The sequence below is a fragment of the Pristis pectinata genome, chromosome 9 (assembly GCF_009764475.1).
Source record: "Pristis pectinata isolate sPriPec2 chromosome 9, sPriPec2.1.pri, whole genome shotgun sequence".
In the NCBI taxonomy this organism is placed as follows: Eukaryota; Metazoa; Chordata; class Chondrichthyes; order Rhinopristiformes; family Pristidae; genus Pristis; species Pristis pectinata.
Genome location: NC_067413.1, coordinates 77,606,579 through 77,678,667, shown reverse-complemented (window position 1 = coordinate 77,678,667; position 72,089 = coordinate 77,606,579).

The window sequence follows — 72,089 nt, the reverse complement described above, 5'->3', positions numbered from 1 at the left end:
AATAAAACATGGCTAGTTCACCAGAAATGCCTTCAGAATGTCACTGAATTTTATTGGAGCTCTGCAGCATAGTTGCACATGCTTGAAATTGAACGAATATATTACAATATTACTGAGACAGAGTAGAATCAAAACAAGGCAAGGGAGATGACATCAGATACTGGTTGCAGTTTTCACACATGAACCAATTCTTGTCTTTCATTCAGTAAAACGATTTCTGAATGCAAACCACACACTAGATTATTCAAAGCAAAAAAATCCCTTGAGCCCAAATTCTTCTTATTTTGTCTGTGCTTGTTACTTTCAGGCAACCAGCAGTTTGTAGATCAACTTAATCAGGAATTGCTCACATATCACAAAATTCAGAAATACTATTACAGAACTCACCTTCTCATTATAAGTCCTGGAGGAGAATGAAATTGTTAGCTTCGGAATGAAACATTGTTTGGCTTTTGAAAGTCATTTGTTTCACTTGGTGGAGATGTGCAAAGGCACAATTATATCTTATGTTTCCAAGCATTGTTGTTATCAATGACCCACTGGATGCTGGCCAGCCTTTTGCAAGAATGAATACTGCATCTGTTCTCTTCTGCAAAGTTTAAACAAGTTACGCTAGTCTTTCAATGGACACCTGTGCAAAAGATGCACAAATAATGGAAGAGTTGCATTATGAAATTGCTCCAGTCCGAAAATGACTCAGAAGGACTGAATTTCAATGTGCCAAGCATGGATCTGCTTAATGGCAGAAATACACATATTTTAGCAGAGAAAACAAGGGTCTGCTCAACTAAGAGATTTTTATGTGACAGGTTTTTAAATTTCTGCTGTTAGCTTAAAACAATAAAAGAACAATGTTTTCTTGTTTGCTGAGTCTGCGATTAAGTCAAAGATGAATGGCATACGGCCCAACTGATTGTTGAAAGTTTGTAGCTGATATTGTGTGGTCAGTTGGTAAATGGTAACAAGTTGTAGGGAAGATATTTAGGTAAATTTATCAGCTTGCCACCAGGGGAAAAGCTGACACTGTAAACCTGCACCCCTTATAGAAATCAACTGTTATTGTGTCATTTATTTCAATGGAAATAGAAAAAAAGACAAATTTACTAACAGACAGCCATTTCATTAAACCTATTTTAAGCCTGTTTTGTTGAAATGTTCTTATTTCAGTCCTGATGCAGGGTTTCAACCCGAAACGTCGACAACTCCTCTCCTCCCACAGATGCTGCTCGACCCGCTGAGTTCTTCCAGCAGATTGTTTGTTGCTCCATATTCCAACATCTGCAGTGTCTCGGTAGTATAATCCAGTTCATCAGAACATGTCAAAGTCGAATTTATTGTCGTATGGAAAGTACATGTATGCACAGCAATGAAAAACTTACTTGCAGCAGTATTACAGGCACATAGCACTAGAGACACAACATTCAGAAGAAAAACATAAATTAAACATATATTATACAAGAATTGTACAAGAAAGAACACAATTAGAACCAAAAAATAAACAAAGTTCATCGTTGTACAAAGTGGTCAAAGTGGTCTTAGGGTTACTTATACTGAGGTAGTGATTAGGGTTGTGCATGTTGGTTCAAGAACTGAATGGTTGAAGGGAGGTAGCTGGCGGTGTGGGACTTAAGGCTTCTGTACCTGCTGCCCAATGATAGCTATGAGAAGATGTCATGGCCCAGGTGGTGGGGGTCTTTGATGATAGGTGCTATTTTTGAAGGAGTGCCTTATGAAGATACTTTTGATGGTGGGGAGGAACGTGCGTGTGATGTATTGGGCTGAGTCCACTGCTCTCTGCGGCTTCTTACATTCTTGCACATTTGAATTGCTGTACCAGACCATGATGCATTACTCTGCACTCCCTGCATGTTCCTCCACTGAGATTAGGAACCAAAAGGGAAATATATTAGTACCCTGACAATGAGGATGGAATGGAAAAGAATCAGGGCTGCTTGAAGTAAAATCCATTGAATACATTGAGTGATTGTGGTAAATTGGGTCTGAGAATTCACAGAAACTTCAAAATGCAGACTTGAAATGATGGATTCTAGACTTGAGCACAGAAGGAATAAAGCATGCTGATTGTCTAATATCATCCCTTATAACTGTTAAAGCAGGAACTGTGCAAGATGGCAACTCAGAACCAATCTAGCTATAAAGATAACTTTGACATTTATGATAAAGCATGTAAGCCCTTCAGTTCTTAAACAGAATGGATAGAGATGTTCTTCAGGGCAAACTATATTGCTGAAATTGAGGGCAAGAATGACAGTGTGCCTGCTCAAAAAAAAGACAAACTAGAGTGTAAGAGAGCAATCTTATTAATAAAGATAGATACATTTGCCATTTTGGCAGATCTCTGATGCCAGGCAAGACAAAAGATGTTTCACTTGAGAAAGTGTTTGAGAGATCGGAGAATCACTTTAAGTGACACCTTTGGAAATTGTAAAAAGGTACAAAAAAGACAAAGGTTAGGGGAGCAAATTCAGTCTAAATGATTAAATATGCAAGACTTAATCTTTAAGTGTGCAGGTAAAATTACCACATTGTTGGAAATGGCTTCCAAAACACTAAAGAATTTTGGCCAGGCATAATGTCACTGTTAATATTGTATGTGGGCAGATAAATATGGTAAAGGTGGGAGCCCTGATACTAAGTTCAAATAATATGAAGTTTGGCACAAAAGGCAGGGCTGGTGGGAAAAGCTGTTAGTAACATAATGTAGATCACCCATTACAAAGTTTGCCCATTTACAGCAGTGAAATGCTTCACCCTCAGAAAGAAAGAGTGCATAGCCTTAGTGTGTAAGGCTAGATCTAGGATTGGAAGACAGAATGATGTCAGCCAAGTACTTCCTCAACATAAGGGCACATGAAGCACAATAAGAAACAAGAGCTGGACAAGGTTGTGCAGCCCTTTGAGCCTGCTCTGTCATTCAGCAAGATCATAGATAATCTGAATTTGGAACCAGGATCACTTTTCTGCTTGTTCGCCATAGCCCTAGACTTCCTGATGTACCAAAATCTATTTCATAGAACGTAAAACAGTACAGCACAGGACAGGCCCTTCGGCCCACGATGTTCTGCTGAATTAATTAAACCAATGACTCCTAATTAACCTAATCCCTCTTTCCCGTACATTGACCATATCCCTTCCTTCTCTGCATATTCATGTGCCTTTCTAAGAGTCTCTTAAACGCCCCTATGTTGTCTGCCTCTAAATTAGTAAATTGGTTTATTATTGTCACATGTACCGAGGTACAGTGAAAACTGTTTTGCATTTCATCCATAAAATCATTTCATTACAACAGTGCATTGAGGTAGTACAAGGGAAATCAATAGCAGAATGCAGAGTAAAGTGTTACAGTTACAGAGAAAGTGCAGTGCACGCAAACAATAAGGTGTAAGGCCATAATGAGGTAGATTGTGAGGTCAAGAGTCTATCTTATTGTACCAGGGGACCATTCAATAGTCTTATAACAGTGGGAAAGCTGTCCTTGAGCCTGGTGGTGCGTGCTTTCAGGCTTTTGGATCTTCTACCCCATGGGAGAGGGGAGAAGAGAGAATGTCTGGGGTGGGTGGGGTCTTTGATTACTTTGGCTGCTTTACTGAGGCAACAAGAAGTATAGACAGAGTCCATGGAGGGGAGGCTGGTTTCTGTGATGCGCTGAGCTGTGTCCACAACTCTCTGCAATTTCTTATGGTCTCAGGCAGAGCAGTTGCCACACCAAGCCGTGATGCATCCAGATAGGATGCTTCCGATGGTGCATCAATAAAAATTGGTGAGGGTCAAAGTGACATATCAAATTTCTTTAGCCTCCTGAGGAAGTAGAGGCGCTGGTGAACTTTCTTAGCCGTGGTGTCTACGAGATTGGACCAGGACAGGTTATTAGTGATGTTAACTCCTAGGAACTTGAAGCTTTCAACTCTTTTGAGCTCAGCACCATTGATGTAAACAGGAGCACGTGCACTGTTCCCCTTCCTGAAGTCAATGACCGGCTCTTTTATTTTGCTGATATTGAGGAAAAAGCTGTTATCATGACACCATGTCACTAGGTTCTCTATCTCATTTCTGTACTCTGACTTGTTGTTATCCGACCCACTATGGTGGCGTCATCTGCAAACTTATAGATGGCTTTAGAACAGAATCTGCCCATACAGTCATAAGTGTATAGGGAGTAGAGTAGAGCACTGAGGACGCAGCCTTGTGAGGCACCAGTGTTGAGGATAATTGTGGCAGATTCTGCCTATTCTTACTGATTGTGGTCTGTTGGTTAAGAAGTCAAGGATCCAGTTGCAAAGGGAGGTGTTGAGTCCCAGGTCTAGGAGTTTGGAGTTGAGTTTACTTGGAATTATAGTATTGAAGGTGGAGCTGTAGTCAATAAACAATAGTCTAACGTAGGTGTCTTTACTGTCCAGATGCTGCAGAGATGAGTGTAGGGCCAGGGAGATGGTGCCTGCCATGGACCTACCACCACCCCTGGCAGTGCAGTCCAGGCCCCCACCAGTCTCTGTGTAAAAAGCTTGCCTCTCACATCTCCTTTGTTCTTTTCCCTTCTCATTTTAAAAACATGCCCACTTGTATGAGACACTTCAGTCCTGGGAAAAAGATAATGACTGTCTACTCCATCTATGCTTTGCATAATTTTATAAACTTCTTTCAAATCTCCCCTCAGCCTCCGCTACTCGAGGGAAAACAGCCCCAGCTTGTCCAACCTCTCCTCATAGCACATGTCCTTCAAACCAGGTAGCATCCTGGTAAACCTCTTCTGCACCCTCTCCAAAGCTTCTACATCCTTTCTATAATGAGGTGACCAGAATTGAATGCAATACTTCAAATGTGGCCTAATCAGAGTTTTATAAAGCCGTAACATAACTTCCTGGCTCTTGAACTCAATGCCTTGACTAATGAAGGCAAGTATGCCATATGCCTTCTTTACCACCCTATCAACCTGTGTGTCCACTTTTAGGGAGCCATGTACCTGGACCCCAAGATTCATCTGTTCATCAACACTGTTAAGGATCCTGCCACAAACTGTGTACTCTCCCTTTATGTTTGATCTTCCAAAGTGCAGCATCTGCCACTTCTCCACACATATCTATATTCTGTTGTATCTTTTGGAAATCTTCTGTGCAATCCACAACACCACCAAACTTTGTGTCATCTGCAAACTTGCTCACCCACCCTACCACATTTTCATCCAAATCATTTATATGTATGACAAACAACAAAGGTCCCAGTACAGATCCCTGTGGAATACCACTAGTCACAGACCTCCATCCAGAATAAGACCCATCCACCACTACACCCTGCCTTCTATGGGCAAGCCAATTTTGGATCCAATCAGCCAAGTCACCATGGATTTCATGCATCCTAGTTTTCTGGATGAGCCTCACATGCGGGACCTTGTTGAATGCCTTACTAAAATCCATGTATACAACATCCACTGCTCTACCTTTATCACCTTTGTCACCTCCGAGAAAACCTCAAACAGATTAGTCAGACATGACTGCCCCACAGAAGGCCAAACTTAACAAACTTGATTTCAAACTTGAACATTTTCAATGATCCAGCTTTCACAGCTTTTTGAGGGTAGAGAATTCCAAAGATTCATGGACCACGACGCAAGTTCCTCCTTATCCTTGCCCCGAGTTCTAGACTCCCCCACTGGGGTAAACATCCTCTCAGCATCTAGGCTGCACTTGGAGTATTGTGTACAGTTCTAGTCGCCCCATTACAGGAAGGATGTGGAGGCTTTGGTGAAGGTGTAGAAGAGTTTTACCAGATGCTGCCTGAATTAGAGGGTATTAGCTAAAAGGAGAACTTGGACAAACTTGGATTGTTTTCTCTGGAGCATCAGAGGCTGAGGGGACACCTAATAGAAGTTAGGCATATATAGAGTTGACAGCCAGAATCTTTTTCCCAGCATAGAAATATCGAATACTAGAGGGCATAGCTTTTAAGGTGAGAGGGGGAAAGTTTAAAGGGGATGTGTGGGGCAAGTTTTTTTTACACAGAGAATGGTAGGTGTCTGGAATGTGCTGCCAGGGGTGGTAGTAGAAGCAGATATAATAGTGGCATTCAGGAGACTTTTAGGTAGGCACATGAATATGCAGGAAATCAATGTCAGGCAGAAGCAATTAGTGTAATTTGGTGTCATGCTTGGCATAGACATCGTGCGCCGAAGGGCCTGTTCCTTTGCTGTACTGTTCTATATTCTCCAAACATTCTGTAATACAGATACATTTAGAAGGTATATATTAAGGTGCACAAAGTCCACCCACACAGTAAACCAAATACCAAGCTAATTGACTATAAGTGAAGAGGAGGTCTTAACCAACTTGAATGACAAGATGTGTTGGTCAGACTTGCATGCAACATACATTGTTTTGATCCCCATAGCTTTTAAGAATATCTGGCTTTGTAGGCACTATAACGGAACCCCAAATCAACCCATGGATAATGAACAATATCCTTTGTACTAAATCTGTATGCTAAACTGGCATGGGCAAAGTTCTTGACCAAATTGGACTTACCTTAATTTAATATGAATGAAGAAAGTCAACACTACCTGAGAAATAACACTTCAATTTAATTTATATTTTTATTTATTTTTATTTATATGCTAAGCTGCCTTATGGCATGGAGTCATCGCCCAAAATATTGCAGGGCACCACAGACAGGATGTAAAAGGGTCTGTTAACAAGATGAAGTTTTGATCACACCTGCCACAGAGGAGGAAGATCTCTAAATATTTGAAGAGGTCTTCAAGAAATTTCAGGAGCATGATGTTAAGCTTCAGAAGAGTAAATGCTTCCTTATCCAGAAAGGAATGGTTTATTTGGACCCACGAGTGAACAGAAATAGCCCACAACTGGTCATGGAAATGGTTGAGGCCAATTTGAGAATGTCACTGAATTTCGGTCTTTGGAAGGCACAGTCCAAAATTGCCCCAGGTTTCTGCCAAAAAACTGCATCAAAGGCAGAAGCATGAATCATTGTGGTGAGGAAAGGAGCAAGAGATGGCTGACAATTTCTGCAAGAGAAGTCTGAATAGTGAGTACTTCCTGGTGCACTCTGACAATATTTGCATAATGGGGATTGCTTGCAGTGCCACCAGCTATGGAGCTGGGATGGTTACAAGCCACGTTATGGACTATAGCTGGGAAAAGCCCATTACCTTTGCATTGTGCACACAAACAAGTGCAAGAGGAACAAGGTTCAGATAGAAAAAGGCGGCATTGGGAATCCTAATTGGGTCAGAAAGGTAATTCACATTGGTCACAAATCACAAATAATTGTCAGCCATTCTCAAATCTTGGTGCAGAATTTTTTAAAGATTTCTTTATTCATCACATGTACATTGAAACACATAGTGAAATGCATCTTTTGCGTAGAATGTTCTGGGGGCAGCCCACAAGTGTCGCCACGCTTCCAGCGCCAGCATAGCATGTCCACAACTTCCTAACCTGTACATCTTTGGAAAGTGGGAGGAAACCGGAGCAACTGGAGGAAATCCACGCAGACACATGGGGAGAATGTACAAACTCCTTACAGTCAGCGGCCGGAATTGAACCGGGGTCGCTGGCGCTGTAATAACGTTACGCTAACTGCTACGCTACCGTAATGCTGGCCTGAAGAAAGCTCCAATATAAGTATAACAGAATCAGTAACTTTTCACATAACCTTTCAGCGGTATTCACAAAGAAAACGGACTTTGTAGTTGGAGAATTCAGTGAAGAAGAAGATGAAAGTCTAGCGCAAGTCTCCATAAATAAAGAGGAGGTACCCGATGACTATGGGAGGCAAGGGAAGAGATTGTTGGGGCTCTGACTGAGATTTTTAAATCTTCGCTGGCCATAAGTGAGGTATCAGATGACAGGAGGATGGCAAATGTGGTCCCCCTTTTCAAGAAGGGCCAGCGGGGAAAAGCCCGGTAATTACAGACCAATGGGCCTAATATCAACAGTAGGGAAGTTATTGGAAAAAATTCTGTGGGAAAGGATTAATGATCGGTTGGAAAGGCAGGGACTTACCAGAGACAGCCAACATGGCTTTGTCAGGACCAGATCTTATCTGACCAATCTGATTGAATTTTTTGAGGAGTTAACAAAGTGTATTGATGAGGGCAGTGCAGTAGGTGTCGTGCACATGGACTTCAGCAAGGCCTTTGACAAGGTCCCACATGGAAGACTGATCCAAAAGGTTAGAGCCCTTGGGATCCAGGTCAAGTTGGTAAATTAGATCCAAAGTGGTGGTAGAAGGTTGCTTTGTGATTGGGGTACCTGTGACTAGTGGTGTTCCACAGGAATGGGGAGTCTTAGGGTACAGGGTAATAGCAATGTGGTGGTGAAATGGGTTGAGAAATGGCAGATGGAGTTTAATCCAGATAAATGTCAGATGATGCATTTTAGGAGTAGTAATAAGGTTAGGACTTACACCATGAGTGGTAGAGAGTATTGAAGAACAGAGGAACCTTGGTGTACAAGTCCAAAGGTTCTTGAAGGTGGCAGCCCAGGTAGATAAGGTAGTTAAGAAAGCATATGGGATACTGGTTTTCATTAGTTGGAACATTGAATACAAGAGCAGGGAGGTTATGCTCCAACTTTATAAAACATCGGTCAGACCTCAGCTGAAATACTACATGTAGTTCTGGTCACTACACTATAGGAACGATGTGATAGCACTGGAGAGGGTGTAGAGGAGATTCACCAGGATGTTGGCTGGGATGCAACATTTTAGTTATGAGGAGAAACTGGAGACGCTAGGTCTGTTTTCCGTGGAGCACAGGAGGTTAAGAGGGAACATGACTGAGGTATATAAAATTATGAGGGGTATACAGAGAAAACTTTTTTCTAATTCAGAGGTAGATACAGTATAACCAGAGGACGTAGATTTAAGGTCAGGAATAAGAGATTTAGAGGTGATCTGAAGGGGGCCTTTTTCACCATGACCATGATAAGTACCTGGAATGCACTGCCAGAGAGAATGGTGGAAGCAGAGTTGCTGACAGCATTTAAGGAATGTCTAGAAAAACACTTAAATTGCCTAGATATCAAAAGCTGTGGACCAAGTGCTTGAAGGTGGAATTAATACGGAAGGGTGCCCACTGGTCGTCATGAATGAGTTGGGCTGAATGGTCTATTTCCATGCATATGACTCTATGGCTTTAAGATTCTAATACCACTGCAAATGCATTATCAAGACTGCCTTATGCTGCTCCAGTATAGGGAATGAAATGTGCACCCTACAGGCAGTAGAGAATAATTTTCCTTTAACAGCCAGATTGATGAAGAAGAATGCCATATGAAAGAAAGTACATGAGTGTTTTTTGATTGATTGGATTGATTTTGGCACACATTTGGATGAGAATATAAAGCCCTTCCATCACATGATGTTACAAGCTACCCACAAATCAAGACTGCATGAAATGAGGCCACAGAGTAGTAATTTAAGAGCATTATGGCATTGTTAACTTAGCAGCTCTTAGATTTGTCTATTGGCTTAGCACAGGTGAAGATTCACAAGAGCCACGTAGCAAGTGCAGAGTTTGCTGAGGCCTGAAGTCACAGCTGCCGAGAGCAACCCTTGGAACGTGGAAATGGCCCATGCGGCTGGCCAACAGACAGAAGTGGAAAGCTTCCTGGCATTGGTGGGCAGCCATTCAGCATGGATTGAGATGAACTATGTTGGATTATGCACCACCACTGAACATGCTACAGAAGAACTCAGATTCATCTTCACAACATCTGACCTTCCCAATGAGATTTTATTGGTTAATGGCCCGCCTTTCCAGCCATTTCAAAATGTTATGGGCTTCACAAGTTCTCATCATCCAGCTTCAAATGAAGAAGCTGAGATATCAGTATACACTGTTGCAGAAGCTTTATGAAGCATTCATGAAAGACAGATCAGATTTTACAATAAAGCACTGATTCAAAGATACTCCTTTGAAATTCAAATCAATGCTGCAGTCTAACACAGGAAACAGTCCCACAGAAATGCTGATGCACAGAAGATTCAGGACATAACTGATTCTGATTCAGCTGACCTAGGAAGGGAAGAAAGGCAGCTGAAACATCACAAGAATCAGGTCACGTGCAGTAAAGGGAGGAGGTTTAGATCTCATGATAAGGTTTGGGTGTTGACATCATCAAGGATTTCACAGATGAGAAAATGGGAAATTGGAAAGATTGTAGAAGTACATGGTTCCAAGAATTATCTCTTAAGAGTTGGAGAGAAATTCAGAATGGTTCTTGCAGGCACTGATTTTGTTGCAGCTCTGCAGGAGAATAGTGAGGAAGATTGTGAGTTTGAATATACACCTGAAATGATCCCTTCACTTATTGAAGAGGAGTTCACATAGAAGATGACTGGAAAGAGTCAAGAAGTGATATGTTCAGTGAGTCTACAAATGGATGCTACATCAATAACATGATGAAATATATCTATATTTTCACATAGAACGTGCTGCCAGAGGAGGTGATGGAATCAGATACAATTTAAGAGGCATTCAGACAGGCACTTGAAAAGGCAAGGCATAGAAAGATACAGACCTAATGTGGGAAAATGAACGCGGTGGGTTGTGGGGGCCATTTCTGTGCTGTAAAACTCTAACATCTGTTGAATTTCCAGGATCAACACAAGCAACACCAGTACAGTTTTGAAGACTGAAGGGAATTTAAATCACAGGTGATTGGTTAAGTTTGTAAATATTGTTAAAACTAGTTTCATTTCTTCATTTTTGTTTCTTTTTTTAAGTGGGGAAGAAATGAAGGATATGTAAATAAATGTGTTGTCTGTACATGATGTGTTTGATCATGCATATACTGTGTGCATGTGTACAGTCTGAGTAGAATCTTGATTAAGTCAGACATTCTGCACTCTGAATATTACTCCACTAGAGAACAGGAACTCACAGGGCATATAATGGTACTCAGGCCAAGGGAAAATAACAGGCATATTAACAGGCATAATAACAGGTGGCATGGCAGCGTAGCGGTTAGCGCGATGCTATTACAGTGCCAGCGATCGGGGTTCGATTCCTGTCGCTGCCTGTAAGGAGTTTGTGCGTTCTCCCATGTCTGTGTGGGTTTCCTCCGCGTGCTCAGGTTTCCTCCCACATTCTAAAGACGTACGGGTAGGTTAATTTGGGGGTTTAAAATGGGCGGCTTAGTCTCGTTGGGCTGGAAGGGCCTGTTACCATGATGCAAATAAAAAAATATTGATGTTGTAAGGTAAGAACTGAGAGAGTGTTAAGCAAAGTTGCATGAGAGAGTGTAAGAGTAGGTGTTGTGAGAAAGGTTCTTTTGGATCTTAAAGATAGAGATCTGGACACACAGTACTTAAAAAAGGAGAATTTTTATTTACAAAGACAGACGCAGGAACAGAATGGAAAGGAACAAGTGCACACTTGCACACTCTCAAGCAGGAGGTTGCGAACGTGAAGGGAATCGCAATGGGGGTGAGGTGCGCACACACACACACACATACACACAATAACTGGTTACAAATGATCAAGGAATAAACAATACAATGTTTGAACACCCTGATATTCTGGACAAACATTGGCTCTTTGGAGTCCTTAACTAACTGCCTTGAAGTAGTGCACAGCTTACCTCAACATCCTCGGAGACAGAGAGGGAGAAAACCAAACATGCAGCACTTTTATACTGCTGGGGGGGGCTGGGTGGTCCAGCAAGGATAAAGGTGTTTTGGCCAATGGTAGGTGTGCCCAGGAACAAAGGTGCTCGCACAGACCAATCCGAGTGGTCCAGCAAGGACAAAAGTGTTTCCCTAGTGGGGTGGAGCCAGACCTTGATTGACAGTGGTGTTGCTTTCGGCCATGTGCTCAATGCTGTCATTCCCAGCCAGAGGGGTCAGTGTTGTTACAGTCACATGACAGCCATGACCTTTTACACTACATTCCACCCCTCAAAAGCTATATCACTCACCAATCAAGGGAATAACTAGAACTAAACTAAGAAATATACATCAGGGTGCAGTACTAATGGAAGGCAGAAGTGGCTCTAATAACTTGACAAGCACAGCACAAAATACAAAAAAACTATAACAACTGAAATGAGGGTGAAAAACTATAACAACTAAAACGGGAGCGGTGGCCCAGTGGGTGACAGTTGCTCACTATCCCCCCAGTGACCCAAACGGCCACCTGTTTCCCCATGAGGTGTCGTGTTGGAGGAGCTGGCCCCTCGCTTTTTGAATTTTGGCCACCGAGTCCCTATTGTGAGCAGCCAGGCTGGTGTTGTTTCTGGATTCATCAGGGATAAAAGTGCAGTCCTCCTTGCTAATCACTGCACATGTACCACTGTCCACAGCAAGTAGGTAATCCAGGGCCATCCGTTTCTGCAGGGCTACCAGCCTGGTGGCAGCCAGCTCCACTGCCGTCCTCGTTTCGTCAGCCAGCATCTGGAGCACGCTGGTCATTTGTATGACCTTACAGGATAGTCGGGCTGTGCCATACGTGGGGAAGGCTATCATTCCAGAAGCTCCCTGCCTCTGCGATGGCCCTCCTGTCCCTGTGGCTGCTGCATGCCGGGTGCTCCCCAAGTTCATCAAGAGCGTGGATATAGGGTACCACGAACACAGGAAAGCATCGGCCGTATCAGCTCATGGGGAGCCACCGGTAGGCACGGTAGCCGCAAATCCAGTGTTTCCCGTTCAAAGTACAGGGAGCCCCCAGCTTAGCGGCACCATCGGCAGTGGTCACGGAGGCACTTGGATACCAGTTTCGCTCACACTCACTATAACCAACTGAAAAAGTGGAACTGTGCTCATAGTGGAGACTGCACCAGCATTCCCTTGGCTTGGGATGGCTCTGAGGGTCGGGACTCAGGTGGAGGTCAAATTGTAGGAAGGGAAATACCAGCTCCTGAAACACCCACCCCATCGGGAATCTCTGGAAGGACTGTGCTGCAGTGGTGGGGAACTGCCGTCCGGCCCCCCCCACCAAACTGAAATACCGAACCCAACAGGCACAAAAGGAAAAGGGAAGTCCATGTAAACAGTTCATTTGAGGATTATCCAGGGGAATCTGTGTTAGTGGTAGAGCTTCACCGGCGTGTGCTGGGGTTCGGACACAAGTCCCACAGTCTGATTTATTGGAGGTGCTGGCGAATTCATAAGCAGCTCTGCACCCTTGGATCTTCTGCCAGAGGCTCCATTCAGCGACTGTCTCACTGGCCGAGACCTGCAATTCAAAAGGGACACCTGAATGGCGGGGAGTAAGTGGCAGTGCTTGTTCCACAGCTTGCTTTGCTGCTTCAAAAGTGGCCTGTTGTTCGGGTCCCCATAAGAACGTGGCTGTTTTACGAGAGATTAAGCCATGGCAGATAGTGGGGCTATGAATATCTAAATCTACCACTGCATGCCAAGGCTTGTCCGGGCACCCTGCAATGGCTTCAGTGATATCTCGGCATCCCCCTGGCACTCTGTACTGTCGGCTACAGCTGACCTTGGAGGGAGGGGGAGCAACAACTGGTTCACATTTGGCTGCCCCAACCACGACTGTAGCCTGCGCGACCCCGAATGTAAACTTGCCCCGGTTAATATGGAGAGACTGTCCCTTTAAGACATTGATCCCTAGGATGGACTTGGGAGAGTCTGCTATCAACACTGTTACGGGTCAAGGGGGTTGGTTCCCGATGGCCATGCGGACTGTGACCTCCCTCGCAGGCAAAAGGGAACCGCCCAACCCCTCTATCTGCATCTGTGCCCCTGTCCACACGGTGGGGTTACCCGGGATGATGGTGTGTTGGGTCATCCCAGCCAGAAGGGTCAGTGTTGTCAGTGTTGTCATGGTCACATGACAGCCATGACCTTTTACACTACAGTAGGCTTATGTATTCAGGAGAATTTGTAATCTAAAGAAAATGTCTTTATAACCCCACTAGGTAAACACCTTTGTCCTTGCTGGACCACTCGGATTGGTCTTTGCGAGCACCTTTGTTCCTGGGCACACCTACCATTGGCCTGTTTAAACACCTTTGTCCTTGCTGGACCACCCAGCGCCCCAGCAGTATAAAAGTGCTGCATGTTTGGTTTTCTCTCTCTCTCTGTCTCTGAGGATGTTGAGGGCAGTTAGTTAAGGACTCCGAGACCAAAGAGCCAATATGATAAGACTATTGAACAGTTCCCTTATACAATGAGATGGACTATGACCTATGACCTCATGACCTCACAATCTACCTTGTTGTGACCTTGCACCTTATTGCACTGCACTTTCTCTGTAGCTGTGACACTTTACTCTGTACTGTTTTTTTTACCTGTACTACATCAATGCACTCTGTACTAACTTGACGTAACTGCACTGTGTAATGAATTGACCTGTAAGATCAGTTTGTAAGACAAGTTTTTCACTGTACCTCGGTACAAGTGACAATAATAAACCAATACCAATGCCTATAATTAAATAATCTATTTTAAGCTAACAAACAGGTATAGAACAAGATTAACTTTAGGCCAACTTAAACCCACTTTGCAGGCTAACAATGATGAAGAGCATTTAATTAATTTATTGATCTGGTCGTGAACCTTGTCCGCTGCTTACTAATATCAGGAAATTGTAGTTTAATAAGAATCATGTCAATCCAGTGAACATCAGCAAAACAACAACATTTATTCATATGGATTTTTTTAACCTCAGCAAAATACCCTTGCTGCCTTATCAGAAGCTAATCAGTAAAAAAAAGGAATTTAGAACGAGTCCTTATTTTCAGACTTGATGTTTGTGCCCTGAAAATATCTTAATTCCTGTGTCTTACTATGGGTCTCTGTACTTGCAGAGCCTCCCAAAAACCAATGTTTCATGTGCAATTTTGTTTCTCTGTATTCCATCCTGTTTGTTCTGGACATCTCACCCCTGTACTGTGAAGTACTTGGAGCTACCTCTGCGCGCAGAAGAATTATGATAAAATGTAAATTGCCATTGTAGAGCAATGAGCTTTGGTATTAATTGTTGTCACTTTATTTGCCTTACATACTACTTATATAAAACTTTTTAAACTTCCATTTAACTTGATCATTATACTCGTGCTTACAACGTGTGTGGGTAACAGGTACTTGGTTTCTATGTCCATGTCAAGGTGCATACAGCAGCAAACACTGCATTTAACATCACATGCCATATTGTGGGAAAGCCATGACTTGTTTGTTGATAAAATTCCTCCGAGATTCCAGCAATTACTTGCATCTGAGATAGATGTGCAGTTGCAGTTCCTGTTGGCTTTAATCTTTCACCTCACCTTACATTCAAGCAATACAAATACAGTTCCACAATTATTCAAAACGACAGTGAGGGACCTATCCAAATATTTGCAACCTCCAAACTGGGGCTAGTGTTGTCATCTGGAAATTTTGTAATATCTAATTTCATGCCTTATTTATTAAATGGAAAAGAGTAAATCACTAGTATACTAGAGCTTTCATGCCATTTTTATGTCTATTATTTTACCATGGCAACTAGTTCTACAGTAAGCACAAGAGCTTAAATGATTAAGTGACCACATATGCATATTAACAAAAGGGCAGAAAGGCAAGTACTTATTAAGCTTTAATTCTAACCAACTATAGGCATGATATGAATTGAGAAGACAGCAAGTGTCAGGACATCATGAATATTTTGCATTATAGATATTTTATGCATTTTTACCCAAGGATGACACTCTCCTGAGTATTTTCACAAATGAAGATGAATATGCAGAGATCCATTTGGTTGATTTTGCGCCAGATGGCAAGTAGCAGAGGCTCCATGAAGTTGATTTGCTTGAATCGTTTTTGCCATATTGCGTGCTGGCATCTACTTGAGTTTATATCATCTGCAAACACCTACAGCATTTCTTCACAGTATTTCAAAGCACTCAAATCCAGACTTGCCACTGTTGCCAGATTTTAAAGTGACAGTTGTCTCTTTTTGTCAATCTGTGCAAAGTGTTTTCAAATTGACTACAAGTAAAATGTAGAAGCCATAAAAATCTAGTTATTGAAGCTTTCTCAGAAATCCGCAAGGTCAATAATACAGGTCCATGAGCTCCAGTACCTTATATTCTTGCAAAATGTGCTAGTTCGAGACAAACATTTACGTTTTGTGAATTAATTTATTAAATAAATATATTAGACAAACTAAATAAAAGCTTATAATTTAGTCTATTTCATTGACACCTCTATGCAAATCGTGCCCAATGACAGGCAAAGGAGATTCCTAGTAAAAGCACAGGAATATCAATTTATCAAGTTTATAAACAAGAAATCCACAATGGTATTACTAATGTTAGTGCCAAAATATATTTTTAAAATTCTCAGCTGTTTCAGCTGCTTCAGTGTATCATTGGGTTGTTATGATATTGGGATGGTACCAAGAAGGCCCCCTTCTTGTTTCCTTATCTGTGCTGACTGAATTAAACAAGACCAAAGATCCAGCATTATAAAACATTGGTTAGGCCACAGCTAGAATTCTGTGCAGTTCTGGTCACTACACTATAGGAAGGACATGATTGCTCTAGAGCGGGCACAGAGGAGATTCACCAGGATGTTGCCTGTGATGCAATATTTCAGTTGTGAGGAGAGACTGAATGGGTTAGGCTCATTTTTCTTGGCGCATGGGAGACTGGGGGAAACCTGAGAGAGGTATATAACTCATGAGCGGCATGGATATGGTAAGAGGTGTTGGAGATTAAAGAGCTTAGGTTAAAGATGAGGCATAACAGGCTTAGAGAAGATATGAGGAAGAATTTTTTCATCCGTAGGGTGGTTGCAATCTGGAAAGAACTGCCTGAGAAGGTGGTGGAAGCAGGTACTCTCATAACATTTCAGAAGAATCTGTACAAACACTTGAATTGTTAAGGCATAGTAGGCAAAGAACCAAGTGCTGGTAAATGGGATTGGTATAGATGAGTACTTGATGGTTGGCATTGCCATGGTGGGCAGAAAGGCCTGTGCTGCATGACTCTATGATTCTATGACTCTTAAGTGCTACGTATGGATGTCAGTTAAAGTTCAGTGTTAGTGGCAGCCTTCTGAAACTTAAAATAGATTTTCGAGATTCAGAGGTGAAGGATGGTCATTTGTGTCAGGAATCTGCGAACTCTTGCTATCTCAAGAAATAGGTCTCAGCATGAACTGCCACATTCAGGACAAGGTGGGTTGGATTCAAAAAAAGTGTAAAGTGAAATATAATCTCACAAATTATGTGTTACTGTTATTTGTGTTGTAGAAAATGGTGCACATGGTGAGAAATGACCATCAATTCTTTTACTATTCTCTCTTTCAATGAGAATTTCAACCATGTGAATAAGCCACTAAGTTGATAATAACTCCTGGAAGAAGCACTAAATCTGAGAACAACCAGGGGCAATTTCAGGAAAGAAAACATTTTTTCTTTAATTTCTTCAGGCATGTTCCATAAATTCTTCTCTAGCAGTAGGAGTTACTTACAACCAAGTTGGAACAGCCTTAGCAATGGTGTTTTCTCCGTTTTGTTTTAGGAAATGAAGAGGTCATTGTATAAGCATTTATATACAGATCATATTTTAAAATATACTGTAATTGCCTTTAATTATGTAAATATGGCCCACCACTGAAACATATATATAATTGGGACCTCATTCTTATTCTTTGTTGGTCTTTTGCAGATAAAATCAGCATGATTGCGCTTTGCAGACATATAAAAATCATTAAAACCCTAGCTTATATTTGGTACATACTTTATAGAAACACTACATTTCAAAGGAAAATTATGGATGTTAAGTTCACAATTTCCCATGATGCATTGCCAAGAAGTGCCACTCCCTGCTGCGACTGTCAATTGGAGAGTCAGCCTTATTATGTGGGAATGGTGACATTACACACAGAGCTTCTCAAGCATATAATAATTATTACCAAGCTTTGTCAACCATTGAATATTAAACAAGTCCTTTTTGGCACTCATGGAACAGGTGCACTACCAGTGGTAGATATTCTTATTTTAAATGCATGTTACCCTTTTTGAAGTGTCTTTTCCTATCCTGCAACATGTCTGAAAAAAATCATGTAATAATCATTATGAATCATGCTGAGGGGGACACTTCAAATAAATTGTGTCCAGTCAGCTGTAAAGCTCTGCATCCATAAACCAAGGAGGTTTAATACATAAACATAGCATCTACCACTATCCACTGCTATCAGAGCATAAAACTGCCACGTCTCCATATAGTGTGGTAGGAATCTCATATTCATTGGTAGATAGTGGATATCATAGCTTGTCATTTTCGTATACAACTAGCTTTCATTAAATGCATCACAGAACTCTAGTATTTGTTAAAATGTTAATTATGGGCTATGTTTTTGCCTTTGACGCAATCAATCTGAAAGGCCAATGATTTTTTGTGAATAAATATGAACTGGGTTTATACTTTAAGAGTCTCCTATATGAACTGAGACCGCATGCTGTACACTGGGAAGTGCAGCTGCCAAACCTAGTGCTGTATTAACGGATTAGAAATCTCGCTCAAAACCATCAGGTATGAGATACTATAAGAGCTTTGATCTTCCCACATTTTCTTTTAATACTGTGGAGGCAGGTGGAATAAAATCCTTTTTCTTAACATTTAAAAGGCTGTAAACTAGATGACCACTTCAGGAGACACTCAGCATCTTTTCTTTACAGATAAACATCTTTTTTTTAACACTGGCCACACAGGCTTCAACTCCTAGTATGTGGTAGCCTCTCATTAGCACCTGACAAGATGTGGTTTTAGTTTATACAAGTAGCCCCTCAGCATTAGCACAACCCCATTCACTTGAGGTGGGTTAACAGTACATTTGTTTTTCTTGATTTTATCTTTGTTTTTAATTATTTATTACTTTAAGATGTTTTTAAGTGAATATATTTTTTAATTTTTTAAAAATCATTTCAATCTATTTGAACTCTTTCTAAAAGTCTCTATCGGAGAGGTTTGGAGACACAAGAACGACTGCAGTTGCTGGAAATCTGCAGCAACACACAAAATGCTGGAGGAAGTCATCAGCATAGATGCTGCCTGACTCACTGAGTTCCTCCAGCATTTTGTGTGTTGCTTTAAAAGTAGTTCAAAGGCTTTTGATGGCAGCAAGCTGGCAAATGGCCATCAGAGCAGGTCTGGGGTGGGGCCTAGGAATCCATTGCCTCCCAAGTTACAGTTCATGAGGAACTCTTGCTCTGCCCTGGTGCAGGACAACTGGGACAATAGGGCCTGCAACCTGACTGGTCCTGCAGAGCCTCAGCTAGTACAGCTGCTAGAAATATATGGAGGGGAATTGTGTACCTGGGGCAGCAGGCCAGATCAAGCACAATCTATTTGATCTTATTGTAAGTTTGTCTGTCAATAGTTTTATCATCTTCTATGTAACAGCAAACATTCAGTATGTCTGGTACGATCTGCAGAGGGAGGAACAAGATTAATGTTTCAGTGGCCATTTGTTTGAACTGGAAAACATTATAGCCAGAGCAGGTTTCAAGCAAGTACGGAGGTGGGGCAGTGGGAAGGAGAGTAAAGAACAAAAACAAAGGTCTTTGCTGGGGAGAGGATAGAAGAGATCAAACAACTAACAGAATAGTGCAAGGATTATATTAGGACAAATAAGAAACAAAAAATGGTTTTAGAAATGCCTAAATAGCAAGAGCAGTCTGCTATCTGAAGAAATGGGAGCAGTGGTTATGATCTAGAATTATTGAAAGCTGAAATGTAATTAATCTAATAATGAGATACTGTACCTTAAGCTTACAATGATCCACAGTAGAGCAGCATAGAAAGCCAAGAATAGAGAGGGTAGATTGTGACTGGGGCAGAGAAATAACATGGCAAGCAAAAAGACACTCACTGTCTTATTTGCAGATTGAGTGGAGTTGATCTGCAAAGCAACCAATAGTCTACAAATATACAGACCACAATGCAAACTGTGATACTAAATGAAAGTACAAGTAAATTGTTGTCTAAGCTGGAAGGGGTATTTCAAGTACTGGATTGTAGTGAGCAAGGAGGTGAAAGGGCACTTTTGTGTCTCTTGCTGTAGAAGTGGAGTGGGCGTTAGTGATGTATGAGTGGACCAGGTTATTATGGAGGAAGCCAACCTTCTGGAAAAGTAAAGATGCAAAGCAACTGCATCATTACTTGTAGTTCTGGCTCACTTTCTACTGGAACAGGATATGATTAACTACACCCACAAAGCTCCCATATATTGCTCAAGAGTATCATCAACCATAAAGACTTTCATTCCTTCAATATTTGTCTGGTGTACAATGGAAAGCACTTTCTACAACTGTGTGCAAGACTCCCAGGCAACTGCCACACTGTAGTGTGTCCTGCTCTGTCTCACTTGACCACTGGAAGCAGAGGTACTGGCTGATCACTGAGAGGCAAGGGCCACTGAGAGGCAAGATAATGCCTTAAAACTATGAATGGTATTTCTCATAAGCTTGAGGAATGAAGTCAAGGAGTGATACAGTGAATCCCTTATTACCAACAAATGTGTCATTGAACAAGTCATTGGCATACTGGACCTGGACAGATCTGGAGGTGGCACACCAGCCACAGTCTACAGAATGATCATATTGTGCTGAGTACTGTACTGAATTACCCAGCTTGAAGATTTGGACTGGCAGGAAAACAAAGGCACAGAGTAGGCACACTTTTCAAAGAACTTCGAGAAGGAAAAGGAGGAAGAAAATTAACGGGAGGAAGATCAGGATACAGCAGATCACCACTGCTGGAATCAAAGCCCATAAATCATTAATTGGTGAACGAAAGTAGTCTTGTGTATGAAACATGGGAAACATAATTTCACTCATCTACATGCTAACTTGAAATTTGCATTAGGTGTGTTTTGGATACCAAAGGAATACTTGGTTTGCCATTTGATTTTTATCTGCTGTTAATAGTTTTGGAAATGAGAAATGGGTGTGTGGAAGTTGACTATTGCCTTAATTACCCCTGCATGATTTTTTTCTTCTACAGACTAATTATTCATAATCCTTCCCATTTGAAAAGTGTCTGTAAGACAAAGGATAAAACTAAGCCCTATTGAATTAAGTCTGTTATCCCTTTAAATAATTGGGAAATTGTTACTGCTATTAGCAATATTGAGAGCGATCTAACCAAATATTATATTTTCATAATGGTTTGAATTTATATGTACAAATGACATTAATTAAAGAATTAACATAAATAATAAATAAAATTTACACCAAAATTATTAACACCTATATGTATGTATATACAGCTTCTCAAATTGGTACTAACAATTGTCCAAACAACCACTCCTGTCCCTGCCAAAAGGATTGCTCTCCCAAGTCAGTGTTTCCTTGATATTTGATGCCCAAACAAGATGTTGCTGTTTGTCTTAACTCAAGTCCTGCACCCAATGAACCTTATACTCATTAGATGCATTATTTTCAAGTAGTGAAGGTTGCTTCAATTATTTATTTGTTTCAGGTTAGTTTCCACATTTTTGTAAGTTTTCTGTTCTGAAATTTGGCCGAAGAGCAAATATCACAAGATCACAAGACAAGGGCGCAGAAGCAGGCCATTCGGCCCATCGAGTCTGCTCCAAGGAAAGGGAAATAGAAATGAGAAATGGGGAATGGGGGAAGAAGAAAAAAAAACTATTCTAATCCCAATTACCGGCCTTATCCCCATATCCCTTGATATCCTGACTATTTAGATATCTATCTATCTCCTCCTTGAACGCCCCCACTGATCTGGCCTCCACTGCTGTACGTGGCAAGGAGTTCCACAAATTCACCACCCTCTGGCTAAAGAAATTTTTCCTCATCTCTGTTTTGAAACTGTACCCTCTAATTCTAAGATTGTGCCCTCTGGTCCTGGACTCACCCACCAAGGGAAACAGCCTAGCCACATTTACTCTGTCCTTTCCTATCAATATTTTAAATGTCGCTATGAGGTCCCCTCTCATTCTTCTGTACTCCAGCGAGTACAGTCCAAGAGCCGACAAACTCTCCTCATACGTAAGCCCTTTCATTCCTGGAATCATCCTCGTAAATCTCCTCTGAACCCTCTCCAACGTCAGCACATCCTTCCTAAGATGTGGGGCCCAAAACGGCGCACAATATTCCAAATGAGGCCTCACTAGTGCCCCGTAGAGCCTCATCAACACTTCCTTACTTTTATACACTATACCTCTCGAAATGAATGCCAACATAGCATTTGCTTTCTTTACCACCGATCCGACCTGGTGGTTAACCTTTAAGGTATCCTGCACGAGTACCCCCAAGTCCCTTTGTACTTCCATGCTTTGGATTTTCTCTCCTCTTAGATAATAATCTGCCTGCTTATTTCTGCTTCCAAAGTGTACAACTGCACATTTCCCTACATTGAATCTCATCTGCCATTTCCTTGCCCATTCTCCTAAACTGTCTAGGTCCCTCTGCAACCTTCCTATCTCTTTGATACTCCCTACTCCTCCCCCTATCTTGGTGTCATCCGCAAACTTAGCCACGAAACCATTTATTCCATCATCCAAATCATTAATGTACAAGGTAAAAAGGAGCGGTCCCAACACCGACCCCTGCGGCACACCACTAGTAACCGGTAACCAACCAGAACGAGATCCTTTTATTTCCACACTTTGCTTCCTGTCAACCAGCCAATGCTTCACCCATTCTGTTATCCTACCTGTAATTCAATGACCTCTCATCTTATTAATCAGTCTCTTGTGAGGCACCTTATCAAAGGCCTTTTGAAAGCCTAAATACACAACATCTACTGCCTCTCCCTTATCCACCCTACCTGTAATTTCTTCAAAAAACTCCAATAGGTTGGTCAGGCAGGATCTTCCCTTCACAAAACCATGTTGGCTAGGACCTATCCTGCCCTGCGCCTCTAGGTATTCTGTAACCCCGTCTTTGAGGATAGATTCCAATAACTTTCCCACCACTGACATCAGACTAATAGGTCTGTAATATCCTTTATGCTGCCTCCCACCTTTCTTATACAACGGAACTACATCTGCGACCCTCCAGTCCTCCGGAACCACGCCGGAATCTATCGATTTCTGGAAAATTATCGCCAATGCCTCCGCTATCTCTAAAGCCACTTCCTTCAGAACCCGGGGATGCACCTCATCCGGTCCGGGAGACTTATCAGTCTTTAGTCCATTTAGTTTTCCTAGCACCTTCTCCCTAGTAATCTTAACTGAACTCAATTCCATTTCGTGAGACTCCTGACTAACTGGCACATTGCTGATGTCCTCCACGGTGAAGACCAATGCAAAATATTCATTCAATTCCTCTGCCATCTCTCTATCGTCCATTATAATAGCTCCTGCACCGTTATCAATTGGTCCTATATCAACCCGTGTCTCTCTTTTACACCTTATGTATTTAAAAAAACTCTTAGTATCCTTTCGAATGTTATCCGCCAACTTCCTTTCATAATTCATCTTTTCTTTCCTAATGACCTTCTTAGTTTCTCTCTGCAGGTTTTTAAAAGCTTCCCAGTCTTCTGTTTTCCCACTAATTTTTGCTTCTTTGTACGCCGCCCCTTTTGCTTTTATTTTAGCCTTCACCTCTCTCGTTATCCACATTTGTGCCTTTTTTCCATTAAAAACCTTTTTTCTTGGAATATATCTATCTTGCAATTTCCTTATTTCCTGTAGAAATTCCTTCCATTTCTCCTCTGCCGTCCCTCCAGCCAGCTTACTCTTCCAATCAATTAGGGCCAACTCCTCCCTCATACCATTGTAATTTCCTTTGTTCCACTGAAATATCGATACACCAGTTATCAGCTTCTCCTTCTCAAACTTGAAACTGAACTCAATCATATTGTGATCACTGGTTCCCAGTGGTTCCTTTACCTTTAGTTCCCTAATCACCTCCGGTTCATTACACAGCACCCAATCCAAAACAGCCGATCCCCTGGTGGGCTCTTCAACAAGTTGCTCTAGAAAAACGTCCCTTAGACATTCCACAAACTCCCTCTCCTGAGTACTACCGCCATTCTGGATTTCCCAGTCCACCTTCATGTTAAAATCCCCCATAATTATCTTCACATTGTCACTCTGGCATGCTTTTTCTATCTCAAACTGCAACTTATCGTCCACTTGCTGACTGCTATTAGGGGGCCTATACATGACTGCTACTATTGTCCTTTTACCCTTGCTATTCCTTAGCTCCACCCACAAGGATTCCACCTCCTCTGACCCAATATCCTTCCTTTCTATCGATTTTATATCACTACTAACCATCATGGCCACACCTCCCCCTCTGCCTACCCGCCTATCCTTCCTATACACTGTGTACCCCTGGACATTCAGTTCCCAATCACATCCATCATAAAGCCATGACTCGGTGTTTGCCACAATGTCATATTTATTAACCTGTAGTTGTGCCACTAGGTCATCTTCTTTATTCCTAATGCTACGTGCATTTAAATATAGTACGTTTAGTCCGGTATCTGCTATTAATTTTGTTGTACTTCTATTGTTCAGCAGATTATCCTGGCTTTCCACCTGTCTATCCTTCTTACCATCTTCACTACATACTACCTTAGACATGTTCCTATATACCTCATCCCCTGTCCTAACATTCTGTATCCTAACATCCTGACTTGTTGTACTTCTATTATTCAGCAAATTATCCTGACTTCTCACCTGTCTGTCCTTCTTGCCATCCTCATTGGACTTGTTTCTATAAACTCCCTCCTTTAACTTAGCATCTTGTAACCTAACATCCTGGTTTCCATCCCCCTGCCAGATCAGTTTAAACCCTCCCCTACAACTAAATCAAACATTCCCGCCAAGATATTGGAACCTCTGGAGTTTAGGTGCAACCCATCCTTAGCGAATAGGTCATGCCTCCCCCAAAACCTGCTTACCTGTGGCACAGTCACTTTAGACTGTGACTTAGAAATGTCATATTGAAAATTCATTGTAAGGATTTTCAGAAGAACAGTAACTTATTAAACCCAACACAATTTACCTTATATAGCCGCTTTGTAGTTAGCCTTCCAAAAAATAATTCTTCATTTTCTTTTGTACTTTGCCACTATTGTAGAATCTTGCTGCTAATTCTTATTCTAACTCATTTAGTACGGAGATCTTTGATCTCTGTAAATGCTTTCATTGATCATCTATTATCCCAAGTCTCAACTTTTGGTGGAAAACTTAATTCAATAACTAAAATATCAATATCAGATTGTTCTGCACAGAAAACACAAAAGTAAGATTTGAATGTTAATTCGTATTCAGACAGTCCAAACAGACTCCAAGCTTGGAAGCTATTACATTTTGGAACATTAATTAATTATTTCTATTAGTTTCTCAACTAGCCAGTAGGCCAGATTACCAGTAAGTGTGTCTCCTTACCCCAACAGTAAAACATTTCTCATCTGGTTCAATCTTTTATCACTGGAGTTGTGCTTTCATTAGTTAACTTACAGGTCCTTTAACACATCAATTAGGAAAATATGTTCAGGAGAGTGGATATCTAGAGGACATAATTGGGAAAAGAACCAGATTATTTTGTAGGAAGTTGTCATGAACTGCTTGAAAAAGGTTGGAAACAAATTCAAAATGAATTACTTAAAAAGGAAAGAAACTTGTAGAGCTATGGATAAAGAGTAGAAGAGTGAAACTAATTGGTTAGCATAACCTAAAAGGTCTGTTGACCAAATGAACTCTTTGTACTCTGTCTGATTCTGTGGTCTTATTTTGAAGCTGAACAGTAACATTTTCCTCATTTGACTGACTTTGTTATGAACACTGCAGCAATTAACAACGATGGTTCAAGGATGACCCATTTGTGCAGAGAAAAGTAATAAGGATTTAGCTTGATTTCTTTGTTCCTCTCCTACCTGAATTCCCGCCCATGATACAATGAGTTGAAGTAGCAATATTGTGAGGAGGAATTTTGTCTATTAGAGAAAACATGGGAATCCCACTGTTGCAATTCTTCACTAAAAATACTGTCCTTCATTCAGTTTGACTAACATGTCATGCAACTGGCAAAAGTTGAATGGATATCTTGATAACAATCAGCATCTATTTTTTCTGCACTATTTATGTTACAATAAACAAGAGCTGTAATTTTATCTTTGTCATTATTGCACAGGACCAAGTTGCTGCCTGTGAAGGTTAGTGTTTCCCCCAAGGACACCCCAGTAATTCCAGTTTCAGCTACCTTCTTAATATCTTATAGAAATCAGATTCCCCTGTTGTATTTTGAAGTTAATATCAATGTATTCTTAGTGCATCTACCCTTCCAATCAACTTGGAGCAGTAGGGCAAAACAAGCTTGTCATACAATGAAATGGATTGCAATGGCTGGCTCGAAAGATGTAACCAAGGACTCTGTCCAAACAAATTTGTTTCTTTTGTGAACTTGGACAATGGAAGATGCTGGCAATCAGCAGCATAAGCATTTGAAAAAAGAAATAACAGGACAATATTTTGGGTAAGAAACCTTAGGCAAGAAACATTTATCTGCTTTTGCCCTCACGAGATGCAATTTCTGATTCTTGTGCAATTATGGCACTTCTGTTTTTATTCCCAGAATTTACAGTTTATCACCTCAGCTAATTCTCTGTCAGTATAATCCAGGTCACAATTTTCCTGCATCTATCTTCTATTTTGTATTAACACTTTTCATTTCCAAAATACATTTTCATGTCCACTTTAATAATGGTAACTGTGCCACTCTGGTGATTGGGTTCCTACCACGTTCAGAAAGCAGTTTCTTAATTTCAGTGTATTGAGTAGTTCCTAAACATCAGTGAAACTTCTTCTTCTCCAAGAGAAGAATTATCTGATATTCTTTTGTGAATATTCTCATGACTAAGATGGGGTATATGTTCCAAAGGATTCTGAAGGATTAAAGTGGGTGAGCACGTTTATTGCACAGTTTCCATATTCCCCTTGTCCAGTCCTATCTTTACTGTTTATAGATTAGAGTCTTCAGTTGTTCTTAATCACATATTTATTCATTGTGACGAGGTTTATTCTCATGAATATTCTAAACTAGAAAATGTATACTGTTGAGGGAACATACTAAATAAGATATATTTGGAGAGGAAACTACATAATAAATATTAAAGAGAAGTCTAACTATTATGATCAAGAACAAAAGGATGTTTATACAATTTTAATAACTACTTCCATCAATGCCTATGGACATAATGGAATTTTTGAATTCAGCATGTTTGTATGGTCATACCTAAGCAGGTCCTAGGTTTGGTAGAAATCCCACAATTCAGTTTAAAAAAGACCCACCTTGTTAATTAAGTATAATTTGAATGAATAATGATATAAATAGCCTTTATCATAAGGTTCACATTGGCAGAAACTATGATGGAACATATGTTCCAAAGGATTCTGAAGGATTAAAGTGGGTGAGCAGGTTTCTTGCACTGTTTCCCAAATTCCCCTCACCCAATCCTATCTTTACCGCTTGTAGATTAGACTCTTCGATTGTTCTTAATCACATCACTTATTCATTCATTGTGAAGAGCTTTATTCTTTGTGGGCTTTGTCCATTCAGAGCTATTGACTTAGAGAATCTACTTGTGTGAGTTTTGTAAATGCTATGTCCGTTATTCGGCTTCTGATGATTATAGCTGGGAGCAATAGTATTTATCTAAAAACTGAGGCAATCATGATTCTGATACATGGTTTCAAATCAATTAGATCAGCAGCCAGTACTGGATACTGGAAATCCAAGGTGCAAATAGTGTAGAATACCACTTCTAAATGGTGGTTTATTGTTTAGATTTTTGTGTTTTTAAATACACATTGGTAAATACTAATATACTTAAGTACAATTTTTGTTTGAAAATGTTATTTATCATTTTGAGGGTATGATTGAAGGAAATAGAATCAATTTAAGGGAACAACATAAAGTGCTTTGTCAGATCATTGTCTATGCTTTCAAAATGAGGCTGCATTGAGCCTCTTCACAGTAATTGTTCTGGCAGCATGACTCTCAGCAAGGTTGGACAAACACAGCATGAGCAGGTAAAAAGACAGAATTTTAGCACTCCTTTACTTTTCAGATGCAAGGCTAAAATAAGTTAAATGCAATAAAAGAGTATGTTTATGGACTGGTGTTAAGTTGGTTCATAAATGGAGAGTAGAACCAATGACTGTACAGTGGATCAAAACTCGAGCTCCCAATGTGGTTCAACAGAATCATAGAAGGAGGCCAGTTGACCCATTGTGCTCATGCTGTCCAAACATAGTCCTCCAGAGGTTGCTCTTGGTCTGTAGACAGTCATCCAGATACTTTCTGAATGTGATGACAGTTTTTGCTTCCACCACTCTTTGAGGCAGTGTTCCAGACCCCCACTACTAATTGGATGAAAATATTTTCAATCCCACTCTAATCCTTTTAACAATGAACTTGGTTATAAATCTAGTTACCGACCTCACTGCCAAGGGAAATGGGTCCTTCCAGTTCACGCAAAATTTTATAAACACCATTAAATCTCTGTTTAATGTCATTTGTTTCAAAGAAGACTACCCAAGTCTAACCAATTCCTCCTCACTGCTATAATTCCTTGCCATTTGTCAGCATTCTTGTAAATCTCCTTCATGCCCTCTCTCGTGCTATCTCATCCTCTAAACTGTGGTGAGCCAATTGAACACGGTACCATGTTGTGCTTAACTGTTGTTGTGTATGGGCAGGCACGGTAGTGTAGCGGTTAATGTAATGCTTTACAGCGCCAGCGATCCGGGTTCAATTCCGGCCACTGTCTGTAAGGCACTTGTACATTCTCCCCATGTCTGCATGGGTTTCCTCTGGGTGTTCTGGTTTCCTCCCACATTCCAAAAGACGTATGGTTAGGAAGTTGTAGGCATGCTATGTTGGCACCGGAAGCGTGACGACACTTGGGGGCTGCCCCCAGAACACTACGCAAAAGATGCATTTCACTGTGTGTTTCAATGTACATGTGACTAATAAAGATATCTATCTATCTATCTATTGGGCGTGCTCTTTGTGCTCTTATATTCTTATTTACCTCAGCCAAGAAAGGCAAGTATCCCATTTGTTTTCTGATCACCTTATCCATCTTTCTCCCACTTTCCGGGATCTGTGGACATGCATTCTGAGATCCCTCTGTTCTTCTACACTTTGTAGTATCCTATCTTTGTAGTATTCCTTACCTTGTTTGCTATCCTATGAAGCATTAGTTCCTACTTCTCTTGTTTGGATTCCACATGTACTCCCCTTGTGGCAGTAGCATGGATGACGAGGATGATGAAAGGCTGTTGATGTGCTGTGGAGGAAGCTGCGGACGGTGTTGCAGGATGTCTGTGGACAACTGTGGGCTCAAGGCCTGAGTTCAGACTCAGTGGTCTAATCATGAGCAGTTCATTCAGGGCTGATTAGCTAACATACAACAACAATGCTATTAGCAGAAAGGCCTGCAAATACTCCCTGATTCCCCTTAGGCACCACAATGGTGAAATGCCAAACTGGTCAAGATGTATCAGGCCTGCTGGTTCCCTCACTCCAGAACATACGGGGTGTAGTACTCAGAATTTTGGTATCTGGAGGGACGATCTACAGAGACTGTGTTTCAGTAAGGAAGCTGTCACCTGCTATAACCCAACGTACAGTCCTTCTCCACCTCAGATGTTAGTGTGCCAGTGGCTATTAAAGTTTCATCTGCTCTTAAGGTTATACCTGCATGCCTTACCAGGCCAAAGCTGAGGATATCATTAATAAAGGCTGTTCCCTATTGGATTTGACAACTCACAGATGTATTGTTTGCTGTAGTAAGCAATTCCATTCACTTCCCCAAGTCCAGATAGCAACAGTTTAACCCACTGATAGAGTCCGGAAGGCACAGGGCTGCATGGGTTGCACTAATGTGGTAATAAAGGCCCTCTCAATCAATATCATCACTCTCACCAACAGGAAAGGATTCTAATCTCTTGATGTGCAGCTCATTTACAAACAGTAGTACTACATCATGCAAATGATTGCTTGCTTCCTTGGGAATTTCCATTGTGCATTCAGTTTAAGATAGTACAGAATGTCAAGAGCCTTTGCGCTAAAAGTAAATTCTTGCGGTGATGCCCAGGAAATCTGATCCGTCATTGGTGCCACAGCTGAAAACATCTCTGTAACACTTTAATTCCCTGGTTTTACATTAAATAAATTTAAAAAAAACTACTGTGTAGTTTGTTGCAGCTGCTTAAGAAGAGCTGGTTAGACATGTGTAGAATAAACTAGTCAGAGTGTTCATGGTGGAGGCTTAAATTCTTTCATTGACTTGAAAGAAGAATGTCTCCTTAAGTAAGTTAGGATTGAAATTCCTTGAGGCCTCGTCCCATGTTTGGCATGACTCCAGTTTTGCTGCAGGTTCACCCACCAAAAGTACAGCCAGATACTGGTGGAAGTCCTGCAAGTATTCCACCCCAGCAATACACAAGATGCTGGAGGAACTCAGTGGGTCAGGCAGCATCTATGGAGGGAAATGGACAGTCAATGTTTCGGGCCAAGACCCTTCACCTAGACCTTCATCCACCCCAGTGTATTTAAATCACCTTGTAAGTGGAGAGTAAAGGGTCCTTTGATCTACCTGTACTTGATCTTTTTGACATTAATGTATCACAGCAGAAGCAATTGGAAATGTGCACTCTTTAATGTCAATGAGGTCATGTGACTTTTTTTAAACTCAGAAGAGTACAGTCCAGTTCAAATGAATAGTCTTAACCTGAAATGTCGACTGTCCATTTCCCTACACAGAAGCTGCCCTTCTTGCTGAGTTCCTCCAGCAATTTGTTTTTTTCTCCAGATTCCACCATCTGCAGTCTCTTGTGTCTCCAGAATATAAACCTAGTCTGCTTAATCTCTCCACATAAAATAAGGAGACCAGAACTGTGCACAATATTTCAGATGCAGTCTCACCAGGGCTCTAAATACTTGGAGTAACACATCTCTACTCTTGTAATCAACTTCTTTTCAACAAAGGCCAACATACCATTTACCTTATTAGTTAGTTACTGTATTGCATGTTAACTTTCAGTGATTAATTTCACCCAGCTCCCTCTGCACACCAACACTTTTCAACTTCTCACTGTTTGAAAATTATTCTGCTTTTCTATTTTTTTACCAAAGTGGACGACTTCACATTTCTCAATATTCCATGCCCTGTCCTTACCCATTCACTAAGCCTGTCCATATCCCTTTGAAGCCTTTCTGCATTCTCCTAACAATTCATACCCATTTTGTATTGTCAGAAACCTTGTATATATTACATATGGTTTCCTGATTCAAATCATTGATATGGATTGTGAACAGCTGGGGCACTTGAAAAGACCTCTGTAGCATCCTACTAGCTGCTGTCTCCCAACACCAAAATAACCTACACTGTATTTTCTATCCATTAATCAATCCTCAATCCATACCAATTTACTATACCCAATAACAGACAGCCTAACTTTGTTTAATAACCTCTTGTATGACATTATATCAAAGGCCTTCTGAAAGTTCAAATATACATTAGTTCATTCCCCTTTATCCTTTCTGCTTGTTACAACCACAAATAATCCAACAGATTTGCTTAACATGATTTTCCCATCATAAATCCATGTTGACCCTGCTCATTTCTATTTCTATATTCCATGGTACCCCATTACCATTTCTTAATAATATATTCCAGCACTTTCTGTATTACTGGTGTCATGGTAAATGGTCAATTCTCCTTTCTTAATTAGTGGGGTTACATTCATTTCCTTCCAATCTGTCGGAACATCGAGGACATCTTCAAGAGGCAGTCCCTCAAGCAGGCAGTATCCATCATTAAGAACCCTTGCTACCTGGGACATGCCCTCTTCACGTTACTACTATCAGGAGCCTGAAGACCCACACTCATCGTTTCAGGAACAGCTTCTTTCCCTCCACCATCAGATTTCTGAATGAATGGTCCATGAACCCATGAACACTACCTCATTATTCCCCTTTTACACTATTTTTTTGTAACTTATAGTAATTTTTATGTCTTTGTGTCTTGCACTGTACTGCTGCCACCAAACAACAAATTTCATGATATATGTCAGTGATAATAAACCTGATTCTGTATTCTTATTCTTAAAATGACAACCAGTGTATCCATTATCTTAGCCACCTCCTTCAAAACCCTAGGATGCAGGGCAAATCCTGGAGATTTATTGCCTTTCAGTCCCATTAATTTCCAAAGTAATTTCTCCTGTTTCAGTCTGTAAGGGACTTCAACTCATCTTTTATTTTTTGCATATCTTTAGAATCTCATAATCTGAATTTGGTTTCTCACCAGCCTGCTCTCATATTTGATCTTCCCTTGCCTCCGTCCTCTTTTGAAGAATTCTGAAATGTTCCCAATGCTCAGGCTCATTGCTAATAATTTAACCTCTTCTGAAACACAAGAGCAACATCACAGTAAAATCAAATATCATAGACAGGCAATACATTGCTACCATGTACTATAGATTTAATGTAAGCATAATAACCTGAAGTTTTACTCTAACTTACCATATTTTCACTAGAACTTGGCTTAAAAAATGATCACTAAACCCAGATCATAAAAGATAGCTGGTATGGGAGTGATATTGTTTCCCTGCAGATCCAAATGTATACTAGGTGAGCTTAATCTGATTTGTTTCAAATGCATCTGAGGAAAAATTTGTGGGAAAACAGACTGTGCCAAATATTAGGCTTGTTTCACTTGAATGCTTTTGAAATGTACCCTATTTTGTACTGTTGTTTTTGGTTAGAATAATAATGACTCAGAGAAGTAGAAACTGGAATATCTGTTTAATGAGTAACACGATATAGTCCCATCCCTTTTTCTGCAGTTTCCCTCTGCACATTCCCTTGTGTATCGGTATGATTTGCCTGCAAGCCTGGTGTTAATGCTGATTGCAGCAGCTGCTTACACATGGATTCACCATGGCAACCATGATAGTTGCTAGGCAACTATGTGCTTTTAGGGCCAGTGAAAATGCCCAAAGGCTGAGTAACTATATGCAAGGGGAGAGGAAGTTCCGACTTTTTCAAAGGATAATTTAAAACATTCAGTACAAAGAACAGACTAACAGGGTCTGTAATCAATTAAGTGCCTTAAAATGGCTTGACAATGGACAGCCAAAACATAGAAAATACATAACCAGTGGAGCTAGAATTGACTGTCTAATGTTGTTATCAGTGTGGGCTTTATTCCAAAAAAATTGAACTTTGACAGATTGTGGAGCCTACAGCTGTACTAGGGTAGCCTTCTCTGACTGTCAGTGAGGCCCAGAGCTTTCCCAGCAGTGTGTTGCAGAGGTGAGAGATCAGGCGGGAACCAGCAGTGTGATATTGATTGGTGCTGCTGAACGAGAGCCTCAGCTTCATAATGTGTTGCTGCTCAGGTTGCATGCAAAGTCTTCTGGAAACCCAGGCGGCTTGTGAGCGTGCTGTGGGACTAAACATTCCAGCAGTGAATGACATCATTGCAGTCAGCTCAGCTGTTTCTGCAAATTCCATAAATAGCTGCTGGAAGATGCAGGCTTCTCTCATGAAAAGTTCTTAACCCTTGTAACCCCAGGCCTAAGAATGTGGCAAACTCAGAATTACCCACTGGCTCATTGTTGGTACGTGCTTTGAATTGTCTTAAAATTTATGTTTGCGTTCAGAGTAATTCACTTCTGCAAAAGATAAACTGAGAATTTAGTGAATAATGTAAGTGAAATTCAAATATTGGTGAATTGTTCAGAATTGACTGGGTTCCCATCTTTATTCAGATAAATTAATGGCTTCACAGCTTCTATGAATATAAGACAGTGTGCAAATGAACTCCAAGGATTGAGCTGTTTGTGTGGATTAATATTGGCAAATGCCTAAATACAGGGTGTGTTGGAACTTCTGGAAATATTCAAAAGTTCAAATGCACGGTCTTGCAGGTGGCATTCATGTGTATGTGTGACAAGACAATGCCAAGAAATAACACAAACTGCCTGTAATGTTGAAGAAAGCAAGAGTAAAGAGGATGAGAACATTCCACTAGTTAGTGTTGGGAAGGCATGAATGTGAGTTACATTAATGCTACTTATATTATGATGACTATTAATACCAAGATCTCAAAATATATTTGGATAGTGTAATATCTTTTTTCTTATTCATTAATGTGGCAACATTTTAGTTACAAAATGGCATGAACTTGTGATTGTTCTGTTTTCTGCTCCAAAGCCGAGATGAAGGCAAATAATTTGGCCATAATGTGAAACCAAGGATTGGATATGGAAATTATTTTTAAAAATGTTTTTAGCTGTGCATTACATTTGTACTAAGAAAGTAAGCTTTATAACCCTCATTTTAATTATGTCTTTCCTAGTGAAACGGTGCTGAACAGCAAACACTGAATCTCATGAATAATTCAGATTTAAACTGAATCACAAGTTAAGGGTTTTACCCGGCGTGCATTAGAGCATGTGAGACTGTGATAAAGGGACACATTTACCAGCTAGCTGATAACATTTTGGGTCATGCCAATGAAGAGATTGTTTTGCTTTAGAGATTTTGGTGGTGTTCTGGGAAATATTAAATTTCTAGCAGTTTATATAGAACAATAGATTATAAGTCCGGAGAGGAAATGGATGCTTCACAAATGCTATTTTTGTACTTATTGTGAAAATATCAACAAACCACAAGAAGAGAATTCAATGAACAGGGAGGACTTGATTTCAGACGCATTAGAAGAAAGTCAGCCCACTCAGCTGCTCCATATTGGCTGCTGGCCAGGCTTGTCGTGTGCCATGCTTGTTTGTATACTGATGTTGCTTAGATTGGCAAATGCCGCTGCACACTGGAGAGGCCGGCGTGTCACTGGATGGCTGCCAGGACATTGTAGGATCGATGCCATGACTGGCTCTGCAGCCTGGCAGTAACAACCAGCACAAAGGCATTCAACACTTTGAATGTCACTTTGTTTCCGAACGCAATGCCAGGAGTGTTTAATGAGAGAATTCTTTGTTGCAAGGCCCTCAACATTAAGTGGGCTGGTGGGCTCATTAACCTGACTGCAGCAAATAAAAATGCACACAAGAGACTCCCATGATACCGTGCTTAATGTTGTTAAAGCTCTCCGCTTGGTTGTATGGTGATCCATCAGTGAGCATTGAGGCAAAGTCTTAACACAAACCAGTTTAGTATATACAGATTACATGTTTATATTATTTGCATATTGTATTAAAATACATCTCTTTCAGCACTAGGAATAATTGAACAGAAACTTAGCACATTGGATGAGAGTAACATTGGAGGTTGTATTAGCATGTGGTATTTTATTTTCTTACATAGAGGTTGTTACTTTTGTGCCATTGACTGCTACACTTTTGTAATGGCTACAGGGTTTGGTATATTCCACATGTAAATTGTGACTGCATCCATTGTTATTACAAAAAGCTAAAAGCTTATACATTTGATTAATTACCTATCTACTAAGGCAGATGGAAGTTTCTCCATTCGTTAGCAAGACTTCCATTGTATTTTACTAATAATAAATAATAACAAGTCACAATGACTTATTTCAAGGCTAGAGTATACAGAACAATGCATTTAATACAATCTACAGAGCAATTCATTCAGTACCATCTACAGAGACCATTTTATTGCAGACAGAGCAGTAAACAGATCAGAGCACACAGCGCTGCACAATGTTCAAAGTATGGGGAGTATTGTAGTGAGGCAGAGTGCAGACAACATTACACTGAAGACAGAGTATGGAGAAAACAGCATTGAGGACAGTGTATGGAGGGCATTTTACCGAGAACAGAGTCTGGTGAGTATTACACTGGGGGCAGATTATGGAGACCATTATACGGAGGGCAGATTATGGCAAACATTACACTGGGGGCAGATTATGGGTAACATTATACAGGGGCAGATTATTGGAGAGGATTACACTGAAGGCAGATTATGTAAAGCATTACACTGAAGACAGATTATGGGGAACATTACACTGAGGACAGATTATAGAGTGGATTACACTAAAAACAGATTGTGGGTAACATTACACTGAGGAAAGAGCATGGAGAGTGTTAGACTCTGGAGTATGGATTATACTGAGGATAGAGTGCAGAATGCATTAGACTAAGTTAGGACATGGAGAGCATTATAGTGGACACAGAGTGCAGGCAGTGAGGACAAAGTGCGGAGAGCCTTACAATGAATAGAATGCAATGCCAGCAGTGTTTAATGAGAGAATTCTTTGTTGCAAGGCCCTCAACATTAAGTGGGCTGGTGGGCTCATTAACCTGACTACAGCAAATAAAAATGCACACAAGAGACTCCCATGATACCCTTCTTAATATTGTTAAAGCTCTCTGCACTTGGTTGTTAAAATATCTGGTAGATACCAAAAGGAGCATTATACTGAAAGCAGAGTACACAGGATATTACACTGTGGGGTATGGACAGCAGTACTCTGAGGGTTATAAACAGAGACAGTTATGCCGTGGATAGAGAACTGTTAGTGTTACACTGAGTTGGAGCATGGTGAATGTTACATTGAAGGAAGGGAAGGGAGATCATTACACTCAAAGCAGTTTGTGAAGATTATTTTAGTGAGGGCAGAGCAAAGGGTGAATTACATAGAGGATTGAGTACAGACAGCATTATGCTGAGGCAGGTAGCGTGAAGCATTACTCTGAGAGCAGAATAAAGGAAAGCAGAAGGTATTACACAGAGTTAGAATATGGAGGGCATTACACTAAGTAAACTGAGAACGTGGGGACCTTTACAATAAAGCGATGGAGAAGATTACACTGAGAGCACAGTACAGAGAGCATCCTATTGAATCAGAGTACAAATAGCATTAGGCCTACAGCAGGTTATGGAAGGTATAGCACCGAGGGCAGTACATGTAGATCATTAATAAATGGAGAGAGAACAGAGTGCTTTACACCAGGTTAGATAATGGAGAACACGCACTAGGACCAACTACAGAGGGCATTACATTGCTGGCAAATTTTGAAGAGCATTACCCTAAGTGCTGTATTTAGGAAGCTTTATACCAAAGGCAGGGAAAGAGAGCTTTGCACTAAAGGCAGGAGTTAGAACACATCACAGAAAAATCAGAGTATCAAGAATATTGCACAGAGGGCAGACAACAGAAAGTGTTGACTGAGGTCAGAGTAGGGAGAGCAGTAAACTGAATGTGGAGTATAGTGAGCATAACAAAGTAGAGAACAGCATTATCCTGAGAGCAGAGCAGAGTCAGCAATACACCGAGGGCAGAGTACAGACGATATTACAATGAGGTCAGAATATGGAGGGCATTACACTGGGGGCATTCTGGGGGACCACTACATTGAGGTCAGAGTATGAAGAGCCTAATAATGTGGAGAGAAGACAGGAAGCATTGCATTGACATAACAGTAGATGGAGACCATTACATTCTGGGCAGAGAACAGAGAGCAGTACATTGAGAGAGATGAGATAAGATCTTTATTAGTCACATGTACATCGAAGCACACAGTGAAATGCACCTTTTGCGTAGAGGGTTCTGGGGGCAGCCCGCAAGTGTCGCCACACTTCCGGCACCAACGTAGCATGCCCACAACTTCCTAACCCGTACGTCTTTGGAATGTGGGAGGAAACCGGAGCACCCGGAGGAAACCCACACAGACATGGGAGAACGTACAACCTCTTACAGACAGCGACCGGAATTGAACCCGGGTTGCTGGCGCTGTAATAGCTTTACGCTAACCGCTACACTACCGTGACAGTGTCTATTACACTGAGAGTGAAGTTTGGATAGCTGTACACGGAGTACATAGAATTTGGAGAACATTACACTGTTAGTCTGGTGAGCATTACACCTGCAGCATAGTATTAAGGGCATTCCCCGAGATCGGGATACTGACAGCGTTATACTAAGGTCAAGGGATGGAGAGCATCGCACTGAGTTCATTATGCTGCGGTCAAATAATGGAGAATATTACACATAGGTCCGATTACGGAGTGTATAGACTTCTTTACAGTGGAAGAATTGCACAAAACTGAGCAGAGTATTCAGAACATTATCCTGAGTCAGAGTATGGATACTATAATGTTGAGGACAGAGTATAGACTGCATTAATATACAGGGAACATTACACTGAGGCAAATATATCAAGAGTATTATCCTTTGGAGAGAGAATGGAAAGCATTACACTGAGGAGGTCAGATGGTATTACACTAAGGGCAGATTTTGATGAGCATTACACTGAGGATAGAGCATACAGGGTATTGCATTTAGGGAGAGTAAGGACTGAGGGTAGTTTATGGGGAGCAGTACATACAAAATGCTGGAGGAACTCAGCAGGTCAGGCAGCACTTATGGAGGGAAATAAACAGTCGACGTTTTGGGTCGAGACCCTTCATCAGGACTGAAGGGCAGCAGAGATCATAGAGGGGGGGCAATGAGAGAGGGCCTCACAGAACTCCCGTCGAAGAGAGTTGGAAAACTTCAGGGTAGGCATACCTCGAAGAGCCTTTGCAGTGGAGCACCAAAGTGGAGTCATGAGATTCTGCAGATGTTGGAATCTGGAGCAACACACACAAAATGCTGGAGGAACTCAGCAGCATCTGTGGAGGGAAATAAACAGTTGACGTTTTGGGCCCAGACCCTTCATCAGGACTTACAGGGAGCAGTGCGTGCAGAGCACTACACTGTGCAGAATATAGGAGACAATTACACTGAAGGCAGTATATTCTTGTGTAATAATGGGGACATTATAGAGAGCATTGTTCTGAATGTGTAGCTCAGAGAGGACAAACTATGAAGGGCATAACACTAACAACAGACAGAATGGATGGCCAGCTTGCTAATGCATGAGGTTTGTATATAAGGCATCTTGCAGAGTACACAGATGTGGTCTGTGACTGGACAGTCCATGAATGTCAGCTCTGGGTATGCACAATGAGATGCCTGAGGCAATTTGCAGGCCTGCCTGAATGCCTGCATGAAACATCAAAGGATTGAAAGGAATTCAGGTGCTATTTTGCACACACCTTTGTGCAGAGTCCAGAACCCATCCTGTCTGGTGTGGAAGAGGTGACCAGGCCCAGTTCAAAACTAGGTGACACAGCAAGGTACATCATCTAATGGTTGAGATCTCAGCTTCTTCATTGTGATGCTGGTGGGTGTTCCCTGATGCCTGAGTTCAGCGATGGAAGTTCAGATATCTGCCAAGCAAGCTTGAGATTGTCCTACTTAGACATTTACAATCTCCTTCATTGCAAGTCAGCAGATTGGCTGAAGCCACTGAAGGGGCATTGCCTCAACCCAGTAGGTCAGGTGAATACAAGTGAATGACAGGCACTGTGGCATGCACCAGGTCTTGACTGGTGTATAAATATAGTGTGGAATGATAAATTGGATTGTTCTGGTCTTCGAAAAATGTGTTCACGTAGACACATAAATGATCAACAATGAAGGCAGCACCCTCTTTGGAGTGTACTGGAGAGATTCCTCAGACCAGTGGAATGTGCAATGACCGGTCTGAGAGTAACCCATTGGTCTGGCGTGATGAGAGTCACCAGAGCTCCCTAAGTGTGCACTTCTCACCATCGTAGTCACAGAGTAAATGAATGCCCAGGAAATGAAGGAACGTGTGGTTCCTGGTAAACCTAAATGAAATACTATGGATATTGTAAATTTGACATAAAAGCAGGAAATGTTGGAAATAATCAGCAGATCAGGCAGCATCAGTGGGGAGGGAAAGAGCATTAACCTTTCATCAGAAATGGGACACAGGAGGAACCATTCAGCCCATTCCATCCATGCCATTTGGAAGGAGCTTCACTGGAAGTCAGCTCTAAGTGAAAGACACAGAACAACATCAATAACCTTAAATGGTCCTTTTGAACCTCACAAAAGCCTTTGACTCTGTCAGTTGAAAGGAACTCTGGAACATCCTTCTCAATTCTGGCTGCCTACTAAAATCTGACTCCATCTCGTACCTGCTAAATTGCAGTATGCATCTTAACTGAAGGGTCCACCATAGATCCAATCTCAGTGCAGTGACTGTCATTATCCCAGTTCTTTTTAAAATCTTCCCTGCTGCACTGCTGCACACAACTACATCAAGCTTCCCACTGGAGTGGAGCTCATCTACAGGATACTTGGGAAGCTGTATCTTGGTTTGTTCTTCACTCCAAAACAAACATCACTCCAATTTCAGTCAATGAGCTGCAGTCACTTGCATAAGCACACATTCAGCATCGACTCACTCACTGAACTGTAGAGAAGGAACCTTCCACTAAACATCTACAAATCAAAGGTCCTCTACCAACATGCCCCTACTGTACAACACCACCCTCAACAATAAAATCCATAAACATCATATAAAAGACTCCTTTCAACAAAGGCAGACATCGATGATGATGAAATTCACTATCACTTTCAGTGCACCAGCACAAGCTATCTGAAGAAGAGTGTTTGAAAATTACGACCTCCAGCCAGGCACAAAGCTCATGATCTACTTGGCAGTAGTGATCGCTGCCCTCCCATGCATTCAGAAATATGGACCAACTACAGAAGGCAGTTCAAAGCACTGGAGAGGACCATCAGTTCTGCCTCCACAAGCCTTGAACTCCATTGGCAGGATAAGCAAATTTATGTCAGTCCTCTTCCAGGCCAATATGTTCAGCATTGAGGCCCTAATTACATTCGGCTGGATCCAATGGGAAGTGACAATGCTCACATGCCTGACACAGATATTCTAGTCCTAACAAGAGATTACCAGAAGGGCAGAGGACCAAATCGAAGGATGTCCTCAGTGCCACCTTGAAGGACTGTAACATTCCTACTGACTCATGGGAATCCTTGGCCCACAACCTCTCAAAGTGGAGAAGGGCAACTTAGAATGGCATTAAGAGGTTGAGTCCGTTTTTTGGAGGTACATGGATGTAACCCATCTCCCTAATTACCCAGCTGCCTGCCCCACCGAGCACCTCCTGCTCCATGTGGCAGAGCCTACAGGTTCATATTGGTATCATCTGCCATCTCAGAATCCACAGATTGGATTGGAAGCAAGTTATCCCTGACCCCCGAGGGACTGCTTAAGGGGAAGAAATATAACTAGATTGTGATATAAAATACATAAATGTTTGTAGTGTAATGCATTGATAAATAAATATGGCTTCATACAGCAGATTAAAAAACAATCTCACATCAGTATAACATATGGTATGGGGGTGAAATTGGTCTGTGCCAGCAATGTGAAAAGGCTCATAGCAAACTGACAGCCCATTTAACTTGTGCCTGATCTCTTCTCCGCTGACTTCAATGAAACAGAAAATGGGAATGATAGGCTTCTGAGATTAATTATGAGACCATTTATTTCGATTGGCTAAGACCAATTTCACCGTCCTGAAGTCCTACGTAATAATGATGAACACTTTGTACTCATATTCAACACACGAAAGATGTTTCTTGGTTCTACATTGTCTACATGTGGGATAATAGGGAAATTCCATTGCCATCTTTACTGTGATTTTATAGGTTTCCTTGAAGGTTTAAACTACCCAGCTGTTAGTGAAGGCTAATTGTGGTGCCTGCACTTAATAGAGATAAAGTGAATTTTTTACTAAAATAGAAAGATTGCATTCTCCAGTACTATGTTGCATTTTCCAACTAAATTTGTGTAATAAATAAAAAGGTATTCAAATGCATTTCATTTGTTAACCAAGTAATGTGAGTGAGCCAGGGTGTCATAGTGAGAACAATCACAAAAAAATGAGGTGGTTTGCTTATTGTAAGCTTACTGCACTGCACCAACAAATTGGTGTAGAGATGTTATTTATACAGACATGAAATACACATTCAAATGTATCATTCATAGCTTGTGCTATGTATGCAGTGAAATCCTGTTGCATTAGCATTAACATGGTTCACAATGAGAGTTGGACACATAAAAAGGCTATTCCCGTATTGCCTACATGCCTACATTTCACAGATCTGAAAAATCATGGCATTTTGTAATGTTTTATTTCTGGATGAATTGCCAGCATTGAGTGTTGCTTCACCTCTTGTTTAATTTTCATGATGGATTTCATGCTTCAGCATGCCTGTAACATATTTTGTTGTCGTCTCCCTTTGGCAGCCCTAGGAAGTAATGTCCAAATAGCATTTTAATGCTAGGATCTCAGAAACGAGGACATCAAACTACTAATTGAGAAAATAACTGCCTCTTTTTTTTTCTAATTTAATTCAATAACACAACAGGCAATTTATAAGCTGCAACCAAAACAGTACACATCAGATCTTAAAATTTTGAACTGTTATATAAAATGAGATCTTAAAATGTTTGAATCATTATATAAAGTTCTGTGGAAATTTAACTCGGGTGTAGATTTATTTGTAGAATGTTCTGAGTTGGATAGAGCCATTCCAATTAGTGTGATTGCTGGTATGAGTTGAGTTAGCTGCTGTCATCCACCATGGCAATAACAGTGTCATTAGATAATGGAGCAAAATACCCCATCCACAATGACTCCTGAGAAGTTCTTGAATCAAGCCAATCAACTCAAACCAGGTACTGCAAACTATCCTTGTGTTATATTGGATCAAGCTAAGACTTATTGCTATGGATCTACATTTAGCTTTGACCCACACATCCTTTGACAACTAACCAGTGAAACAAAAGTAAATTTCAAAGGCTGCCATGTGTGTTCTGGGAGAGGTCGGAAATTACATGGAGGGAATGAGTCAATCTGGAAGTTACTGGATCTTTAGATGCATAGAGGAGAGAGGAACATTCCTGCTTTGCCCAGCACCATTATGAGGCATTTTTTAAAATGCACCTCCGGTAATCATTTTATGATCTGTTGGTTAGGTTGCATGCAGATTTGATTATTGTAAATAACAGCAAGCCCACTCACGGCAGTCCATTTTCAACAATTAGTCCTGATAAAGATGTTAGGCAACCTATTGCAATAGTAAGGGCTTGAAATTGCTTCTATATGTAGGGCCCTGGATGTTTTACTTCAGACTCTACCAATATGATTCATGGAGCACTTAATGGAATGTGCAAGTATTCTATCAGCCGTGTTGGACATTTCAGTGCCTGTTTTGAACTTGGAAAACAAGTGCAACATCAATGTATTTATGACTGAAATGTCTGCTTTTCAGATGAAGTTCAATGGTCTGGAGTACCCACAGATTTATGCTTAGGTCACTTCCTTAAAGCTCAAAAAATACACTTGTCTACATGTTGGTGCACAGATGGTGAGACAGTGTTTGCAAAGCACCTCAGATCTGAAAATTAGGAAACTGTTTTGATTAAATTTAACAGAAATAGAAAAGACAATTTGAAATATGTCAAATTTCCCTATTCATTCATAAAAGGTGTTGTATTCACAAATGCACATCATAGACTTACAGTTCATTGATGATTAGAAGACACAGATACCATCCAAACAGTAGTTCATCTCTAATTTGATATAAGAGAAAATAATCATCGATCTTAAGCAGAAGTCTTATTCACAACAAATAAATTGTTCAGAGCATCAGTAATTTTTCTGCTGACCTCAATTCAGAATATCTGGAAAGCTGTATTTGGCTCGAATAGGCATCCACATATCTTTTGTAACTTTACTTTCCTCTTTACAAAGTAGCAGGTTTTTGCCACAACAAAACAAGTAAAACAAGGAGAGTGAACATCATCTCTACTTTATCAGCATAGAAAAAATATGTTTATGTGTGTGGAATTCAGAGTGCCGTGCATATCATATCAAGGTTATGTTGACATAAAGGGTCATTCAATGAAGATTTAAGATTTGGCTCTTCACAGTGATCAAAGCATTAACCTGGCCAAAAAGACAAACTTTTTCCATTTCCATGTGGCATTTCAACTCATTACTCATCTTGTTTTACTTCAGCAGTGGAAAATTATGTGCTGACAAACCAAATATTGGTCTGAATGGGATTCTCTATTCGACAGTTCTTGTTAACCACTTTACAATATTAAAACAGGTGCTGATGGCATCAGAAGTGAGAGTGTCCAGGCCCTCCTTGAACAATCCAAAATGTCAACATGCTGCATGTCAGTCAGCTTTTCTTGGGAGAATAGAAGCTGACAATTTGGGAGTAACTCATCACCAGACTTGGGAGAAAAAAGGAATGGAACAAAGTTAATGAGACTAAAATGCCCACAGAAACCTGAGAGAAATCAGGTATCCTATAGAGCAATTAAAAGGAAAACAGCAGATAGTTAACCGGCTCATGTTGTATTAACCTAATGTAATGGGGAGAAACAAATATAATAACAAATAAAAATAGAGGCAGAGTGAACATCGGAATACTCAAGCTAAGGGCGGAAGATAAGACAGCAGCCCAGGAATCAGCTGGCTGACAAGGATATCCTGCCCTACCAGCACTTTGCAAGATCTGCATCTTGAAAATAGCAAAAGATGTGGATTTATAAACCACCTTTCATGTCCCTTTCAGAGCTTCCAAAAATGCCTTACAGCCAGCAAAGTACTTTTGAACTGTTGTTACTGTTGCAATTTGAGCACAGCAAGCTCCCATAAACAGTAGTGTTGTTATAAACTATTTTTTGATGTTGTTTCAGGGATAAATATTATCCAGGAGAGCTACTCTCCTTCAGAGGGACCTTACAAATGATCTTTCACATCCATCTGAGAGCGTAAGTGGCACCGTGGTTTAGCCTCTCACTGGAAAATTGGCATCTCCAACAGTGCGACACTCTGGAATTTTCATGCTGAAGACCCTAGAGTGGAACTTACTCCCAGACTCTGATTCTGACAAAGTACAAAATGTTGTCAATTGAAGTTCAGCACCTGATAAACCACACCAGACAATGACTTTGCCTAATAACTATAGTCTTTAGTTACACAACTCTTCAGTTAGTTTCACAACTCCTAAACCTCACTACTTTGTATTCAGATATTACCCATTCTAGATGATCATGGCCAGGGTTCAATGCAGCGAGTTTTTCCCCAGGTTCCTGACACAGGGTCTTCTTCTGCGATAGTTATTCTCCAGAGTTATTGTTCCCGATCATCCTGTGAGGCACCTTTTTACACACCTCCTCTACATACCTCCTAGGCATTGCTTTGATTTTAATGCCAGTTGCATGGCTATAAGTCAACTCCTTTTCCATATATGGACTTCTTTCTTTAATTTCTTCAAATTCCTGCTGGCACTGTTCCATCATCACTTCAACCATCACTTCTGTAATTATCAGGATGTCTGTTCGTAGTGGAACATCTTTATCTGTTTGTTCTGTTCCCAGGATCAGTTTGCAGAGCTGTGTTCGCACAACTCCAATTTCTCACATGACCGTGCCCTTTTTGTTCTGCTACTCACTACAAAATCACAGTTCCATCTCCTGACCACCCCCTCCCCCACCCCCCCCAAAAAAATCAACATTTTCATTCTGACTTGTCACTTCTGGAGAAAATGAGATCTAAAGTTAACATCAGAATTTTTTTTGATGCTATGACCAAAGTCTGCAAGGTGCCTCATATAAAACCAGGGAGCAACTTCCGGAAAATCATGTGGAATGGTCAAAATGGAGAAAAATGGTGTGAAAAGGAATGGAGAAAAATGAAAAAGCTACTCACCTAGTTTATGTTAGGTTTCCCAATACTGTGGCAACCAGCAGTAAGCATGGGACATAAATTTCCATTTCATAAGGGCAATATGTTTGGATCATGGATAGTTATTTAAAAGAAGTTGATTGGACAGGTAGAATATCTACCGCACTTGCTTTGGAAGCTACCAAAGATAGAAAAGTAGGTGGTGTAATTTATGGAAGAGTTCACCAGGGAGCTTCAGAGGAAACAAACCCTGCAAACAGCATCAAGGGAAGGGGTAGACATATTTGATAGTGAGATCATATTTGATGGTGGAAACAGAACTTTTGAAATGTTTTCCGTCATCTTCTAGATCACCAGCCTTCATATGAGTGCTTGGGAAAATGATGAAAAATGATCTGGTGAATATGATGGCTGGCGGGCTAGAAGATGAAAAATATTTCAAAAGCTCTGCTTTTCTCTCCACTGATGCTGTCTGACCTGCTGAGCAATACCAACATTCTCTGTTTTTCTTTCAGGTTTCCAGCATCTGCAGTTTTGTTTTAACACCAACTCATAAAGAGGAATATTCAGCAAATGCTGTAGGAAGCCAGACTAAATTGTTGAAGATGAAAAGTTTTACCAGATGGCAGAAGGTGAAGATAGAAATTGAACTGAAAGATAAAGAGAAAGAGGGACTGTACAGTCATGAGAGTAAGGGATAACTGAGGCTGGTAGGCTAGGATTCATGAAAATGTTTAACATATCAGAAGGGTCACTGATGTTAGTAGGTAGAAATTGGACAAGGGATAACAAAATAGTGCTGTTAAGATGATGTGAGTCAATGGGACAAGAACATACGGGACAAGCAGCATGGCCTTTTTGTGGAAAGTAGATGTGCACCGACCTACTTGGATGGTATTTTGTTTCTTGTAGTACAGTTAACTCTGTATCAGCTGCAGCCATGTTGGGATTGCAGCAGTCTCAGCAGGCTATGACGTTTCGAATGTCTGGAGCTCACATAGCAAAATGATTCTATCCTGATATGATAGATTGCAAATCCTTTTTTGTCTTTAGTTCTCATTTCACTTCTACACAGTACTGAAATTTTGCCACTAGCATTGTTTACAGGGCAAAACATAGCAAATTCCTGTATGCATTATCATCATTTATACTGCAGAATGAGTGAGGAGGTGGCATAGATTTTTCTTGTTAATGTGTTTTCTATAAGTTGTGATCCTGAATGTTTTTTGGATGGGTTGTATTAATTTAGTTGTCAGCTTAACATATTATTTAACCCCAAAAGTAAATGCCAGTGAAATTGGTCAAAACGAAGCATCTTTATTCCCTGCCTCTTTCTTTGTGCAGCAGCTTGCCAGAGTGGAGATATTAGTTTTTTTGTGGAACTACTCACTATATGTCAGAGAAATGTTGTTTCACAATAAAATCATTAATTTTCACGCTCTTAAAAATGTAGATTGTAAACAAGAGAAAGTATGACCAAATCTCTACATAGAAGCACAGTGAAAAGTTGACCGAACAAAATTAGTAAATCATAAATTATTGAGGCTAGAGCACATCTGAAATAACTTTAGTAAAATTGTAACTGCTGTCAAAAATAAGAGGCAGATCAAAACTCAGAGTGCTATTAAAAATCAATGACCCCTGCAATTTTGTTTCAACCACTAAGTCTGGATTAACTTTACGGTACATCCGCTGTAAATTAGCCTGCAATTGCAACCTGATTTATGATATATATGTATATATATTATGATATATATATATATATATATGTGTGTGTGTGTGTGTAAATTCATCTTGCTGCTAGCATAATCTGTATTTAAATGTTTTGCATACATCACATTCAATTATATAGCATGTTCCTCATTGATACGGAGTAGGAATATAATATTGATACAATTTAAGATTAGGTGTGCTCTGATGTACTTAAGTACAGTAAAGAATCAGGAACTATTTCCCTAAGGAAATAAATCAATGTAATTTGTACATGTAAACATAGTATTGGTGATTGAATCCAGAGCTACTGGATATAATCTCAGAGTATAGGGTCAGCCATCTAAGACTAGGATGAGAAGGAATTTCTTCCCTCAGAGGGTTGACAGTCTTTGGACTTCTCTACCTCAGATGTTGAGTCATTAAGTATATTCAAGAGCAAGGGAGATGGATTTTAGTCCAGGGAGAATAAAGAGTTAGGGGGATGAGGCAGCATAATGAATGGTGGTCAATGATCTGAGCAGTCGTGATCTTAATGACTAGCAATGGAGATTGAAAGCACTGGATGGCCATTATTTATTGTGTTCTTATGCTCTTATGCAAAGTGGAAGCTAAGGTGTTTGGTGTTGGAGACATTAGCATCATCGCTTTCTCCATTTACATTGATTTCTTGGAATTTCATTCATGTTCTACATTGATTATATAAATATGTATACCAGAAAAAATCCTGCACCACTGGCATTGATTCAACTAATGGTTATTCCTGTATTCGTCCTTAAGGTGTAAAGGGGTTATTTTATGCAACAAATGCTTAAGTAATTTGACAGACAATTGTTAGTCAAAGAAATTGATGTGTCACATTGCCCATAGAATAACATAATTTAAATCAATTCATTGCAAATAAATGAAATGTAATGAACATAAGACATGATTATGTGCGGTTTATGGTAATTTGGACTATCACTATGGTTGGTTTTGGTGCAGTTTGAATAATTTCCTGAGTCTGCCTTACTTTCACATGTTAAATATTTTCTTGTATTTTCTGCTGTTCAATCAACAAGAAATTTTTAAAAATCTATCTGAACGTATTAACAAATATGTTTAGCTGTCAATTCTTGTTAAGTGAATATTCTTTTGGCCCAGTTTCATATTTCTATTTCAATTATATGCAAGCATGTTGTGTCCTGCATGACTGGTGGAGTTTGCGTTATCATTAGACTTTTCACCCAATTACAGCAGGGACTAGTTTCTGAATCCCAACTGTACTCTCCCCCTTTTGCTCTTCCTTTACTCATGTAATTATTTTTTTCAGCCATTGTCAGCAACTATTTGAATTATTCCCTTATTCTAACAACGAGTTGGTAATTTCTGGAGTTGTAATATAACAATTGTGCTCACTGACCAAAGTCCTCCACTCACTAATAATAACAGCAAGGGATATTAAATACCTTAGTAGTTGTTTCAAAGGACTTAAATCATTGAGCAAATGACCGAAACATAATTACTCAAAATGTTAGCATCAATTTCTGAAAGTAATTATATTTATTTTTGAGTTATTTCTATCTGAGTCAAAAATGCATTGTAATATTAGCTAAGAACGCTGACTATGAGTCTGAGTTCCTCAAATGAATACAATGATCAAATAACAAATATATTTTGAGTCTCTTTACCACAAGCTTGATTTTCCTATTGATTTTTTTAAGCATTACTATAAACAAAACACAATATGTATTTTCAAAGCGTGTAATTTTTTACATTTCTATTTTGGATACAGAGATTGATGAATTGTATCTCTCCTGTGCATGGATAAGCCAGCTGACTGTTGAAGCAGCTTATATGAGCAAATCCAGAAATCATCATTTCAAGAAAATCACTTCCCTTCTATATTCTCTCCAGTCATGCTTGTATGAAACCTGCCCTCATATGATGATAGTTCAGTGGAATTGACTGATTTATTTTCATTCAATGTCCTACCAAAATTGCAACCAGTTCCTGGACAATTGTTTCCCCAATAATAAAGGTGCCATTTTTTTATTGAGTATAACTGGACAAAATTATGACAAACTACATGTGGATAGGATCCATTTTATTCTCCCTACGCATAGTCATAAAGGATTTCTTTTAATTTGAAAATGTCCTATAAAACAGCAGATACAGTGACAGTTATTAAGATTCCAACAAAAGGTAAAAGATTTAAATAATAAACACCCAGTATATGCTCCAACTATTCTGAAATATAGGCCTCTTTAAAAAAAATCACAGTATAACATAACATGACTAAAACGACACAATGAAAGATCTTATAAATAATACAGAGTGGGCCATTTTATCCATCATCCAATTGAGAACATGCTTTATATTTTTCTTTTCTTCGCATATAATTTCTTTGAATAGTAAACTCACTTACTGCTATTGCTGCATTGTACATTCTCAAATCTATCCATTAAGTTATCATTTTTTTCTTTGAATCCTTAACATGAAATAAAATATGTTATATATAATTTGATTTTATGAAAACACAGTTCAAGCATATATCATTTGGAATACATGTATGCCATTACTTTTTAAAATGCAAATTATGATATAGATAAATCCTATCAAAGGCCCATCCTGCTGTATTCAAATGAACATCAAATGAGTTCAGAGCTCCTGACTTTGACAAATTGCAGATGGCTTTTGTTCATTAACAGGGTTGCAAATGTTTATTTAAATGCAATTTACTGTTGCATTATTGATTAGCTGATGAGAAATTATCTGATAAGAAACATGCATGGCAAGAAAGTCAGATGTTTTGTTCAGAGAGGAGCACTACACTGGGTATAGGCTGTGGTTGTAACAGACAACAACAACACAAAACAAAATTTAGTTTAAATGCAAAATTAAGAAAAATGTCTCAGGATTAATTTCATTATTACATTGCACAATTTGCCTGTGATCATCAATGTCGGTTTAAATAGTTCTAGGACTGAAAGGTGGTATAAATGGATGGATTCATTTCTACTTAATTGATGATTTATAAAGTAAGGCTTAATGAAGCAATACAAAATAACTAATTTAGGGCAACTTTGCACTGAGACACAAATATGACCTTGAATAAATTCTTTATAATTTTATTTGTTATTCTTTTGTCTAAAGGATTATGAAAGTCATATAATGAGGCAATGTTGTATATGCATCATTAGCAGGCTGAGCTAAGAACTCATGGACAGCCAATTATGGTCAAAATCACAAGTGAGCTATGGAACATGTGTTCTGTTTGTGCCATATTTCAATTAAATAATTCAAATGAAAAATAGTAAGAGTTAGATGTACATTTTAATTTTAAATGGGAACTAAATTGATGCATAGATTGTGTACTGACTCAAGTGACACCATTATGGAAAATGTATTCTTCATGGTGCCATTTATTCTCAATTATGACACTGCCTTGCTGACATGGGAAAAATATTTTATGGGCATAATGCCAGGACAAGTGGTATAATGCTTGATTTTACGCAGGGCATATTGCAATTATAATTGCCTACCAGGTTTGGAAGCACTACAATTGGTCCTGGGAATACAATATATTTATTGGAAGCTCAGTTTGAGTGCTTGAATATAAAATTGGCAAAGAAGAGTAACACATAACATATCTAAACTTTATGTTGTAAAAACATATATAATGAAGTAACACAGTAATGAGTGCTCATGATACCACACTAAGTGCAGACAATTTTCCATACAGTAGAGTGTACCCACCTCTCTACTGCAGTCTTTGAGCAGCCGTACAAAACATGTTATTATGACAAAGGTAATATTGAGACCAGTGCACGTTTTATTTAAGGTTGTGAGAAATCAGAGTGAATGGCTGATGAAGTTTCACACCTCAGATTATTTTGGAGAGGGGCACCCTTTTCTGGAAACAATTTGATTGAAAGTACATACACCATTCACCTTCCCTTTTATAAAAGGGTTGTTATATTCAAAGGAAAAAACAGTACAAAGCTAGTCATGAATATACGATTAGATTTCTTTTAAACTATCAGTCAATTGTAATGGAGATATCACTGAACCAGATGCTTCTTTATGAAGTGAAAGCAGAAAGTGAATAATAATAAACATTATGTTTATTTACATACTTGAATGCATAGTTATGGACTGTAATATATGTGTAATTATGTATTTGTTGAGATGGTCTTGATGATTTCTTATTGTTTTTCACCATTTGTAGCACAGCAGCTTTAAAGATAGAGATAGCATCGGAAACCAAAAGCTTGTTATTCCATGATGAGAAGTTTTTCCTCCCAGTGAGCGTTGCATTGATGAGTAACATGTGCCATAATCAATCATGTTGGACTGCCCTCATGATCCACCACCATCAACAACTCACCGTGCCCCACAAGTTTGAGAAAACTTTCTGGGCTTAGGAAATATAAGAAATAGAAGCAAAAGTGGCCCATTCATGCCATTGAGCCTGCTGAACCAATCAGTAAGATCTTAGCTGATCATTTTTCAACACCACCTTTCCAAACAAGCCTCTCTATCCCATCAATTCACTTAATATCCATGGTGCATGGAAGTAGAGAATTTAAAAATGCAAAATCATCTGAACAAAAGGCATTTCTTCTCATTTCAGTGGTAAATGGCTGATGCTCTTTAAAAACTGAGACTGTAATTCATAGTTCTAGACTCTTCAGTGAGAGAAAGCACACCCACCCCTCCCCAACACCTACACTGCCTCACCCCTTAAGAATTTTGAGTTTTAATGAGAATTCCTCTCATCTCAGAAATCAGTTTATTGAATTTCTATTGTGATCCCTTTATGATAAGTATGGTGTTCCTTAGGTAAAGAAGACAAAACAATATACAGAATTCCAAGTGAAGTTTCACCAACACCCTTTATAATGGCAGAAAGACTTTACTCCAATCATTTTATAATAAACCTGACATAAGCATTTACTTTCCTAATTACCTTCCACAGTAAATTTCTATAATTTGTGTATAAAAGACTTCTATTTTAAAATTTCTCTTTTAAAGAATATCTTTATTTTGTTAACAGCAGGATAATTTCATATTTCCCTCATTCTCTTCCACAATTTTGCTTACTTTATTTACCCTCTAATCTCTTTACATCCTCCTCATAGCTTACTTTCCCAGTTATCTTTGTATCATTAGCAAATCTGAATACATTATGTATGGTTACCTCATCTAAGTCATTGCTGTAGATTGTACTATAGTCAAGGCCCAGGCATTGATCCCTAAAATGACCTGTTTATTCCCACACTCCATTTTTCTGACCATTAATCAACCTGCAATCCACATAACTTTTTCTACAAAACCTTACAAATTATTTTTTGGAAATTCAAACTAATTAAAGTTTATGCATTTAATGACTTCTTCTTTAAATATTTTAATTAATTACTTGATCTAGTTTAAATTATAGGTAAATTATATTAAGTGTTCACCCCATCACATCTTATGCTTTGAAGTCATTTAAAAATTTTTTCCACTGTGTCATTCGTAGACTGCGCTTTCCTACTGCCTTGCTCTTGGATCTTGTCATGAAGGTGTAGAATTTGATGACCATTTAGCTCTAGAGAGTGTACTAATGTGAAAAGATTATTGTGTTATTACATGCCAGTGTGGCCAATAACCAAAAATGGTTACAATCCCTGCTCACAAAAATTCAGAGTGACTTTCACATCTTTAATAGATCTATAGTGTCAGCTGAGCCTGCATAAGAATAATCTAACAATTATTTGAACTGTTCATTCAAAAAAGGGGCAGCATCTCCTACAAGGACCGGTCCATTAATCGGTCTGCTGTTAATCCAGCCATTGAGAATAACCCACCACCTCCTATGTGTAATTTTCTGCATGTTTAAGTCAATTTTTTATTGAAAAGATTTGTTCAGTGCTGTTTATATGTCCCCAGAATATTAAATAACTCCTACCCTTTTAAATTGACTCTAATGCTCCTGTATTCCTCTGCATGTCTTTGTCCTCGTTCTGTTTGACAATGGTCCTTCCTTGCTATTTAAGAGCAGCGGGTATGCTCCTGTATCATCCAGCAGAAATTTATACATTATTCAGCAAGAAGTACAGATTTTTTGGACATTTCTGAAAACTAATTTGATGACATTAAGTGTTACCCATCAATAATGTCTGTAAGGACAAACATACATCTCTGTGGAAATTACCCAGATCATTCTGTTCAGACCTTGTTATGTTCGTGCAGTTCAAGGCCTAATACTTCTGCAGCACTACATGTAGCTTATTTGTCTTAAATCAGATGGAAGGCAAGAAATGAAAAATATGAAGCTGAGACCAGAAGTTAATAGCAAAAATTAAAAGTAAACTGAAAACAGAGTGTAGGAAAATAAAAACAGAAAGTAAACAGTAAACTATCAAAGAATGTTCAATATTTCAGTGCAAGGGAAAGGGAGGAACACTGGGATATACAGGTGGGGCTATGATAGAAAGTCTTGTTTAATCAATTTTCCTGCCTTTGTGCCTCTGGCATAGCCAAGGCCATTGCACAGTGTGACCTTTTATCTGTGATAAAGCACTGTATGTCCACACGTTTGTGTAAATAAATTTTATTTTATGGTATTTTCTCAAAGAATGGACTGTAATAATTCAATTACAGTAATACTGAAATTACTTCAATTTCAATAATTCAATTACTGTAATAATTTCTCAAAGAACCTCAAAGAATGGAGTGTAATAATTTTTTTCTCTCCTTTTCCAGATCCATCAATGCAGACCTCCCTTTTTGATCATCAAGGACAGCAGAACAGCCTGAGTCACAGGCCACTATTCATCATCAGCAGACAGGGATGCACATTTTCAAGATCAGACCATCCTGTTAGTTTTCTTCCCCAAGCTTCACTGGTTGAATAGCAGGTTAGTTAGGTTACATTGCTCAGGAACCAATGTCAGTTTGACAACCACAAGAGATATTGGGCTGCCCTCCTCTTTCTTAAGCTGCCAAATACACACAAACCATTTAAAATGTCACTGATGCAATGCTAATAATGTGTAAGCATGTTTCTGCTTTCTTTAATCTTTGTAAATACAGCCAGAAATATTTTTGTTTTGCGCACATCTTATGAGTGAAAATTTTGTCCCTTTTTAACCTACCAATCTGAGGATTCATCTAAATTCTCAGAGATGTTTTGGAAAGGTTGACACCATTATATGTTTGGTTGAAGAAAGGCAGCAGCTTCTAAGCAGAACAGCAAAATAATTGTCTGATTCCCTCTCAATTCCTTTTTGAAAATAATGCAGTTATAGTTCTGGTGATGTTAGAGCCTCTATATAGCTTGCTTTTGTGATGAATCTGTTTAATTGCACTGTGTTTAAAAGAGAGATGAAGAACCACTGATCCCCTCCAGTGCTGCTGCTTTGGGTAGCTACTGTGAGTGTTAATGTGCACCAATTTGTCAACACAAGTCTAACAATGAATTGCAGTTTATCGACAGGTGCACATGAAGCTAAGAAAGACTGGTCAAAAAGACTCAATAAAAGTGAGTGATAGCCATGCTGAGATGTTAGTTCTTCCTAATTTCCTGTAATAGACTTAGATATTCTGCAAAATTTAATTTAAACTAAACCTGCTAGGACCTGGTATTTGAGAAGTGTTCCCTGTCTGACTTACTGCAAGTTAAAGACAAGACAGAACTTGCTAATATTCACCAGTGTTTCACATCGAACCTGAACCATTCACCTCACTGTGTTACTAATGTTGAATTTCCTTCCCTACCATGACAAAAAAGATCAAGTGCAAATATATAACATTTATATTTGTACACCCAGGGCTTCCACAGACCTGAGATTATACATATAATCTTCAAGGACGACAGTAGCATTAATGAGTGCACTCGTGTCATGCTGCCTATTCACTGTTCTCCTTGGGGCCCCAAATAATTACTCCACGGTAATATAATTACATTAACAAATGCATAGAACCTTGTGAAGGGAGTAAGGTATATTTAATGGAACAGTGCGCTGGTTACATTTAATATCAGCAATTGTACAATGTAGTTCAACAAAACAACCAAAAGGACCATTGCAATTTATCTGTGTTTAAGATCTTTTGAAGTAGTCAAAATAACGTGGTAAGAGTGGAATTCTGGTTTTCAAGCTGCACATAGCAATTTAGGAGAGTTTATTTTTAAATTTTCAAATTAAATGTGGTTATTTTTCTTTTAAAATATTTGAAAATTCAACATATTAAAATTAGAATATTTGTTCTTCCATAATATAGTAACCTTAGAGTACATGTTCTGACATATAGGAAGCAGAACAGAACTTTCACATTGCTGTATGAAGTCAACCATGTTAGATGCTGGGTGATGTCTAATTGAATCATGAACAACCCTCAGAACCATAGCGCTCATCCTTTTGGGTCTAATTTTAATCAAAGATTAAAAAAATTTGAATTTAGCCTTAGAAACGGCTTTCTCTACAAAATAGTCATTTACATTGCAATTTTTAGAGTCAAAAGCGATAGTTAACCATAAACCAAAATACATCTATGCTTTAAAATCGAAACGAGATTACGTTTTTTTATTACACGAATGTTTTTAATGTTCGCCATTTGCTGTAAATATTAACGTTCAGTAAATGCCCAGCTTAAGTTTTACCAGATACAAAGCAGCAGGCTGCAAGGAAAATTTGGGGAGTTAACAGGCACTAAACGTGAAATACTTCGCCTGCAGTGTTGCTCTGATCTTGCTGCCTTTTTCCCTATAACCACAATCATTTTCAAGAGGTTAATGGAAAAGAAATCCTAACTGTGACTGTGCACGGGAAACACTTTCAGGTATGGTATAAGCTAAGGCTTCTTAAAGACTACATAAAAGTTGTTGCTTGAAGTCAATCGAAGTCTCCAACACCAGTGCATTTGTGCCATGAAAGTGACGCGCGTGCAAAAAGGAAAAGTAACGCTGGAGGGGGAAAAAGCTCCCTCGCGTTTGCATTGAAATGTTCGATGCAGCGGGTCACGTTAACACTGGGAGACTTGACGCTCCTTCCGAGTCCGTGGGGGAGGTGGACAACAGCTGTTTCTCAGTTCCGTTATTATCCCTGGCTGCTTTGGCTGAAGCTGATTTGATGAAAGTCAAATATTACATTGCTGATGATTATGTGATGACAGGAATTTACCTACTAAATTAATCCTGTGGGCTGTTGATTTTTGATTAATTTCTCTCCGGCCACGCGTTCAGGCTGCACGGCATTAATCTGCTGGGACTGCGCCAAATATCTGGGGGATGGGCTCCCATTACCAAGAAGAAAGGGAAGGAAAAGGATAGCCTTTATGCCACATTGAAGGAATTCGAGATATTGCTGAGCATTTGAAACCTTTGTATTTGCACAGCCTCTCTTTTAATATATTATCGCTGTCTGCTCTGGATTTAAAGTCTTATTGTGAGCATTCATCTTCCAATTTCACTAAATTAGTGCTAGCTGATATTGTTGCATATTAAACAGAGCTCTGAGCGCCCTTGGAGGATGCTGCGACCGAGGGCTCTGATTTTCAACCATTAATTTTATGGGACAGAAGAGAGGTGCTATTTCCCCAGTGACCTCTCACAAGGAATTCTATCAATTCTGGGCGGAGCTGCAATGCTAATCTGCTCTTTGAATGCTGGAAGACCATCCCACCTCCCATTCATCGTCATCTCCACAAATGTGTATTTGAAAAACAGTAATGGTTAATATTCCAGGAGTGCTGCTTAGTGAGAATATTGCAACACATCTATGTTTATACTGTAAATCATATCAGATCTAATGTGTCCCAGCCTTTCCATATGAGTGAAGCAGACTTTTGATTCACCGTTCAACCACAAATAGGCTGTGACTCAGGCAAAAACAAACATGGATGCTGTATTGCAGCCCTGTGTTAAATTTGTGGAGAGATGTTAGCCCTACTCTAACTCCAGGATTTCCAATAAACTGCCGCACGCTGCCTTTCTCATAATGGCAGAGGGGAAAAAAAACGGGACTGAGAATTAGGAGAACACTACATAATTTTAGACCTACGTTTGACAGAAATGACCTTTTTTTTTGAAACATCAATTTAAATGAAGAGATCTTGGAATAATTGATCCCTTATTACTTTACAAGATGCCCAAATAATGTCTTCAGGTTGTGAACCAAATACATAAATTGAGATATGATTTTTTTTGTTAGCAAGGTTCAGGTAGTCTAATTTGCTCAAACTGTTACATTCAGTCCTAAATAGAATTTCCTTAAGACTTTGTAGATTTATCTTCAGCTGATTTCTTTTACTGGTGCTTTTAGTCAATATTGGAAGTTTTTGTTTTAATAATAAAAACTGGAATAGACGGAAATAGAATGTAAGGCTTGCTGTAGTCTGTTGGTTTTAATATGTGTGTACAAGTACTTCATCTAGAGGGCCCAAAATTACAAACATTGAACAGTTAAAAGCACAGTGTTGTTTTCCACAGGGAGTTTGGTATTTATTCTTATCCACCGTTAATTTGATGCACTGGATGTCTAGATTCAGTTTCGGCATCTGCTTCTATTTTGCTCTTTTTATAATATTCCTTCCCCCGCTCTTAGTACTCCTGCTACATACATTTACTTAGTTCCTCCATGCATTGTACTCATAGTATCAAACGGTGATCTTCATCTTGAGTGGTTTTGCAAACCAAAAAGGTACTCGGGTTGGATCTCCTTTCAGTGCATTAGTCTGTTTTAATATAAAGCTAGTTGCTCATTTGCTTTCACTTGATGTTGGGTGAATACAGGTAGGGATTTAAACAGTCAAAAATAACAATACTTTTATCATGCACAGAGCCTGAGCTTATTTGGTGAGACCCTGAGTGCCACAGAGCTCAGTTGGTGACAGATGGTAATACTGTCCTGGAAAATTTGTCACCTCAACATGACATGCTCTATGTAAATGTCCTGATTGTGCAGAGGGAAGTTCCAAATGTCCCAAGATAATTGCCATGAATGAGCATTGCCTATTCATTATGTGGGTGCTGTGCAAAAGGCATTAATGGATGCTCCCTCTATATTGTCAGAGAAGCCAGGCAAATCTGCAAGATGTGATTTGGGAATAACAAAAGCAGCACGTGCTAAATCGTTTACTTTTTTAGAGTAGCTTGCTTTAAATAATCTTTATATTTAACATGTGACTTCTCTTCAGCGGCTGTTGTAGCTACAATTCAATTTCTCTGTTCTATTTTACTGCCTATTGTAAGCACAGCAAGTCTTAAAGCGACAGCCTCAGATCAGTGGACTCAACCTTTTAAATGCAACCATTTAGCATGCCTATTTTGCAGAAATATCTGTAAATCTGTTCCATGGCTCCAATTATGATACCATTTTCACATTGATATAAGCTAAGTTTTGCTGCACCAGTAAACAATTCAACTAGAATAACTTGGGCAAGATGATTAATCCCATTCACTAGCATATTAGAAGTTGGAAATATGAGAGCATTTTCATCTTTATAATGGCTTTCAAATAACTCTCATATGGTACCAAGTCTGCTATAAGAAAGTTTATTGGATTTCCTGCAACTTATTTTTTGGTTTGGTATCAGATGTATTTAATTATACATAAAAATAGACTGCTCTTTATCTTGTGTTTCAAAACTTTAAAATCTAGCTTTCTAGGGTGTGTGGCTGTATGGATGCAAACAAGTATTAACCATTCTTCTGAGCAAAGTCAGAATATGAAATGGGAAAACAGTTTAAATCTGAGCATCATGCTATATAGATACTAATATTGCTGTAGTACAGATATATTTATCAAAACATTAAATGTTATCAGTATGCCTTTTTATAAAGCATTTATAATGCCAAGTATGCAATGCCTCTGCTCACCAATGATAGCGAGAGATTGCCTAAAGAAAGGAAAATAAACAAAATGTGCAAATAAATTATAAAAAAACAATTATGCTCAAGCTTTTTGACAATGCCAGCATATAGAGGGATATTCCAGATTGTTTACGAATATAATTGTGTGCATTTCAGATCCTTAAATCAAAACCATGTCTACTTCCTAAAATGCAAGTAAAAGATCCCGTAGCATGATTTAGAAGACCAAGGCATTTTCCCCACATCCAAAAGATTATTTATCCTTCAATCAACATCACAAAACTGATTTTATGATCATTATATGATATCTGTTCATGGAAGCTTGCTGTACATCAGGGTAGCCTGACATTGTGAAGAATACTGTGTATATGCAGGTCTTTCTTAAGCCTATGCCTTTTACACAAATAGAGAGCCCATCTTATATGGTGTACCTTTAAATACATAGATCAATGCACATACACAAAACAAAATATAAAGCTGGAAAGAAACTGGAGTTAAATGTGTACATTTAAGGAAAAAGCTGAACAAATGATAGTAAAAGCAGTATGCTGGACAAAATAGTTTGGCATTCTAAGCTGATGCATCTACATCATGGTTTGTGCAGTACAACGTGTATATTAAATTGTCATCATCAAAGTATCTCGCTTTTACATGAAAGCCAAAAAGTTACAGAATATTGAGGGAAAGCGGGTAAGAAACAGGATCAACTAATTTCTCATGTGCTTGTAGTTATTTTCCATATACGATACTGAAATTAGAAAGGACTCAGATAGTATTAGAGTTTCTCCCAGCCACTCTTTGACAGGATACACATCTCTGGAAAAAAAATTAAAATTTTGGAGTCAGTTTGGAGTCATTACACTGTAATTAATCAAAATTGTTGCTGTGGCTTCCTTCATTTTCCATTGTTTTAGTCTTTCATTTTACTATTTTCTATTGCAGGGATTCTGAAAGACAGAGAACAATCATTTAATTGACAAGACCTTACAGAGTGAAGGCAGAAATATCAAATAGGCATATCATTGATTAACATTTAAAAAAGGATTAGTTACAGGAGTAAACAATTCAATTTTGACCATTTGTGATTAGATCAGGTTATAGTATTGTCTTAGCCAGCTGAAGGTTTGCAAACTGAGCCAATCTAAATATCCATGGGTTTGGAATTTTATTTCAGGTCATTGAGAATTACTTGTGATCTGGCTGATGGTTTGTCTTAAACTTATTTTAAGATTAGAACAAAAGGCGGAAAATAGAAAGATCTAAAACATATACAAATGGTCCTTTAAACTCAGAAAAGAGTACTTCACTTTTGCTCATCATTAAATATTTAGCGGCAGTAACATTGCAACTCTTACACAATAATGATCAGGTAAAAGTATGTTAATTAATAGTAGTGAAATAATAGTGAACATTTAGCTCCAATATAAGCTCTCTATACAAGCACAGTAAAACAGTGAAACCAATTTACTGCCAACAACTGAATAAAAGTTCATAACCAATATTTTGAAAAAGACCTCCCATATTTAAATCATCCTTTGTATATTTTAGCAACATAATGGACCATAGTGGGACATAATACATTGATTTAAAACAATAGGCAGAGGTTTCATATACTTCTAATCTTAACAATAGGTAAGAGTGAGCAAAAGAAAGGCATTTATTTTGAAGGTCAATTTGATGTTCAGTGTTGTCATAGGTTTATATCTAGCTCTAAGCCATCAGTTTTAATATTTAGCTTAATATATGGTACTATTTACTTATGCATTTTAACATATTGCTCATCAAAATCAACCCAAAACAGTTCTAAAATCCCTAAAATAATGTCTAGTAATTTCTAGATGGAACTCAGTTTAACAGAAAGTAATTGACTTGCCAGAACTGACTGATACTTACTGAACATTACTTGTCTATCCCTGAACTTCTTAGTCCCAAAAATTGGAGTTCTCACATTAGGGAAAATGTCCAGAATTTGGATTAATATTAAAACCTCCAAAGGCTGATTGGTTTTTGGCTGCTTCAATCTTCTCCACTTCAGGAAAACTCACCTCGCCTCAGTTTCAAAGTTAATAATTGAGTTTGGAAGTCATAGTGTGATTCTACCCCGATATTTGACATTCACAAGCTTGATATTTGCATGTAATTTAATTGGAACTAACTAAATTCTTAGAACAAAATATCAAAAATCTTAGTTAAATAATGAAGCTATTCCTGCAGCTCTACCTCAGGTATGAATGCTCATTAATTTGGTTGTGCTGTGGGACTGGATATTAAATAACAGCAAATAGTATTGCCTCTGATGCACCCATTGATTTAAACAGTTCACCCAGTATGATGAAATCCTTTGCAGCTTGATGTCAAGTGGACATATACACTCATTATCAGTCACATCTCTGCTTTCATTACACAAAACCAGTATCTATAATTGTGGTGCCACTGTCCTTGTGTGTAAGGGGATACAGCTACCATTGAGAAACAAAGAGCTCATTGATATTAATAACGCAACAACCAGCAAATGCAAATATTTTAACTTTATGTTGTGTACCTAGACATTTTTGTTATCCCTAATTAGAAGCTAGATTCAGTGAAAGAATGGAATTGTTTTACTCACAGAATGATCCAATAGCTTCCTTTGTCTGATTTCAGTCTCAAAGTTCTTCTAATTTACAGATTTTGTATCATAAGTTGTAGCCCTACACAAATGATTCGGTCCTTTTTTTGCATTTTCTGACTGCACTTTCCTTATTTGAAATCTAATATTTTTCAGACAGCTAGGATATTATAATAAAGCAAAGTCATGCTGGAAACTAAATGTAGTCGTAATAAAGTAATCTGCAGAGAAAATAGAAATCATCAAGTAGAAAATATATGGAATGCTTATTGTTACACAATAGAGAAATTAATAGCTTTAAAAAAAACAGCTTTGGTTATCTTTACTGCACTATTAACAATGTGGTTTCAATAGCTAGGCCAGGTTTTTTTTTAGCAGAACCCCTGCATTACTTGTGAATGGTCTGATCCATTGACTTAATGGAATGCAGTACAGAGAGTGCAATGCGGCAAGACCGCTCAATCTCCTTTTTTTTGTGCCAGTACTTACAGTACCATAGCAGTTTACCACATTATTTCAGATGTAGTATTCACCTCCCTTTTCATGCTACATTGACACCCTCCTACTCTCCACCTTGTTTTGTGGAACAATGAACAGTGCGCTTGTGCACAGTGCACCATTCTACCATAGAAGTCAGAACTGCAGCAGTTTCACCTGATTGGTAAAAGCTTTGTTCTTGCTGCAGGGTTGAAAAAGCTGACAAGGCACTTAATCTCTCCTCTTAATAATTGGAAATGACATAGCCCAGTATGTGCATTCAGCTTTATGGTACTGCAGTAAATCAGATGTTAATGCAACTTACCACATCCCCCACCCCCACTCTATCATCTACCCCAGTGCTGAAGGTTATTTCCATGCAAACTCTTAGGCCGATTAAGGATTCTAATCTTTGTTTTGGTCCAAAAGCCCTTGGTTTGTTTACAAATGCAGGAGACACACAGAAGGCAGTTTGGTAATCCTCTCTACATTTGCCCTAATCTCTGCTGCACGAATACACTTGTGCATTTTTAATATTTTCCTTCCTCCAAACCTTTAGCTATTTCTGTCACAACAGGAGGACAACAAAAAACTAGATTATGCCTTTCACTTGACATTGGACCTATACCCTTCCTATTTCCTTTTATACTTCTTGTTAAGATACACGTATTAGATATATATTACCTGGAGATGTAAATTCTGCTTTAACATTCTTAAAAATTAAAATGCCATAAAATTTGGGGAAGGTAGCATCATGTGTGCATGAGATTTTAAAATATATTTTGCCATGAAAAGCTGCATTTTCAAGATCATTTAAAAAAAACAAAGTTCGCAAGAGTGGAGATTTTGGAAACAATGACAATTTTTGTCTGAATTGCTGTGACATCTAGTTTAGATCTGCAATTCTCTAGAAATTTTTTGGGTCTATTTTGAAATTTTTACTTCCTATAGATATATTTTCAATATTAATCGTGGCAATTTAAATAGGGTTTCAGAGGAATCTGTTTGGATTTTCGTTTTTGACATTCATCATCCTTCATATAAACAAAGGGCTCCTTTCAGCTCCTGTTACCTCATCACACAGCTGCATAATTAACTATTTTACAGACATGATTGATTCACATTTCTCAGCCCCTCCCTTAGATATGTTTATTCTTAATGCAGTATTATAAAATTGGCTACTTTTAAATATAAATATTTCGTTGGGAACTACCAGCTTACTAAATGCATTAAACGTGTATATAAATGTGGTTGCTTTGCTATACATAAAATAGCATTAGGAAAGAGAACCTATTCATTCTATATATAAGAAAATCATACAATCATCCATAAATGATCTAACATCTAAGTAGAACAAATGCTGAATTTTATACCTCTCCATTGAGTTTGAAGCTACAAATTAGTAGCACGCAAACTTGCAGTAAATTTATTCAGAGAGACATTCGCTGTATAAACAAAATATTCAACATACGCATTGATTTGAGGAGACCCTGCAGCTTCATCACAGGGAATGTTGGAGAGTGGGAACGGGGTAGGTAACTCCAAAGTTCTTTAAAGGAGAAATTACTGGCCTCCTTCTTTGCTGACATTTCTAAACTTCGATAATTATATCAAATGAAACTTTGCAGTTTGACATAACTTATGTAAACAAAAACATTTTACCATACTTCTATTATAAAGCTGACGTCACTTTGAAGTAATGTATTGGAACGCCATTCGTCATGTTATCAAATATTAGGTTGTACTTTTGTTTTTGCACTTGGATATTTAACATCTTGCTAAGTTCAGGCGGAGATCCACAGCAGACATTAGGCACAATCAGGAAGGAAAATCAAAGACTGAATCATCAGAGCTACTCTTTGCATGTCATGGGGAGCCAGCTCCAGAATAGCTCCGGGAAGGTTTTATGAATGGCTTTCCAGCCTTTTCCATTACTTTGGAATGATGTGCAACGTAGGAAAAATTAAAGGGCAAAGTGAAAAATAAAGAAATTAAAAGAACCTGTTTCATGTGTTGAAATGCTGAATATATCAATAATATCTGAAATATAATAGTAATTCCATACAAATTTTTTTAAGTGCAGCAGAATAATTATATAAATAAAATATTTAATAGAAGTATGAGTCCAGGACTTTGGGTTCATACCAGTTATCCAGAACCCAGACCAGTTATCGACATGTTTCTCCACTTTTCCCCATTTCTCCATGTTCCTGCATCTCCAACAGACCACTTGAAGAAAAGAATTAGCCTTCGTTTTTAGATTTTATTCTCCATTTTATTTCCTCACTGCAATGCAGTTCTTTATAGAGAGCCGAAAACATCCACTGACATTCTCATAATGACTGTCAGCCACGCCTGTACTGTTACATTTAACAGACTTGCTGTTGATAATTCTTTGCATTGTCTAGTGCATTCAAAATGGCTGACAAAGGCTTAAGTGAAATATTCAAAGTAGCATCTGGCCCTTCCCAAACCAGAGGACTTATTTGATTTGCTTTTATAAAATAAATAATTACTCGGAGTGGTTTCTCCAAATATGGTTGTTAGCCAATATGCAAATTAAACTCAATTACCTGATCATCTATAACATAATTTAAAATATATTTTTGAAATTCTATTTGCTTTTGTCATGCAGGATCTGACTAATATGATAACTTAAGTTTCTATTCATCATTTAATATCTTTTGGTGGTTTCAGTTATTTTAGAAGGAAAAGAATCTCATCAGAACTTTCCCAAATCTGTAACATCACCATATCCATTAGTTAAAATACAGTGGTTACAAACAAAAGACAGCAAACAAAAACTTTGCAATTCATTCTCTGCCAACAACTGTTCTTGGTGTTTTTGCTTGCAAAATTTAACAAAGTTGGACTGTATCAAGCCATAACTTGTTTTAATTCAAACATAAGTGTCATAAATTATTGTTTCATTTTGACAGCAAAGACTTACAGAAATAAGCTAAATTATAAAACCCTGCATCGGGAGCAAAGAATAACTATTTGCCTTATGTTTTTATTTTTACAGGTAGAGGTCCACAGGTTGTAAACAGCTTCTCCAGAAATGATTAAGACAAACAAGAAAGTGGCTGTAAAGCAAAATAAAGTATGAGGGCATGCAATCAAGAATTTCTTTGCATATAAAATACTGAAATTTCTGGTATAAAGTTCAAGGAGAGGAACATTTTGTTAAAATGTAATTATTTTTCTGTCATCAATAGCAATATGAATAATAAAACCCCAGAAAAGAACATAAACACAATATTTTAGTTTATTATGTGAATAGTAATACCCCTTGCTTCCAGTTCATTCTTACTTTACATAATTTATTATTGTAAAGGTTAGATAAATAACTATTTGGAAAACATAAAATGTCTATTTCTAAAGGGTTACAGGAGCAACAAGGATGGTATTTACACATTTATATTAATAGAAACTATAGTTCAGGGTGTAAGGACTATTATAACACTTTTTTTAAAATCACTATAAGGCTATATTATCATGTCAACACCATTGTAGTAAGAAGACAATGTGCATGATTATTTTCAAGTTGGATGTTTTCACTCAAAATTATGAATAACTAAATAATATTCTCACCTTTGTACAAATTATGTGTGCATTTTATGTACCAAGACAACTACTATAGTGAAGTTAGACGTTTCAGTCAATCTCTGGACAGCATAATAAGACGAAAGGCTAACTTTGTGTTTCTTGAGGCTATAACGATAGTTAATCAAATCCAATGATTAAAAATGCACTGAGATTCACTAAGACTGCTGTTAATTTCCTTGTCATGCTAAACTGAAAGTCAGTCTTTATATTTGAGCAGTGAATGTTGTCACTGAGGAAATGGGGTATTACCTCAGCCAAATTCTGCACGTCCTAATGGTTAATTTTAAATAGAAATCAGTATTAAGAATGATCTTACTTTGGTACTGAGACTGAGTCTGGAAATTGCTTACGAAAAATGTGAAAGAACTCTTCAAGCTGAGGATGAATGTGGTAGTTATTATTTGCGATCTGGAATCTCTTTCCAGCTGCTTCTAGACATTGCCCTCCGTTTGAATTAACCCCATGTTTTCTAACATGTACTACTCAGCTATTTCCTTTTAAGTAGCTATGAAAAATAATTAGGTTTCTATGCAAAATTACAAATGTTGTAAATAAGGGAAGTGTAATAAAGCCAAAAAGCACAGACAGAAAATGACATAAAGCTGCTGTAAAGAGAATTCACACAGAATTGCTGGGTATAGTTTCTGCCATTCATCTTTCTGTTGTGAAACGTTATAATGGTATGTAATATTATTTCCAGAGGATAATGTAATAGAAAGCATTTATTCTGTATAGGTTATATTGTAAACTGCTTAAGCTATTACAGTCCAGAAGTCACTTAAAAACCCTGCACTGGAATGGACAGATGGCCTTTTAAAATAAGGAAATTAAAGTGATTTGCTGTGGACACTTTACAAAACCTGTCCTTATTGGTGCCTGACATCAATGTTTTGAGTGCTATAATGAAATGTTGTCAGTTAAAATGAATCAAGTTTTACCCATTCAAAGGGGACAGTCACACTGCACACAGATACCAAGACTGTTATATTTTTCTCCAGCTAAGGAGTCCAGTGCATGCAATTGTATGTTTATGCAAATATGTACACATGCACACACTCATACAAAGACACACAAAAATACACACACAAACACACACGTTATGTGTGCCCACAATAGGAAGAGTTGGCAGTATCTCACTTTCCTCGATCAGTATTGGTTCTGCCATTGGTGCTTACAGCAATCCTTTACTACCACAATGAAACTGAGAATGATTGAGTTTAAGTAATCATTTGATTAGTGAAGAAATTATATTCATGCTTAAGTTAATTTCCAACTTAATTCAAACACTGTATGTACCATTGATTTGAGAGCAGAGGATTAGTAAATAAAGATAGTTCTGAGAAGTTAATCTCTATAAATACTTCTGTTAAACAATTTGAGGGTGCAGTTCTTTCATCAGAATGATTTAGATCCCATATTATAAACCTATATGAATAACTCACTATACAAATGGGAATTAGGAGGTGTGATTGGGTAGTCTAATCCCAGCTGCAGATCATTGCTGACCATTGTTGCTTAGGTTGGATCCATATCTGTTCCAAACAGAGAAAAACATGTTACCACCACTGGAAGAGTCGACAGTCTAAGATTACCAAAAAGCATAGGCAAAAACATATCCAAAAACCTTAGCATCTGCTCACATCTACTGATGTACCATTTCCTCAAGGTCACTGCTTAAGTTTCACTGAATTCTGCTAAAAATCACAGGGATTCATGCAACTCTTATTAAAGGTTTATGTTAGACCAAAATTCAGATTTGAGAAGTCTGACACCTTCAAATTCTTTGAAATATACCCAACTATTCTCATATTTAAAACGATACTATTGCTAAATATTATTTACATGCAACAGTTAAAGTCCAAATTACTATATGTTCTATTTCTTGAGATGGACATTTAACAATTTCATGTGAATACTTGTTTTACAGTATGTTCAATAACAACTATTTAGCATTCTCATGCCCATAATCCATGATCTCTGATTTTTGCTGACGACCAAAGTTCCAAGTGGAACAGCTAAATACTTTATTTTGCAAATTTTTTTTTCAAAATAAGATTGTGTTTGATATTTTAATATTTAAAAAAATAGTCAAACATGTTTTTGATGCAATATAATTTATTTTGTAAATATGTTCATTTTACAAAAAAACCCACAAAAAAACAAAAAAAAATAGCAGGTCAGTCAGCCATGGTCGATCATTTACCTTGGTGCCAATTTCCTGCAGTGACCATATATCCTTTGATTCCATTGAAAATGAACCTCTTTGAGCATTGTGTAAGTTTTATTATATCATGGAGAAGCTCACAAAAGGAATTACTTGCCTCCTTTATAATCTTTTTGAAATAGCTGCTGAACCACAGACTTATAGATGCATTCTGATTAAAATGGTTTTAATCAAAGGAATAATATAAATTCAAGCAAACAAAAAAAAGGATATTTATTTGGAATGTGTTTTGAATTATAATTGAAGATGTTTTCTCAATAGTTGATATCCACACATAGATAAGGGAAAAATATATTAACATTGGTGAGGTCATATTTATCCTGGTGTTTTAATCAATTTTAAATATTTTAAATGTCAATTGTGGAATAACATATTTATAACATAATAGTTATTTTTATATAAAAATATAGGAGGTGATAAATTGTGTTTGCCATGAATTTCCAAGGATTTATTGCCTTCAATGGTCAGGTTATTACCAGAATTGACCTTAGACAATATATCTCAAGAGACAGTTGGATTCATTGAGTGACCTAAGCCTGTTAAATGAGTCGCAGAACCTCTAAGTGTTCTAATAAACATGTTGTTTCTTGGAAAAGATTAACAGATAAAAATTCTGTAGACCATACCATTTTCATGAAGCTTTTATGAACTAAGATTGAAAGATTTTCAGTCTCAAAGCTGCAAAAGTGTTGCAAATATGTTTTTGTAACTATAGAAGTGCTTAATATAATACTAAAGATAAATTGACTGCAACAGTCAGAGATAGCTAATTACATGCTATGTAAAATTCGATCCAACTTCTTTGCTAAAGTGATGCCTGTGTGCCACACTAAATATATAAAAAAAAATCAAAGTTTTCTTCTTAGCTAGCTTCCTTCAAATTTCTAAACCAAGGTTCATTTTACAATTATTGCTAGTTGTCTAAGTGTTTATGAACTTTTTTTATAAGCCTAAGATACTCAATGTAAAATATGAAAGAAATGTTTCCTTGAACACTGTAAGTGCTAATGAATATTGATATATATAGTTGCATCAGCTATATGTCACTTCAAAGGTTCACATGCAATAACCTTGCAATGTTCCATTACTTTGCGGGAATGATGGACATGTAGGTTAATGTAGTCCAAAGGTGGGGCAGCCTTTAGGCAGTATATGAACTCTCATCATTAGGACTTGTATGTTGTAGTAAAGTCATCTGAATTGCTAGACTCCAATGACAAAATCAGGGCCCAAATGCATTTGATTTTTTCAGAATTTAATTATTTGCAACATCCTGTTATGAAGACTAAATATCCAGTATGCTTGCATTGTTGTTTAACTACTGTAAAGAAAACAGTGACTTGAAATCCAGTGTGCCAATACATCTAACTAGTGGAATCAATGACCAGAAATCTAGTGTGCCAACTTACACTGTTGGTTAACTAGTGAAATCAATGATTAGAAATCAGTGTGCTTGCACTACTATTTAGCTAGTGAAATCTATTACTAAAATATGATATGCCTGCAGTGTTGTTTAACTAGTGCAGTTAATAACTAAAAATCAACTGTGGCTGCTTGCAATGTTGTTTGATTGAACAGCTGAAGGAAGGCAAAAAAACTTGCTGCCAAAGAAACTATTTATATGAACAAACAATAATTTTGCTTCTGCCTTTCTTCAATAAAGGTGATATCTTGATATCAAAGGCAATTGTTTTCTTCCTAATCAAAGCTTATCCGTAAAATTATAACTAAAAACACCTTTGAAGGAATGAGCAATCACATCCATTGGGGTATTTGACAGTTGCAGTTTAGAGTGTGTTGGATCTTTCATTTCATTGTTTGCTTGAATTTATTTTTTTCTATGCTTGTGTAATTAGATAAACTTTATCTTCTTAGATGCTTTGGATTTAATCATTTCTGTTGCTGTGTATCCCAGTACAAACGCGGTATTAAGCATATTTCAATCATTTTGAACATTTGAAGACATTTTAAAATCTGCTTTGCCACCACGGATTAGATTTAGATATTAAAACAACTGATTGGGTGTTTTGCTGGGATCCAGATTATCAAAGCTATGAAATATCAATTTTAAGCTCACATTGGATATAAAAATACCGTGCCTTTATATTTTTTTTCTACTAGCAAGAGTCAGTATTTTCTTCCACCATTTATAACTGAACAAGCTGTGCAAAGGGAAGATTCTAAATTATAGGATGATAAAATAGCTGATTTTGATGGGAGTTGTATCTGAAATAACAGCCCAGCTGAAAAGGGAATCGAAGGCGTGCACAAGGCTAGTGCGAATTGGTTCCTATTAATAGCCTTGATGCAGTTTGACGTTCACTTGTGCAAGGCTCCGATCTGTGCACCGAGTGTACGAGAGTGCCTCAGATCTAAAGCGTCGATTATGAAAGAGCTCAGGGCATGTTTACATCAATCATAGATGCTTATGTCCTAGTGTTCGTTCTGACTTTTCTTACTGTTGGACAATTTGGTGTTAAAGGCGAAGTTAAGGATTTGTTTTGTAAGAACGCGTCCATGTATCAATACTTTGGTCTATAATCGAATGACACGATATTGTACTGGTTCGAATGCGTAACTAATCATCTCTATTATTTACCACAGATTGAGTTACAAAATAAGATTTTGCTTTGTGCCTACCCGGAGGCTATTTCAAATCTGTAAAAAAAATTCAAGAAATCATCATTGTTTGTGTTATTTTCACATGATTAATAAAACCAGTTGAAGAATGCCCTCACTTTCATTACGAAAGAAAAAAAATTGACTCGTCTATATTGCAACCAATAAGTAGCAATTTGCCTGATACGGTGAAATTCGTTAAAAGATATATCCATGCCATTTTTTTAAATGTCGCTGTGGAACAGATTCATACGGGACAGTGAACAGAGAAAGGAAATCTAAGCACGTCTGCATGAGCAAACTGCACAAATTCAGTGGACTCAACGTATCTAATGCCTTTGGTGAAGGTCGAAACAGGTCAACAATGTGGCTGGCGTGGATTATGTCTGTGATACATTTGGAAGACACAGACTGGAAAAGCCAATATGGAAGGGGGGAGGGGCAGGCATCGCAGGAGAAGAAAATCTAGTTTTTATCTATAGCTTGGTGGCTGCAGTTCATAATCGTGTTTCAGTTTGGCAAAATAAAATCCAGAATGAATGTGTTTCCAATGATGTAGTTTTAATACAACCTAGTTTGTTGCGATGAGATTAAATTAATAACAAATATCTATTTTTCTGTTTTTTTAAATTTTTGTTATTCGACCTGTTACTATTTAACTATTTCAGCGATTGTGCTTGTGCACTAGTGATAACAGAACGTAAGGATTTCATAAATTGCGTTCTTTATAACTTTATATTTCCTTAGATATATCAAATATCATTCCAGTGGCCAGTATATTTCTACACACACACATAAACACACACACTAATAAAAATGCTAAATCCATTAATGGTAGTTATATTTACAGTTTCACCATTTACATTTTTAGCTTTTAGTATATTTCTACACATATATATATACACACACACACCTATTACTTATAAAATTACACATATGCATTAGAAAGTTTATAGGAAAAGCAGTAATCCAGGAAAATTGTAAAATGTTCACTATTGTTTAAACATCTCACATGCATGCATTTGTACCCATGGAATATTTACACATATTTAAGGCTAACCAATAGCCTGCAAACATCTGTATATTAATCATCCATTCTTTTCACTTCACAACATACTGTACATTAGTGCTTACAGAATCAGCAAAAGACAAAATTAAACCACAAACAGAACACAATAATCAAAATATTCTTATTGATGTGTTGATGAGAAATTAAAGTGATAATTTAATACCAATGAATTTAGTACCTTGGAAAAACTGTTAATGTTATTTTGTTTACAAAATTAGTAATTAGTTGTGTAAATTGTAATTATTTTGTACCGTTGTAATGTTAAGAACCTGATACGATAAAATAGTTGTAGTTTTATTTATGTATTTAGATTTTAAAAGATTGACATGAAATATATTTGTTTCTCTTTCCACACATGCTGCCCAACCTGGTGCATTTCCA